Source organism: Piliocolobus tephrosceles, chromosome 10 (genome assembly GCF_002776525.5).
Source record: "Piliocolobus tephrosceles isolate RC106 chromosome 10, ASM277652v3, whole genome shotgun sequence".
Classification (NCBI taxonomy): domain Eukaryota; kingdom Metazoa; phylum Chordata; class Mammalia; order Primates; family Cercopithecidae; genus Piliocolobus; species Piliocolobus tephrosceles.
The window spans coordinates 39,537,931-39,610,019 of record NC_045443.1 but is presented as its reverse complement, the minus strand read 5'-3'; the positions used below and the strand labels follow the sequence as shown (position 1 = coordinate 39,610,019).

Here is a 72,089-nt window from a genome sequence, read left to right as displayed (position 1 = left end):
GGAGACAGAACAGTTCTTAAAGTAGAGTTACTTGTTTGTGGTGGAGAGAACATTTAGCCAGCCAGTATTGAGCACTTCTATACCAATGTGAGTGGGGCTATGCAAACCTACCCACAAAGTCCAAGGAAACTGAGAGGCCAAAGAAAGAGACTCACATATCCAGTTTCTCAGGAAACACACACACACACACACATATTTAATGGGGACTTATAAACAGAAGCTATGTCTGTGTCTTAGGGGGTGGTGAGACAAAATGGTGCATCCCGGGTCATTACCCATCAGACCCAGAGCTCTTATAGGATAGGGGAGGAATGCATAGGACAGTTGCTCAAAGGCAGGATTTATATTAAGTACAATAACATCAAGGTCGTTTTGACCTAAGGGCAGGATTTACAGTAAGAACATGAACAATAGATAAAATCTTAGGGGCCTTCCCAGATCTGGGGTCAATCAGAAGTCAACATGGTAGATTAGCATCCAAGATGGAGTTCCTTTATCCTTCACAACTTCCTAGAGGCCAATCACTCCTGTAAGCACTCTGTGTAAGGTTATTATTCCCCACCTTATTGATGATGTCACGGAGGCATAGATTGACTAATAAAAAGCCACCCACCTAAAAACTGCAGAGACAAGTCAAGGTGAAGAGGATGGGATGCAGATGTCAGGGTAAATAGAACTATGTGTGGCCGGGCGCGGTGGCTCAAGCCTGTAATCCCAGGACTTTGGGAGGCCGAGACGGGTGGATCACGAGGTCAGGAGATCGAGAGCATCCTGGCTAACCCGGTGAAACCCCGTCTCTACTAAAAAAAATACAAATCACTAGCCGGGCGAGGTGGCGGAGCCTCTAGTCCAAGCTACTCGGGAGGCTGAGGCAGGAGAATGGCGGGAGCCCGGGAAGCGGAGCTTGCATTGAGCCGAGATCCGGCCACTGCACTCCAGCCTGGGCGACAGAGCGAGACTCCATCTCAAAAAAAAATAAAATAAAATAAAATAAAATCATTTAAAAAAAAAAAAAGAACTATGTGCAAAACATTTCAAAAGTGCAGATATACAAGGCACTGAGGTTCTTTGTGGGGAAGAGAGGGATCAGGTGTGGGAAGTGGCCCAAATTATATGGGACTGATACAGGAGATTTAGAGATTTCGGTTAAAACTTAAGCATTGCGAGAACATATGTAGACATGAACAGGCAGCTGGGAACATGTACACAGGCATTCATATAGGTACAATCTGATCGGAGCTTAAATGATGAGACAAGAGTTTAGTTTTGAGTAATTCTGGACTAAATTTATTATAACTGTAAGAGATAAGGGATAATCTTTACCATATTTAGACTGAAAAAAAAAGCAAGTTTTTTCAGACCATCTAAAATGTTTACAATATAATAAGTTATGGAAAACTCATGAAGTTATCTATGAGTATTCTAGAAAGATCTCTAGAAGTTGTGTTCCTGAACTTTAAGAGTTACTTCCTAAATTTTCTTTCCTTCCTATAATGCAAAGGAACCATTGATATCATTTAAAATTGTAGGGTTTTTTTCTCTGTATGATTTGAATGCTGGCTTCAAGCTAAATGTCCATCTCTTTTCCTACTACCCAATTCAATCTTTGCAAGCTAAATACCATCATACCAAGGGCAAAGCCAAATCAGCAATAGAACAGGGCAGACTCGGGGGCTGAGTTGAAACTGGCCCTGACAAGTGATTATGATGGGAAGAAGTGCATTCAAGGAAGCAAAACAGTATCCAAAGTGCCAAGCAATAGACAATAGTTGTGGTCCAGTAGGGCTGTCAGTGTAATCACCATTTGGGTTCTTCCTGACTGCTGCACAGACAAAACCAATTCACTGAGAAAGAGGCATTGCAGCAGAGAAAGAGTTTAATTGATGTGAGGCTGGCCACACACAAGACAGAGTTATCACTCAAATCGCAAATCAGTCTCCCCGAAGGCTTGGAGGTTAGAGTTTTTATGGACAATGTGGTGGGCTAGGGAATGTGTGCTGCTGATTGGTTGGGGAATGAAGTCACAGGAGTGTGGAAACAGTCCTTGTCAACTGATTCCTCACCATTGGGTGAGGCTACAGGACCGGTTGAGTCATGAGTTACATGTCCAGGCAGGGTCAGTCAGTTGCCAAAAAGTCTAAGAAAGTCTCAAAAGACCAATCTTAGATTCTACAATGATGTTATCCGTAGTAGCAATTGGGGAAGTCACAAATCTTGCAACCTCTGGCCTCATGACTCCTGAGCAGTAAAGGATTATAGATACTACATCTATATCTCAGCAGAATTCAGACACCTCTCATAATCCTAACCTTGTGGCCTCTCAGTTTTCCAAAGACATTTTAGTTTGGGGAGGGGCTATTATCATCCTTGCTTTAAGGACAAACTATAGACTAAATTCCTCCCAAAGTTAGTTTGGCATATGCTCAGGAATGACCGAGGACAGCTTAGCAGTCAGAAGCAAAATGAGGTCAACCATGTCAGATTTCTCTGATGTAATTTTGCAAAGTTGGTTTCATTAGCGTCAGGATGCCTCACCAGACAGACCTGACATGGAGTCTAGGTGCCCCAACAGGAGATAGAGCAGAGCTACAGGGGGCTCAGGAGTGGGTGGCACTTGGCAATCCGGACAGGCATTGAGCATAAGTCTGTCCTCACACAGCACAAGTGTGCAATGTCTCAGAGTAAAGGCTGCATTCTCATCTCAGCAAGGGGCTCCATACTGAAAAGCACAGTCATGATTAGAAAAGTATTCAACCTTTTTGAACCTCAGTTTATACAATGAAAAGTGGAGATGTCAGTAATATACACTTTACAGCATATCTGTGAAGATTAAATAGGATGACATATGCAAAGTGTAGTGCCCAGCACATAGTAAGTACCTCATAAATGTTAACTACTGTCTTTTTCATTGTTATTTTAAATCAGAGCTTCTGTCACCTGCCTGTGCTGAGTAAAAGGCTCCAGGCACTAGAAAGGAAACTGGCAGGATCAGGAAAGGACCCGTTGTGGAGAAAGTAGGGCCCTGGGTGACCTTGGTGAGGAGTCAGGCACATGGGAACAAGATGGAACACAAATACAGGGACTGGATGAGAAACAAGGGCAGAGTCTCAGAAGGTCAGTTTTCATAGCTGGAGTGCAAAGTCTAAGTCAGACTCAAAGCCAATCCAGCAGAAACAGTGACTTGACTCTGAGCCTCAGGGTCTGGGGTGGAGCTCCTTAAGGTATCTAAGGTGGGGTTTAGTCCTAGAGACTAAGACAGGGCTGGGCTTGCAGGGGGTGGGGAACAGCTAGAGAAGACAATAGAGGGGAGAGATCAAAGCTCTGGGGGATCCTGAGCAAGACGCGTACACTGTCTAGGCTGCTGCTTCCTCTCCTGCACAATGCACTCATTGTGCAACTGGACTCGATTATCCATGATTGATGGAACAATGGGTGTTCATTGTTTTTTTCCCCCTGGGGACACGTGTCATAGGATTGCAGATTGAGTTTTACAATAATGAAGCAACCTCGAAAATGTGGTTACACCAGACCTCTGCTCTCCAAAAAAATGTTATGTCTTACAGACATGAAACATTCATGAGTGGACATCAGAAATTCATTTTAAAGTGTGTATTCACTTGACTCCATGCCCATAAGAAAGCCTGCAACTTGCTTACAGTGAAAAGGTTTGAGGAGTTCCAAGGACACTGACAATTTCTCCTAGAAGGGCCTGTGTCTTTAAAAGAAGGCTGTGTAAACAGCCCCAGGCAAAGGCTCCAGAACCACAAGGCTTTCCTCACGAAGTGTCAGCCTGGTTGTGTCAAGTCCCCAAGAAAGACTTCAGCATAATTTTCTCTGGCATGATGCTTTTCCATTCCAGTGCCAAAGACAGCCTTGGGTTTAGGCTTAGGAGAGAGCATGCAACTGGTTTAGGGCCCAAGAAGAATATATGATTACAAAAACCACTCCCTTACACCTTTTAATTTTTTACAATTCCCCAGAACAAATATATAGTGCTTTTCTGGCTTTTTAGCAAGAAACCTGGTGCCCCCTAAGCTATCCTGACACAGCCTTTGAAAATTTTTAAGATGAGTTGAAGTCAAGGAAAAACTGATCTGGGTAATTACAAGGCACATAAACAAAAGATCACTTACCAAAATGACTTGAAACCCTTTAACAAAACCATTGTAAATTGTTCTTTGGGGAGAATAAAACAATAAAATATTATAGCAAGTGAATGCTTTATTGCATTAAAAGCAGTCTCACAGTCGTGAACTTTCCCAATTCTACTTCAATAATTTCTTATAATCTTTATTATTTTTAGCTTAACAAAGGCCCTGAGAAGCCAGTCTTCAAAACAATGATCCTTATTACAGTGTAGGGGCAGTGACATAATACAGCAAAATGGTACCCAATACAAAATCCAATGACAGCCCCCTCTTTGATGTATACTATGTACACACACGCACACACACACACACACACACACATGACACAGCCTCCCCTACTTTCTTCATTGAGCTGAGTACATTGCTTTGGCTAACAGGGGCAAGTTTTTGAGCAGGAAGGGAGTGTTTGGTCTTTGTGGAGCCCAGGAAGAGGCTATCACGTGGCAAGAGAGACAAGAAAGCGGGCATTGCCAGGAGCCAGAGAACACATTCCCATACCCTATCAGGAAAGGGAGACACCTACAAAAGGCTGTCAGCCCCACGCACTGTGAGGACCCCATCCAGGAAACTTACAAAAATCAACCTTTAGATCCAACATTGCCCTGAGTCACCACTGGCTTTCAATCCACCATTGGGTGGACTAAAGCCAACACAAAATTTAGAAGGGTGAGGCCAAGGTGAATCTCATTTATGACTACTATGGAGAGAAGCCTGCTCAAGTCATAAATATCTTCATCTAAGTCAGATAGGAAAATCATCAGTAGCAGAAATAATAAACTGGGTTTGGAAGGTTTGCAAGGAGGGCAGTAAAACTAGCATTCATGAAACTCACTATGAGCCATAGATTGTGCCGGTCCTTCCCATGGCTATATTATTTAATATTTATTCTATAGGTTTGTTATTTAACCCTGAGTGAGAGACTGGATCAGTGTATTCCATTAGAAAAGTATAAAAAAGAACAGATTTCATCAACGGTAGGCTAACCCCGAGGCCTGCTCAGAAAATGCCAACCCAATAAACATTTTGGCACAGTGAAATCATGTGCCAAAATCCCCTCTATCTGGGTTGTAAGGATTCTCCATCAGCCTTTTTGGGGGTGAGAAAACTAAATACAGGAAGTCAGAGCATGCCCAGAGTCAAGGAGGTACTAACACCATCAAATTGAGGAACCAGACTTCCTAGATGAAATTACAACAATTGCTTACATTCGCATTGCGAAATTTTATTCATTCAATAAATATTTACTGAGCTGGACAGAAAAGAGAGCAAGACATTCTCCCACTCCTCCCAGAGCTAACAGCTTGATGTGAAATGTCACACACAAACAAGGGACAACTGCAATGTTGTGCATAGAGGAAGGAGAGGCTGATGGGAAGGAACACTGGAGAGTGCCCAACCCAGACTTCCCAGGGGGCTCCTGTGAACTTCCAAGAACCTTTCTAGCAGCAGGCATCATTGTCAATTTTACCGATGAGGAAACCAATAAGTAGAGAGGCTACGTGCCTTGCCTAAGTCAAATACATACATTTAGAAGGGGAATCCTGATCATATTACACCATACAGCATCTAGGCATGAAATTTTTTATCCCTAAAGCAATAATTTATTGAACAGGACACAGAAGACTGGAAAGGGCTGGAGTTTTCAAAGTCCCTAACTTAATCTCAGGGACTAGTTTTAGAACTGAAAGAATTTGATTCAACAATTTTAAGTCTCTGTTTCAGTCTTACCTTTTAGCCCCACAAAATTATGAGTCTGGAGCAAATTCCCTTTGGAGTAACCACTGGGGACTCTACCTCTGTACCCAAGGATCTTTTCTATTCATAGAAACTACAGCTGACCCTTAATATTCACGAAGACTGACATCATGAGAAATTTTGAATGCTCATATTTTCAAATGCCTCTGCAGCAAATAACTCTTTATAAAATGCAGTATTTTATTCCCTGCTTTAGTTAAGAAACATTTTATTGCAAGCCTGCTACATAAGCCAGGCAATAAAATATAATCAAACAATTTAAGTGACCTCTTTGGAGCAGAAAACAAGACAGCTGGGTTGAGATTAAATACCAAATAGTCAGCTGGGTTCCTTCACCAGGGAAGTGACTCATCTCAGTGTACCAGCATCACTACACGTGCATTCAAATCCCTGGTTGAGCAAAATTATAAGTACTACAGTTCATGGATTTTAGGTCATTGGCATGTAATTGAGACCACAGTGTTAAATCTATAAATGTCGCAAGTTTGTACACTCAGTGCTGAAGGCTTGAATTCTAGTGCTGTATAGCTGTGTGGCACTGGATTCATCACTTAACCTCTCTGTGCTTTGGTTTACCCATCAGAAAGACTAGAGTTAAAGTAGATGATCTCTAAGATTTCTCCTGGCTCTAAATACTGATTCGACTTTGTATAAATGCAGATTTGAAGTTGTGAATTTTAATCTTAATCACAACTTGTAATCTTTTAATATTGTTAAAGTAATATACACATTATCACCTCAACTCATTCTCATAAAAATATATTTTTTTATTTTCAGGAAATAGCCTGTTAAACTTTGTCTCTATTATACAATTATAAAATCTAGAAAGCCAGTGCTTATGATTGTATATAACAGAGCAGCAACAGCTGCAGCAGCCATAGCCAATTGAGCAAATAAACACCACTCTTTCTATAAAACCGAGTAGCCAAAATATATATTTTTATAATCAAACTGTACTAGGGCTTCATGGAGTGCAAGTTGCTTGATTCTTCAATCTATAGAAACTTAAAAACTAGTTTAAAATATCCTGGCCTTTTGACCATGGTATAATCATATATCTCTCTTACTACTTATAATTGCTTTTAAGTGTGTGAGTGAAATCTAATTCTAGATCATCACTGCCCAAAGTAGTCCCATGATTACTGTTGCAGGCTTGCTACTCACTGCTCTATGGTACCTTTCCCAAACTTGCATAATGGTGGTGATAAAACTGCTGCTAATGATTAATACTCACTGGCTGCTCACAATATGTCTACAAAACCATATGTGCAGCGCAAGCCTTCCGGCATGATGGACTCAGACAATATGTTTCACATAGCAGGACAGTCAACTACAAATGCTGCGATCACATTCAAAGGTTACTGTAAAGCATTGGTGGAAAATCGGGCTTTCTGTGAACTAGATGCAGCTCACAGATGTGGGCTTTGCAATTTTTTTTTTTTTTTTTTTTTTTACTTCATTGCCAACATTTACAAAATGAGATATGAAACTTTTTTTAAAATCTGGATTTGAATCGTAAGATATGGCAACAATAACACCATGATTTTACATGCTAACAACTGACGCTTCCTCAGCTCCTCACTTTAAAACTTTGACTATTATTAGATGCCTCCTATAAGTGGAATCATCATGCACTATTTGTCATTCTGTTGGCTTATTTCACTCAGCATAATGTCCTCACAGCTCATTCATGATGTCTACTATTAAAGAATTTTCTTCTTTTTTAAGGCTGAATAGTGTTCCATTGTACACGTATAGGCCACATTTTCTTTATCCCTTTATTTGTTGATGAACACGTTATCATTATTGTGAATAGTGCAGCAATGAACATAGGAGTGTTAATCTCTCTTCAAGATGCTGCTTTTGATTCTTTTGAATAAACACCCAAAACTGGGATTAGCTGAATTATATGGTAGTCTTATCTTTAATTTTATTAGGAATCTCCATACTATTTTCCATAGAAGCTGCACCATTTTGCATTCCCACCAACAATGTAAAAACGGTTTTAAAATAATCTTTTAGGAAGAAATATGAACATCATGGCCTATGTTAACTCAGAGGAGTGTTCTCTTCACATGTGGTTTATAGCCTATGCCTGGCACAAAGGAGGCTTGCAGAAATGTTTGCTGGACCAAACTGAACAGACTACAATACACAAGAGGGAAATTAGATGCCCATTTCATGATCTTCAGAAACAAAGTTGGAAATCAGCAATTTCTGATCAGATTGCAACCATAGGTATGGGATCCTTGGCTGCACTGGCAGCAAAGGAGTGGTAGTGTCTCGTTGCCCTTTCCCCCTATCTGACAAGCTTGCACTAAAGGGCCTGCATACAACACCCAGGACAGAATACTCTTATTAAACTAGTGGCTGCCCCCAATCCATCCACAGTTCTCCAATCAACACCAATTTCGGAACCATGTTGATGGTGATAGGAGCCATGGAGTTTGAGATTGTATTTATCATCTGCTTCCTACAGCAAGTAGCACCTGCCATATCATGGAAAACTCAGGGGAGTGTTACGAGCACTGTCCCCTCAGCTACTGAGGTGGTCCACTTGATCCCCAAATTCTACAGGCTTGTAGCCTTCATGGGCTCACACAGCCTCGTGCAAGCAAGCATGAGCGTAACACACACACATGTTGACACACGCTGAGGTGGTACGCTTGCAAGAGTGAAGCAACTGCGCAGAGACAGGCCACATAGATGCTCTGCTCATGTCTTTCCAGCAGAGACAGGCCACATAGATGCTCTGCTCATGTCTTTCCAGCCAAGAAGTTTCGAGAAAAGGGTAACACATTACATACTAAGCCAGAAATGTAGGCCCTGGGAAAATCTCTGTATTTGCAAGCAACATTGAATAAAGGCACGTCTCTCTGGGGTTCTATCTCCTCATCTGTAAAAAGACAGGACCAGAGGTTCTCAAATATTTTAGTGGAAAGCAAAGGCATAATGCTTTTTCCCTAAAGAAATCCTACTCAAAACCACAATATATAAAACAAACGCTGACCTGTTCTTGTTGAGAGGGGCTGAGCCTTCCTTCCTGTCCCCTTCCCTAACCCCCATACCACGGGGAAAGTCTGAAACTCACTGCACTAAATGAGCTCAAAGCCTTCTTCTGGACCCAGCTTTCTGCGAATTTGTAAGCTAAACTTGTTCGTGTAAATTTGTAGCTCTGCTACAATATACAATATGATATGGCTAAACAGTAACTAATGCCTTTTGGCTGCTACAGTCCGGTGTTGGCAGGAGGCTTCTTGTGGCTGTTCACAGAAAATGTTAGCGCTTTCAGTCTTTTGCTCAACAGAGGACAGGTTTCAGCTCAGTGACCCTAGGCAGGGATCATAAACCTTCCCACCAACGGAGCATGGAGAGAAAGAACTCAGAGAGCGGGATCCCCAGTTGCAGAGCACAAAGAGATGGGACTAAAGAGCAGGGCCCAGGATGGGCCACATGAGGAGACAGAAGTCACCTAAAACATCAAGCCATTTCTGTCTTTATCTATGTTACTCACATTCACCTATTTTCTGTGAAAACAAAGACAATGTAAGGGGAGTTCGTAGCATAATCTTGGAATTCAATAAATTGTATTTCAATCTGAATCTCCTACCTTAAAGTCTGCAGAGAAGTGGCATGCTTTCATTTTCAGATGAAAACCTAAAAATATTACTATCTGCTTACTTGACCTTGCAGAGAATCAAAGGTCAGCTAAATATACCACATTAACATAAAAGCCCCAATAATTTTTTTCTACAAATGGAAAAAAATTACTCTTAGACTATCATTGAATACTCCCTTCTGACAATAGCTTCAACATGAAAACAAGGGATAGCTGAATGAATTCTTTTTGAGAACACATTTGAGTAGAGACTTTTCAATATAAAACCATCTTCAAGTCAAAAATGGATTCTGCATAAAATATTCATTCTGCATTCTGAAATGTATTATAAATGCAAAGTGGAATATTTTAAATAATTGTATTCTAGATATTCCCTTTTATACTCAGATACACTGTTTTTTTGTTTTGTTTTGTTTTGTTTTTTTTGAGAATGCATTTAATCAGTAGAAAACTAAAATGTGAATTTCTAAAGGTAAAAATGTTCAAATGTGATTTTTGCTATCATTTGAAACATGCTCTGTTTAAGCTCTCAAAATGAAGCAAAATGTAAATTGTACTGTATATTTCAGTAGACTAATAATCAAAACAATTTAACTGCAGATATTGTAACTAAAGTAACAAGAGATTCTCCCATCTAGAAATTGCACCGACTTCTTTACTTTACTGCTCTGCTTATCTGCTTAATAAAAATTCCTATTCACTCACTTTGAAAAATGCTGTACTGTAAAAGAATAACAAATAGAGGATATCATTAATGACTAAAAGAAAATAGAGAAATTTTGAAGATGCTCCCTGACTTTGAAGTATAATTGCAAAGGCCTAAAAAGTAATAACAATAGTTTTATGAATACTCCCAGGCAGTTATTTCTCTTTTCCTCTAATTTAATTCAATCACTCCTTTTACCTCCTCTCAAACTTATTTAACTTTCAAAAAGTTGCCCTGAGATAGGTTCCAGTGCTGAGATTTACAAGATTATGAATTTGCTGAACACTCCTAGGCACGTGGAGTTTGGAGATTGTTGGCACAACCAACAGACTAGAGGCACCATGCCAGTTCTCTGCCCTGTTGCCTGCTAGATCCACCCTTCCAGCCTCAGTTGCCAATAACAGCATTAAACTTCCCTGCTAATGGCCCCTGCCATTTAAGGAAACTTTCAAACTCACAAGAATAGTATTATGGGACATCTTATCCAGGAACAATTGTTCTGCTGTCTCTAGTTCACCTGGATGGAAAGCAGCACATGTGTCCCACAGAAATGATGACCAGTCCAGAGCAATACCAGGAACAGGTGTGGGTTAATGGCACTTAGTTGAACTTAATGCTGTGAATTAATTCCTTCCAGCTGGTCGTTCATCCTCAGGAAATGTCCTGATTCTCAACCACTGTTTTCTAAATCTTGGAACAGATTCTCTCTCTTAGAATCTTGGAGCTGTCAATGCATGGAGGTCTTTACGTGGTTGTTTGGGAGACATTGCCCAAATTTTCCAGGTCTGGGAAAACTCTGTTTTCTCCTCCAGTCTTGCTGGCACCAACGGAGATTCACAGCAAATCTCATCAGTTACATTTGATAACTCCAAAAGAATACACGCCCCGTCTAATAGTTGTTTCTGGGTTTTTTGCCAATGTGATTGCTCACATAGATACTATTCTCAACAATTTGTATAGCTTTTCTTATTCAGGACACATAATGTAATGAGATTTTCCTTCTCGCAGGATAGTGTTAAAGAAATGTATGAATCCTTACCCCTTCTAATGACTGACTTACAAAAATCCATTAGAGGGGACGCGTAAGCCTAAGAAAAAAAATAAGGAAAATGTAATAAAGAACAAGTTAAGACTTTCCCAAGATGTCCGAAAACAAATAAAACTATGTTTCATGCCAGAAAACTTGACAGCTGCTATTCTGTAATTTTTAAAATATTTACTATAAACAGCATTAAGAATAGACTTCTTTTTCCTCTAAAAGCACTTTGTGTTTTTGGTAACTGTCATTAGCACCAATCAGCAGGTTCGCTTGACAGTGTGGTTTACGTGCTATGAGGTTAGGGTTTGAGAATATGGAGAAGATGGATTTCTAGCAAACCAAAAATTGTTCGGAAAATATGAGCATCACATCATTCCTGAAGCCCACTCCATTAAGAAGCCTCATTGAAGCACCTCCTCACTACTACTTCCTAGTGAAACTTCACTAATGTATTCTCATTGGGTTAGATTTGTCTTTCCTGATATAACTTACCTGGCCCAGATCTAGAAAATGAACTATGACCATGTTTCACATAAATCCCTTAATTTTTGTTTCTATGCACATTTATTTGCATGTCAGAGAGGCATTCGTTATTTGCCTCATTTGCTAAATGCTTCATCATCATGATTCCTACCTTTGCCCCAAAAGGAAGCAGCAGATAGTCTCCCCAACTCTCTGCTAAACTCATGCAGAGAAAGAACAGCTTTCCCTGAAAAGCCAATCAGTTAACAGGATTGCCAGGAAAAACTAGAGAGTAGTCAGAAGAGTCCAGACTTGAAGCCCCACAACACGATCATCCTTATCCAATGACACCTTGATTACAATTTCCAAGCATAGCTGTGTAGCCCTTTCACAGAATAAGAATGGCTGTGAGGAGAGAAAGCCCAGAGAAAAGCTGTCAGTGAATGGCAGGGCATCTTCCTTGAGCCCTAGAACAGACCCAATGCTGATGAGCTGCTTTGGTCTTGGGCCAGCTGACTCTGCCACAGAACATGCTGGGGCTGACTGTCGCCTGCACGCCTGCAAGGAGAGAGACTGTTCTGTCCACTGAGTGCATTTTTGGAGACACTGTAGCCAAGAGGTAAAGTGTCAAAATACCTTCCTAAAATAGATAGTGAGCCTGCCAGGGATAAATGCGTACAAACCAAGGCTAAGGCATCGTGGCTGTAGACAGTTGTTGGAAGCATCTGCTCGTATCTGAAAGAGGAATGAATATCAATCCAGAAGGGTGTGAGTGTTCTGGTGAGTCAACCTATGACAGGAGCGTTCAAGTTAATTATAGTTATCAGAGATTATTCTGTATTAGCACAGCAGCAAACCTGTTAGCCTGGTCTTTAGCACTTCTATTAACGGGCAAAGTAGTCCCTTTATGTATCATGGTTGTTCCAACACATTGAAGCTTGCCAAAAAGATTTTTTTTGGAAGTCCAGAAAGCTGACTGATTTTTGATATCTGTGTCTAAAGCTTCAACAAAGCCTCTGCTAATGAGAAAAGATTATGTTCAAAGTTATAATTTGAAAACTCAAAGAGAAGATATCCTACAATTTAAAAGATTCAGTGAAAATCTTTTCACCCCGTTATCACACAACTATCAGAGCCTGAAATAGAATGCTGAACCCCGAATTCATGGCAAAGATTGCCATCATGATTTTAAAATACAGATAGAAACTATATGTTAGAATGTGAAAACACAAGAGCTTTCAAAGTCAAGTTGCTGCCTCTGACAGTGACTCAAAAAGACAGTTTGTAGAAGTCTAGATTCACTTTCATTAAAAAGTAATCGTGGTTAGAAGGGTGCATAGGACTCAGCTACTGCAGCCTCCTGTCTTCCACACTCCACCCCCAAACCTTACTTTGAGGAAATAAGACTTAAAGAGCCAGGGGATTTGGCACTGTCACACAGCTAGTTAAGGCCAAAGCAAAAAGCAGAATCCACTGACTTCTGGCTTACTGTGCTGATCAACCTTCAAACATTAGAGATGATGCTGATATTGTTCTAGCTTTTACCGAGAACTTCTTCCACATAAAGCTATTCTGTAAAACATTTCACAGGCCCAGTTCTAATCCTTTTTCAACAGTGAACCAATTAACAGTTTTCATGTGTCTAGCATGGATACCTGGTTATTATATACAGCTAGCCTGAAAAGAACATGGAAGACTGATGCCAAAAAAACTTTTTCACACAAAAATCCAAGATGAAGGTGAGGCATAAAGCCACTCTTTGAATATACAACTTCCCACCATTGTTTCAGATTTAAGTTTTTAAAAATAAAAGGAATTTCAAACAGTGCAGCCGCATGGCAGGTATTGAAACCATGGTGGTATAGACCTGAAAATCTAGGGTTGGCGGATAAAGAATGAACTTCGTTTTTCTCCCAAACCCAGTGCAGCTCAGTCCCAAATCACAGAGAGTGAGGCCACATCCCACTAACCCCAAAACAAATCAATCCCGAGGGTGAAGGGAATGCTGCCAGGTCTTCCCCTGACATGTCATCCAATCCAAGCCATGGACTAGCCCAAGCAGAACAGGTCAAACATTCCAAAAGTAGATTTGCCAAAAACAGGGTAAGGCTCGATTTTAGCCACAGTTGAAGAGCAACATGGAGATGTAAACCCTGCATTCACCCAGTATTCACTGCAATCTGATGCCATCATTGCTGTGATAGAGCAATATGATATAGACTGGTACCATTGTGGCACCAGCGTGGATTCAGCATGAATGTGAACATGGAAAGGCTGCACTGGGCAAAACTGAAGTTTGCTTTGTTTCTCTATTCTTCCTGCATTTCAAGGAGCCTCCTTCCTTCCTGGAGGGATCACAATCCCTGAGAGTCTCCATCTTCATTTCCACCCTGGCTTTTCAGAGTCCGTGCTAAGGCTTTGCTCCCGAGCCTGCCACAGGCTCTGAACCTGGCCAGGCATCCTCCTTAGCATCCCAGCTTAGCTGCTCTGTGTCCTGCTTGCTGCAACCCCCCGTCTATGGAAAGATGATGACAGATAACCCATACCAGCTTATTAATGATTGAAGGTGATTTAATGCTGGGTTGACAGCATTCTAAAGATAGAAAAAAAGTGGCAAATTATCCTGTGACATGACCAGGTACTTGCCAATAACTGTCAACCCTCATAAATCAGAATGGGGAAAGAGAGCATAGCAATTCTGTAGCAAGTGTCCCACAAGTCAAGAAGACAAGGTCACACAAATCAGGAACCAGGCCAGGAAAAAAAAAAAAGAGCTATGGCAGGAATGAGGGAGGTGAGTTATTTCAAGCTTTACTCTGTCTATGTCTAAGACCATTGCACAGGCATTAACTCCTTTTATTAGGGAAGCAGAAGGGCAGGGAGTCCAATATTCAGAACCAGACCTCGTGGTGTGAATCTGGTCCTACCACTTACCAGTTTAGTGGCCGTGGCCCAGTTGCTTAACCTTTTTAAAACCCACTTTCCCCATCTGTATTTCATAGGATTATTTTGAAGATCATATGAACTAATGAATGTTAAGGTGCTTTGCATGAACCTTGAATAGGGTACGTGCTCGATAGGGTTAAATCATTACTATTACTCTTTTTAATATTAACCATCCTTATCAGAGCAAGGCTGTGTACCTGCTGTTTTGTCATGCTTCCTCTGCAGTCAGCAGCACAGCCTTGTATCACCAAAGGTGGAAATCTTGTGGTGTCAAAGACTGCAGGCTTTGCCACCACACAGAGCCAAATTTAACTGCCCACTCTGCCACTTATTGTGTGTCCCTGAACAAATCACCTGACCTCTCTGAGCTTCCTCAGTTTCCTCATTGGAAAATAGAAGTAATAATATCCATTTCCTAGGTTTCCTGCAAAGATTGAATAAAGTATGCAAAATGTTTAACACACAGTCTGGTACACAGGAAATGCTCAATAAATAATAGCTGGTGGTGTTAGTAGTAGAGGTAGTATTCCACCAAAGGCACGTGTGCCTCAAATGACTCACAGTCTGCCCCAGTTCTAGTCATGACCCAAAGGCCTCCATCCATCACTTCTCATCAGATGGCACCTCATAAGTGACTTTGCCTAACCTTCACCCTTTGAAGTCAGTCTCTCCACACATTACTTTGTTTATTTACTTCAGTGCAATTGTCACAATCTATAATTAACTTGGGGCTTTGGGTTTACTTATTTCCTTTTTCTCCTCACTGAAGGGTAAACCCCATGAGAGGAAAGGAGCCCTTATCTGTCTTGTTCATCATAGAAAAGAATCTGGCTAATGGAAGGTATTCATAAAATATGTGAGGAATATAAAAGGAAAATAAAGAGAAGATGCTGATGGAGAAAGGAACTATTTCCAGTCCCTTACATTATATAATTAGACTGTATGATCCACAAGGGAACTGTGTCTATCTCTCTAGTTCCCCACTGTATTAGTCCCTTCTCATGCTACTAAAGATATATCCAAAACTGGGTAATTTATGAAGGAAAGAGGTTTAATTGGCTCACAGTTCAGTGTGGCTGAGGAGGCCTCAGGAAAATTACAATCATGGCAGAAGGGGAAGTAAACAAGTCCTTCTTCAAGTGGCAGCAGCAAGAGAAAGTGCCAAGCAAAAGGGAGAAAAGACCCTTATAAAACCTTCAGCTCTCGTGAGAACTCACTGTCACAAGAACAGCATGAGGGTAACTGCCCCCATGATTAGATTACCTCTCATGACATGTGGCAATTATGGGAACTATTCAAGATGAGACTTGGGTGGGGACACTGCCAAACCATATGGCCCATCATATACCTACATTGGGCAGAGTAAACTCAGAGTTAATGTATGTTAAGTGAATGTATGCATGAATTCTACTCGTAGGCCTAGCCATGCTGGCCTGTGTGAGCTTCGAGATACTCTGCTGAAGGTATTCATGGGGAAACAGTGGGAGGCTGTTCAGACCAATCATCAAATATCTGCCTCATGCATATAAGCCTGTGTTTCTCAAAGTTTAGTGTGCATAGGAATCACCTGTGGACACTGTGAAACTCTTCATGGTTCTCACCACAGCCAATACTGGATTATAAGCAACATGGGTAGGGGCTAAGAATCTGCATTTTTGTTGAGCTGTCCCAGATGTTTCTGATTATGATGTTGAGGACTACGCATTGAGAAATGCTCTTTGAAGTGTCCATTTCCTGAGATGGCATTTAAGACTTACTCTCTTCTTGCGTAGTGAGATGAGACAATCTCGTTGGGCAGATAAGACAGTAAACCCTTATAGAGCAGTGCAAGGCATATTCAAGGGTTAAAATGACATAGGAATGCAAGAGTACTTTGGGAATGCACACAAGGAGAAGTCTAGATGGGTTCTGGGGCTACAGTTCACTCTTTAGCTTGAAAATAAGAGGAGAAAGGCCATTCCCCTACTGGACCAGAAAACTAGAACTAAAAAAGCATCCCCTGTATATCACGCCACTTGACTGAGCAGTGAGTTACCTACCAGTACTATTGATATTCTCAACATCTCAGAAAAAATTATATCCTGGTATGGATTTTGTAAGACAGCACAGGGGTAAAGATTCTGTAAATCTCAAGGAGAGGCAAACATTTTTAGGAGCCCACTAAGGTCATGGTGAGCCTTGCTTTCCACCCAGGATCTTTTGTTAGACCATTGTGGTCAGCTCTAAAGAATAATTTCATGGATAAGACACACAGTTTAAAGGGGTTTTGAGTAGAATGGGGCATAAAAAAGTAGTGGATGAAGAATAAGGAAGCTGTAGTCGCTGTTTGTCACAAGCTTTGTGACCTTGGGCAAGTCCTTAATGTATGTGATTTTCATGATTATGCATTGAGTGGACACCTAGGGTAAGTACTTTTCTGTATGTAAAAAAAAAATGCATTCAATAAAAAGAAAAGGGGAAAAAAGAGAAAAGAAAAAAATGTATCCTGATTTCAGAAGTTTGAGCTCTTCCCATGGCATGACCCACCCAACGGAGGCACAGCTAATGGTGTTTCCAGAGAAACTCGTTGATGACATTCTTTAAAAACCTAAATGAGAATGCAAAACAACTTTGAAAATTCCATTTCTTTTTTTTTAAGCTTGCGTTCAAGGGCTGGATGAATGTGGGAGACACGGAATCAGGATGGATACTTAAGAATTACATAAAGAGAAGACGACAGATTTGAGGGGGAGAAGTTAACAAGTTCTTACTTCATTAGAAGAAAAACTGTCAGTTCAATTAGTATTTATTTCATTTCTGCAGGAGGTAGTGCACCACCATATGTAATCAAAATACTGAAGAGGATTTATTTCATGCATTAAATAAATTCAAACTAATTAGCAATCATGTTCACTTCCTTCCAAAACTGTACCATACTATGGCTCATAACAAAATATGTCATATTCCACAATTGGAAAGTCCCTTAGCTCCAAGAATTCTGTTACCACCCAAACTCAACACTTTTACTTACAGGAAAAATTATTTTAAAATTATATTTAAAATGTGTTCTCTGTGTCTAATCATTTTACTTCATTGTGCACACCCACGTAAAATTCGAATCATGACTAGGATGAGGGTGGTCTTTCTCACTCTGTAGTTTTTTAGTAGGTTATTTTAAAGATATTTACGCTGTGTAAAATAAAAAGGAAATAGACAATGTTGACAGTTTGCCTGGTCAATGTGAAATGTTGGCATAATTCCACTCTCAGCTCTGCAGGATTCTAAAAAGATGAGCTCATGTATTTAGTGTAGGATTTAACCTTCACTTCTGTCCCCTCAGGGATTCTTCCATTCATGGAGTTCCTTCTGAAATCAGGACAGAAGATGAGTTTGGGCAACAATACCTAAGAATATATGTGGGTGAAGTGGGTGGTATTGAAAATCAGCTTGTTAGGTATTCTCAGGCTTGTACAAAAGCTAGTTAGGTCTGGCTTGAGGGAATATTAGGTTAAAACAGGTCAGTTTAGACAACTTCACATAGTTGCTCTGTAACTTAAAAACAATGTCCATCTCCTTGCTGGATGCTCAAAGGGTAGAGGGGAAACAAGTGAATTTGCTACTCTGTGTGTGATTCCAATCAACAAGGAAGAACTGGTGATACGGAAGCTACTAAAACCTTGGAAGAGATACTGTTATCTTCAAGTTGAACAAAAACAAAGAAAGGGAGAATAGATACATGTGTGTTCTCTTAGACTCTAGATAGAATATTTTAAAATCAGAGACAAGAGCCTATGGAAGATGCAACTATAAAAAGAAACACATCTCCAGAAAGTCTAAAAATTACAATCTCTACTAAAAAAAATTCCTGAGCGATCTTTAGGTAAAGAACTGAATTAAAGACAGTGATTGCACAGGCTGCTTGTTTATGAGTTTCAATTTTAGAAGAACTTGAACACAAGCAGTCCAACCAGCTCCACAACCTGGCTAGCGCTTGCCTAGCCAGAATGCCTCCTCCATATCTTGCACCCTCACAACACAGCTAAGAGCTTTTACTTACCGAGCATTTACCATGAGTCAGGGCAAGTTGTTAACTGCTTTTAAATATCTTTTAATCCTCACTATGACTCTGCAAAGTAAGTACTGTTATCTCTAATCTAAAGATAAGACAACTGAGGTTCAGAAAGATTAGGCACATTGCCTTAAATCACGCAGCTAATGAGCAGCAGAGCTGGAATTCCTATAAACAGGTTTATAGTGTATAAACAACTTGTAAGGATGGTGTAATGAACAGACGGGAAGATGACATAATATTAAGAGAGGACAACAATAAAAATGAAAATTAAGACTCCTTGGCTGACTGCGATGGCTTACAACTTTAATCCCAGCACTTTGGGAGGCTGAAGCAGGAGGATTGCTCATGTGACCAGTTTGAGACCAGTTTGGGCAACAAAGCAAGACCCCATCTCTACTAAAAATTTTAAAATTAGCCAGGTGTGGTGACCCATGCCTAAAGTCCCAACTGCTCAGGAGGCTGAAGTGGGAGGATCACTTGAGCTCCAGAGTTTAAGACCACAGTGAGCCATGATCACACCACCGCACTACAGTCTGGGTGACAGAGTAAGACCCTGTCTCTAAAAAAACCAACCAAACAAAAACTTATCGTGCACTTAGTTTAAATATTTCATCTGTACAGTTATTTCTCCATATGTTTTCTCTATGTTCCCAATAACCCTATGCAGTAGGAAATTTTTTTTTTTTGGGAAACGGAGTCTTGCTTTGTCACCCAGGTTGGAGTATAGTGGTGCAATGTTGCCTCACTGCAAGCTCCTCAACCCGGGTTCGTGCCATTCTCCCGCCTCAGCCTCCCGAGTAGGTGGGACTACAGGTGCCCGCAACCATGGCCGGCTAATTTTTTTTTTTTTTTGTATTTTTAGTAGAGATGGGGTTTCACCATGTTCGCCGGGATGATCTTTATCTCCTGATCTCGTGATCTGCCTGCCTTGGCCTCCCAAAGTGCTGGGATTACAGGCATGAGCCACCACGCCCGGCCTGCAGTAGGAAATTTTATTACCCCATTTTGCACAGGGGAAAACAGATTAAATAACCTACCTAATGTTACACAGGCAGGATTTTGAGCCCATGCTCTTAAACAGTAGGTTATAATGCCTTGCAGAAAGAGGCGGTATTGGCTGATACCTCTTTAACTTCAATTAGTCATTCAATAAACATTTCTTAACCACCTGCTGGGAGCCCCGCATGTTTTTAAGCACTGGAGACACAACAGAGAGCAAAACGAACAATACAGACAACTGAAACATCCTGCTGCCGTGGAACTTAAATTCTGATGAGACAGTCAGATGAAAAACAAGATGGTATAAAATATAAAGTACATTAGATAGTGATAAGTAGTGCTAAGGAGAAAAAGCAGAGAAGGAAACAAAGTATGCATAGGAGAATGAAATTTTAGAGAAGTTATCTGCAAAAGTCCTCACTAAAGCTTTTGAATAAACACCTGAAAGGAGTGAGGACTTGAGCCACATGGGTATCTGGACAAAGGACATTTTGAGCATGGGAATGGCAGGTGTAAATGTCCTGAGGCGAAAGCCTAACTGGTGAACTCAGGAAAGCAGTGTGACTAAAACAGAGGGAGGAAATGTGATGGAAGAGGAGGTCAAAGAGTAACTTTGGATAGAAGTAACAGGGAGCCAGATCATGTAAGGCTTTGGAGGTCATGCATAGGGCATTGGCTTTTATCTGAGCAATCTGGAAAAACATTGCAGTATTATGAGTAGAGGAATGACATGATATGGCCTGTTTTGGAAAGATTACCTTGGCTGCTGTGTGGAAAACAGAAAACAGAGCAAAGGTGAAAGCAAGGAGACCAGTTAGGAGGCTATTACAAGTATCCAATGAGAGATGATGGTGGTTCACCTAAGACGGTAGCCATGGAGGAGATGAGTGACTTGATTCGGGACATATCTTAAAGCTAGAGTCAATAGGATTTGTTGATAGTGTGAGACAAAAGATGAATTAACTCCAAGGTTTGGGGGCTAATCAACTAAAATAATGGAATTGCCATTTTAGAGATAAAGAAGACCATGGGAGTAGCAGTTTCTTTGAGAGGAGAGATGGATATCAGTTGTTCAGTTTGATCTTGTTCAATTTGTGATGCCCATTTGATATCCAAGTAAAAATTCTGATTAGGCAATGGGGATATGAAGTACAAGTCTGAAATTCTATGGAGTGTCCAGTATGAAGATAGATATAAATTTGGGAATTATCAACATGAAAATGTTACTTGAAGCCATGAGACTGGATAAGATCACTTCGGGAGAGACAGAAAGAGAAGACCAAGAACGAACGCTGGGGTGTTCCAATATTTAGAGGTTAGAGTTAAGGAAGAACCAGCAGAGGAGAAATCACTTTGAAAAAAGGTTAATGGAAACCAGAAGAGTGTGGTGTCCATGAAGCTAAATGGAAAAATATTCCAAGGAAGAGAGACCAACCTACTATGTTAAATGCCTCTAATAGGCCAAGGAGAGGAAGATTGATAATTTGATCACTGTATTTGAGAATGTGGTTGTCACTGGTGACCTTAACAAGAGCAGTAGAGTGGAGAGGTGAAAGACTGACCACAGTCATGGAGACCTCAAGTGCAGACAATACATTTGAGAAATTTTCCTATGAAAGAAAATAGAAAAACAGAGCAACTGAAGAGGGAAATAAGGTCTATAGAGACCTATGTTGAAGAGGAAGGAAATAATGCCTAGATTCTGGTAGGAATGATCCAATGTAAAGACATTATTTGGTGATAAAAAGGAGAAGAGAGAATTCTGGCAGCAGTGCCCTTGAGTAGGCAAAAGCAATGAGATCCAGTGCCCAAGTGAGGGAACACAAGCCAAAAAGAAGGCAGAGCATGTGGACAGACATGTACATGGGTGATTAGGTGTGCTGAGAAGAACTTGTGAAAGTTTTCTTGTCATAGCTCCAATGTCCTTGGTGGATTGGGAAGCAAGGTCATCAGCTGAAACTCAGTGAGGGAGGAGATGTTAAAGTTCTGAAGAGAAGAAAGAGGAAATTAAATCATTGTCTAGGCAAACAGAAAATAATAGGCAAAGGAAATACAGTCGAACTGATGGGAGGAATCATGGTTCACTTGAGGTTAACGATCCTGAATTCGAAGAATGAACGGGCAGCACAGTTGTTTCTTTTTTAAGCTGTGTCTGAAAGGGGTAAAAGAGGGCCAAAATCTAGTCTGTGTCTCATGCTCAGAGAAGACACCTTTTCTTAATTCATCCACCCAGAGGGGTTGCCTCTGCTCTTTGACTAGTGGAGACACTAGATTGAACATCCTGGGTGTGTTGAAAGATTGTTGGAGCTAGGCTGCTGCAAAAAGTGGGCTATTAAGATGAAAAACATGATCTAGGAGCTGAATGTTTGAAATTAAGTTTCTGGTAAGGTTCAAGTTAAGAGTAAGCACAAGATCTACTGGTGTAAGACCATGTGAAAATTTTCAGAACCAAAATGGAGTTACTAGTGTTTAAAAGAAAAAAAATCTCTTTTGCTCCCTCTCTCACCATGTGATGCCCTGGCTCCTGCCTTCACCTTCCACCATGATTGTCAGCTCCCTGAGGCCTTACCAGAAGTTGAGCAGATGCCCGTGCCATGCTTCCTGTACAGCCTACAGACACCCTCTGGAGGAAAAATCAGCTGAAAAATTTGAGAGGCCTAATTTGTGGCTGCATCACCCATATTAATTCATCCTTATGGAAAGACTGTGCAGGCACTGCTCTAAGAGTTGGGATTCAGTTTTCAAGGAGCCAATTGTGGGCAAAGAAATACCAATCAAATGCCAACTAATGGCAAATGAATTAAGTCTAAGATTCCTGAACATGCTTGACATTTCCTAAACCACACATTTTGGTTCTCTGTGATCTATGGTGCAGGGATATACAGTTGTTTCATGAAAGGCTGTGGGGCTTCTCTTTTGTGACCAGCAGTCAGCATCCCAAGGAGGTGGCCCTGCTGACAGATGCCAAGTGTGAACCATAAGGAGCAAAGACAGATGATTTGTCTGAAACGTAAGCATACCCAGCCTTAGATCTTTCCATTCAAAGTTGAGAGTCCAAAAGCCTGGCTCACTAAGGCACTGAACCAAAGAAAGTAAAGACAGTAAGTGTGGATATTTTCTGTGAAGTTTTATCCCTTGCCCTTCTTTCCTCCTCACTGAACACCTTAGCCTTAAGGAACTATTTTCAATTTCCCAAAACATGTTTTAGGACCCTGTGTCGGGGACGCATGTTTTTGTGAAGTTATGCACTGCATGAAGACAGGGGTTTGAGTGGATCTGCAAAACAGCTGCTGTTACTCTGCTGCACAAACTGATCCTTTAAATATGACAGAAAATTTAATGAAGAATCCAGGTGTGGTACAGAATGTAATCCACATGTAAAATAAAAATAGAGCTTATTTAAAATAAAAAAGATAAAATTAAAAATGTATTTTATTGTTCAATGCAATTTATATATTTTTTACAATTCATAATTAGATTAATGTAGACTAATATGCAATTTCATTCCATGCTGTAATATATTCTATGCATTGTGCATACCTTTAAATGCATTGTCAATATTTCTGAATGTCAACAAAATTATAATTTTGAAATTTAAAAAGATGGCAATTGTTTAGAAAAATCAGCAAAGTAGAAAAAATGAGTTAAGAGGCTTTGTTTCCACTGGAATTAACAGCAACCTGTGCACTCAACATCCTTATCTAATGACAGCTTTTCCAAAGTCTTGCCAAATGTATATAAAGGCTGAATATGGAAACATATAAAGATTGCATGTAGGTTTAAACATTTAAAACATAAATCTCTATTTACCATGTTGTGTTATAAACAACCACACATTAATAAAAAATGCTCAATGTAAAAAAACAAACAAATTTAAAGACCCTTACAGAGCCAGGGAAGGCCAAGAAGTGAGGGTTCTCCTGGCTAGGATGCCTGACAGTAAAAACTTTCGTGAAAAACTGCAAAAACTACAACCTTGCACAAAGGCCATCGCAACCTCACACACAAAAAAATACTTCTGCAAGGACACTGGCCCAGCAACTGCTTGTCCAACCTTGAACTGGTATCACTGTTGTTATTGATCTTTGTAGCCAAAGATAATTATTTCAAAATGAGTATGTATTCCTCATTTCTTCCTTTAAAAACCTTTACCTGCAGTGGCACATGCCTGTAATTCCAGCTACTAAGGAGGCTGACATGACAGGATCACTTGAGCCCAGGAAGTCGAGGCCAGCTGGGGCAACATAGTCAGACCCTGTCTCTAAAAATAAAAATAAAATAATTAAAACATAAAAAATAAACCTTGGTCTTCCTTAACCTCCCTGAATATGCACATAGTTTATCATGGCACACATATTCACAAGGCAGTGCTCTATTTGCAAACAAACATATTTCTTAGAGAGCTCTGTTATTTAGGCTGACAACTACCAAAGAGAGTTACTAAGATAAGACAGAGGACAAGATAACCAGAGGAGAAAAAGTCAAGAATCCTCTACATGTCTATTTAAATTACTAACAATTAAGAAAGAAATAATGAGGAGGGAATGGCAGTGAACCACAAGCTAAAAGGTCAAGAAACCAGGCAGAGTGACCCAAGGCATCCTCACGGACTACAGCAAGGGAGCAGGGATATAGGGTGATCTAAATTGATAACATGAGATTTATAACAGATTTTAAGGAGGAGAGAGATAAAGGTCTAGAGGCGGAAGTGTTTTTTGGTTTGAGGGGTCTCACTCTGTTGCCCAGGCTGGAGTATAGTGGCACAATCATAGCTCATTGCAACCTCCACCTCCTGAGCTCAACTGATCCTCCCACCTCAGACTCTCAAGTAGCTGGGACTACAGGCATGCGCCACCACGTCCAGCTAATTTTTGTATTTTTAGTAGAGAAGTGGTTTCATTATGTTGCCCTGGCTGGCCTCCAACTCCTGGGCTCAAGAGATCCACCCACCTTCACCTCCCAAAGTGCTGGGATTAGGTGTGAGCCACTGTGCTGGCAGAAATTAAGGCAAAATAATTCACCCACCTCTAGGTCCAGCAGTACAAGAAGGATGGGAGAGAAAATGTCCATCTTTCAAGAGAGCTGCAAGGGAAGCAGTGTCTTGGGAAGAGCAAGGAAGTGAGGAGAAGATTCAGTGAAGAGTTGAGGATTTGGGAGATTATGCTGACAGTTGACCTTAAAATTCCAAAGCGCCAGTGAAATCCTTTAAGAGAAGTACAAAGTCACGGAGGAGTCTTGGCATGAAAATGGCCAGGCAGTCCTGGGCTTCATGTGATAAGTGACATGATGAGAGTAGCCCTGTGGTCTCCAGCAGCAGAGGTAGAGAAGACATAAGTGACAGTGGTCTTTATAGGAGTCTGAAGAATTCTACAGCACTCTCTTGGCTTCTACTAATGGAGACTTCCAGGCCAGCAGGAGGTGGTCCTACTCTTTTGGTCATCTAACACAGATCTGACAAACCCAGTAGAGCTTTCTGTGATCATGGAAATGTTCTGTATCTACACCGTCCAATATGGTTGCCACCCACCATATGTGGATAGCACAAATCTAACCCCGACCATATCCCCAGCCTTTTTTGACCATTTTCTTCATTACTAACAGGAGACCCATTCCCTGTCTACCAAAGAAAATGTATGTCAACTTATAAAGCACAGAATAGACTACATAAAACAGACTAGAAAACCAAGGCAGTGGGCACCTTTGCACACACATTGAACTCTACATTTCCAGATGATTATTAGAGGTGATAATTACAAATGGACACAAATTATTGTAAAGCTTGAGCTTAACAAAATTCTAGAACAGGTGATTATGAAGCTGATCCTGACACCTACTAAGGAATGCTCTCCAGAAGTCAGCATTGACTCACTAAGAAAATGTCCCAGGACCTCTCTAGGGACCAATTTACAATCACTCAGTAAATGTTCTCTGATAATGTTGAGAGTACAGTTTCTCCCCAACCATGAACACCTATCCCAGAAACAGCCTGGAGTAAAGGGAGAGTCCTGAGAGAGGAAGGTGACCTGCACCTGTGGAACTACTACTGATAGAGCAGCATAAACATTGATTAGGAGTAATTCAGTCACAAACACCAGATGGAAGGACTTCCTTTCTCATCAACGCAAACATGGGACACCAGAGAGAGAAAGGAGAAAATAGAACTAGATATTTCAAATGCTTTATTGAAAGAGAGAAAAACATCATTTTCCTCCTTTCCCAGTGGTTTTTGTTTTGTTTTTTTATCCCAGCGTGGCCACTGCAGCACTGTATCCAGGAGGTTCACCATCCTAGATACTGGATCTAAGCACTGCTTTTCAGCAGACACAGAGGTAAAAGAGAAAACAACAAGGGTTAGAATTTGAGATCTCCTACCAATGAGCCACACAGAAAAAAGCAAGAGGTTTTATTTTCTAATTCTTTAAGAAAACATGTATTTTTCCCATCTCTGGGGACCCATGGCCTTCTGGGGATGGGGTGTGTGTTGCCTCACCTGCCTTTCTTGCTATGTGGTGTCTCTCCCTGTGCAAAGCCCTGGTGATGGCTCACTTGCTGGGGTTAACACAGTGTCTCCACCACTGACCCCAGGCAGACACAGCTTCATGAGTCAGTAAAGGCTAGCCTTCACAAGCTATTAAGTCTCAGAGAGGGGAGGCTGAGAAACATGTCTCCTCTGCTTGATGGCAGTGTCATGTGCAGGACATTTTCCTGGCTCCAAGAGTTAACCATGCAGCTAATAAGCTGGATTCTAGTGAAAGGGAAGTCGGCGAGTCACTGACAGAAAACACTCTCTTTTCATCACAGTGTTACATCCTTGAGAGAAAAGGAAGCAAGTATTCACATAATCTGCCTGCTGTAAAAAAGGCAATGATTAAATTTTTAGTGGTGTTCAGTGGCCAGTTCCTTTGTGAAATTTTCTCTTACCATAGTTAAAATCACGGCTACCATTTACTGAGTCCATTACTATGGACTAGGAACCAGGATAAGCGCTTCAGACACACATTTCCCCATGATCCTCAAACCGTCTTATATTCTAGATACCATTAAAGTGATGAGCAAACTGAGACTCAGTCAAGGTTCCAGCTGTGACCTTACACACACTGGCAAATGATGGAGCCAGGGCAGTCTGATCCCAGAACCTCCTAATCATCATGATACTACTAGATAAACAATGTCCAAGTAAATGCAACAATCACCCACCCCAATCTAAGCAGTAACATTCCTGCTGAATGTTCTGTAATAAAATCTCATAGAAATTATCCTGCATGGTCTTCCATTTCTGCATACCACATTTAAAAAAAAAAAAAAAAAAAAAGCTACTGTCTGACTTCCAGGTTTGATTCTCAGCTCTTGTGGAGCTCCTCTCCCCAGCACCCAAATTAATGATATTATTTGTACTAGTCACTAGGCTAATCTAGTGCTCTATAGGAAGTCATAATTGCTCTTAGTTGTTAAACAAATCTCTAGGCTCATCTCAAGATCATTGCCAATTAATCCTTTAAAAGTCATTAAAAATAGGAAAAGCTCGACCAGGCGTGGTAGCTCATGCCTCTAATCCCAGCACTTCGGGAGGCCGAGGTGGTTAGATCACGAGGTTAGGAGATCCAGACCATCCTGGCTAACACCATGAAACTCCGTCTCTACTGAAAATACAAAAAATTAGCTGGGCATGGTGGCAGGTGCCTGTAGTCCCAGCTACTCAGGAGGCCGAGACAGGAGAAGGGTGTGAACTCAGGAGGCAGAGTTTGCAGTGAGCTGAGATCGTGCCTCTGCACTCTAGCTGGGAGACAGAGCAAGACTCCATCTCAAAAAAAAAAAAAAAAAAAGACAGGAAAATATTGAAACTGTAAATTATCAGATCAATTTTGTGGTATCTAGTGGACAAGATGGAGAAATAACATATTAAATAACTGACATTTATTAAATGACTGACACTGTGATAAACCTTTGCTATAATTTATTTTAGCCCTCACTTCAAGGCACCTCCACTTTACAGACGATAGTGAGGTTCAAAGAAGTTATTATACATAACTTTCCCAATGTCGCCCTACTAATAAGCGAAGAACTTCAAAATTGGTGCTTCGGACTGAACGTTTACGTCTCCCCAAAATTTGCATTTTGAAGCCTAAATCTCCAATGTGAGGGTCTGTGGAGATGGGGCCTTCAGGAAACAATTAGGTCATGAGGGTTGAGGAGTCACGATGAAATCAGTGCCCATATATACATACAAAGAGACATGAGAGAGCTTCCTCTATTTCTGCTCTATCCTCATGAGAGGATAGAAAAGAAAATGGCCAACTGCAAGCCAGGAAGAGGAAGTCACCAGACACCTGCCAGTGCCTTGACCTTGGACTACCCCAGCCTCCAGAACTATTAGAAACACATTTCTGTGGTTTAAATCACCTAGTCCATGGTATTCTGTTACAGCAACCCAAACTGAATCAGACACATGAGTAGCAACTATAGACTGACCTGTGGGAAGAATCAACTAGTTGAATCCAAAGTCAAAGAGTGTTGATTACTAGATGGGTATTCATCTCAGAGCAAAATTTGTACTGGGGTGCTGGAGTATGCCGTCCTTGCCTTTCTAATTCAGCCTCGTCCTTATCAAAATTATGGGCACCAGAAATACCTCTAACTGGCAAATTCAAAATTACATCAGAGGATAAGTGAGCTGCAGTGAAATTAAACTGTTACATTAGATTTACAAAGTCAATTACATAGCTATCGTGTGGAAGAAAATTGGGCAAATAATGACTCATTTAAAATTTTCCTTTAAAAGCTAAAACAGTGTTAGGCCTTATTAGTAGATCCACCAAGGAGACTCTTATTCCATATGGAGTGTTGAGACTAAATCTCTGTGCTGCATTTTTTAAATTATACTTTAAGTTTTGGGATACATGTGCAGAACAAGCAGATTTGTTACATAGGTATACACATGCCATGGTGGTTTACTGCACCCATTAACCCATCATCTACATTAGGTATTTCTCCTAATGCTATCCCTCTCCTAAACCCCTACCCATTGACAGGTCCCAGTGTGTGATGTTCCCCTCCCTGTGTCCATGTGTTCTCATTGTTCAACTCCCAGTTATGAGTGAGAACATGCAGTGTTTGGTTTTCTGTTCCTGTGTTAGTTTGCTGAGGATGATAGTTTCCAGCTTCATCCATGTCCCTGCAAAGGACATGAACTCATCCTTTTTATGGCTGCATAGTATTCCATGGTACATATATGCCACATTTTCTCTATCCAGTCTATCATTGATGGGCATTTGGGTTGGTTCCATGTCTTTGCTATTGTGAACAGTGCTGCAATAAACATACATATGCATGTGTCTTTATAGTAGAATGATTTATAACCCTTTGGGTATATACCCAGTAATGGGATTGCTGGGTCAAATGTTATTTCTGGTTCTAAATCCTTGAGGAATCACCACACTGTCTTCCACAATGGGTGAACTAATTTACACTCCCACCAACAGTGTAAAAGCATTCCTATTTCTCCACATCCTCTCCAGCATCTGTTGTTTCCTGACTTTTTAATGATCGCCATTCTAACTGGTGTGGGATGGTATCTCATTGTGGTTTTGATTTGCATTTCTTTAATGACCAGTGGTGAGCTTTTTTTCATATATTTGTTGGCCACATGTCTTCTTTTGAGAAGTGTCTGTTTATATACTTCACCCACTTTTTGATAGGGTTTTTTCTTGTAAATTTAAGTGCTTTGCAGATTCTGGATATTAGCCTTTTGTCAGATGGATAGATTGCAAAAATTTTCCCCCATTCTGTAGGTTGTCTGTTCACTCTGATGATAGTTTCTTTTGCTGTGCAGAAGCTCTTTAATTAGATCCCATTTGTCAATTTTGGCTTTTGTTGCTATTGCTTTCAGTGTTTTAGTCACGAAGTCTTTGACCATGCCTATATCCTGAATGGTATTGCCTAGGTTGTCTTCTAGGATTTTTATGGTTTTAGGTCTTACGTTTAAGCCTTTAATCCATCTTGAGTTAATTTTTGTATAAGGTGTAAGGAAGGGGTCCAGTTTCAGTTTTCTGCATATGGCTAGCCAGTTTTTCCAACAACATTTATTAAATAGGGAATCCTTTCCCCAGTGGTTGTTTTTGCCAGGTTTGTCAAAGATCAGATGGTTGTAAATGTGTGGTGTTATTTCTGAGGACACTGTTCTGTTCCATTGGTCTATATATCTGTTTTGGTACCAGTACCATGCTGTTTTGGTTACTGTAGCCTTGTAGTATAGTTTGAAGTCAGGTAACATGATGCCTCCAGCTTTTTTCTTTTTGCTTAGGATTGTCTTGGCTATATAGGCTCTTTTTTGGTTCCACGCAAAATTTAAAGTAGTTTTTTTTCTAATTCTGTGAAGAAAGTCAGTGGTAGTCTGATGGGGATAGCATTGAATCTACTTTGGACAGTATGGCCATTTTTCATGATATTGATTCTTCTTCCTATCCATGAGTATGGAATGTTTTTCCATTTGTTTGCATCTTCTTTCATTTCCTTGACCAGTGGTTTGCAGTTTTCCTTGAGGAGGTCCTTCATATCCCTTGTAACTTGTATTCCTACTTATTTTATTCTCTTTGTAGAAATTGTGAATAGGAGTTCACTTATAATTTGTCTGTTATTGGTGTATAGGAATGCTTGTGATTTTTGCACATTGATTTTGTATCCTGAGACTTTGCTGAAGTTACTTACAGCTTAAGGAGATTTTGAGCTGAGACAATGGGGTTTTCTAAATATACAATCATGTTATCTGCAAACAGAGACAATTTTACTTCCTCTCTTCCTATTTGAATACCTTTATTTCTTTCTCTTGCCTGATTGCCCTGGCCAGAACTTCCAATACTATGTTGAACAGGAGTGGTGAGAGAGGATATCCTTGTCTTCTGCCAGTTTTCAAAGGGAATGCTTCCAGCTTTTGCCCAGTCAGTATGATACTGGCTGTGGGTTTGTCATAAATAGCTATTATTTTGAGATACATTCTATCGATACCTAGTTTGAGAGTTTTTAGCATGGAGTGGTGTTGAATTTTATCGAAGGCTTTTTCTGCATCTATTGAGATAATCATGTGGTTTTTGACATTGGTTCTGTCTATGTGATGGATGACATTTACTGATTTGTATATGTTGAACCAGCCTTGCATCCCAGGGATGAGGCCAACTTGATTGTGGTGGATAAACTTTTTGATGTGCTGCTGGATTCTGTTTGCCAGTATTTTATTGAGGATTTTCGCATTGATGTTCATCAGAAAGATTGGCCTGAAATTTTTTTTTTTGTACCTCTGCCAGGTTGTGGTATCAGGATAATGCTGGCCTCATAAAATGAGTTAGGGAAGAGTCCCTCTTTTTCTATTGTTTGGAATAGTTTCAGAAGGAATGGTACCAGCTCCTCTTTGTACCTCTGGTAGAATTTGGCTGTGAATCCATCTGATCCCGGGCTTTTTTTTTTTTTTTTGAGACGGAGTCTCGCTCTGTCACCCAGGCTGGAGTGCAGTGGCCAGATCTCAGCTCACTGCAAGCTCCGTCTCCCAGGTTTATGCCATTCTCCTGCCTCAGCCTCCCGAGTAGCTGGGACTACAGGCTCCCGCCACTTCGCCCGGCTAGTTTTTTGTATTTTTTAGTAGAGATGGGGTTTCACCGGGTTAGCCAGGATGGTCTCGATCTCCTGACCTCTTGATCCGCCCGTCTCGGCCTCCCAAAGTGCTGGGATTACAGGCTTGAGCCACCGTGCCCGGCCTTTTTTTTTTTTGGTTGGTAGGCTATTAATCACTACCTCAATTTCAGAACTTGTTATTGGTCTATTCAGGGATCCAACTTCTTCCTGGTTTAGTCTTGGGAGGGTTTATGTATCCAGGAATTTATCCAGTTCTTCTAGATTTTCTAGTTTATTTGCATAGAGGTGTTTATAGTATTCTCTGATGGTAGTTTATTTCTGTGGGATCAGTGGTGATATCCCCTTTATCATTTTTGTTGTATCTATTTGATTCTTCTCTCTTTTCTTCATTAGTCTGGCTAGTGGTCTATTTTTGTTAATCTTTTCAAAAAAAAAAAAAAAAGCTCCTGGATTCATTGATTTTTTGAAGGGTTTTTTGTGTCTCTACATCCTTCAGTTCTGCTCTGATCTTAGTTATTTCTTGTCTTCTGCTAGCTTTTGAATTTGTTTGCTCTTGCTTCTCTGGTTCTTTTAATTGTGATGTTAGGGTGTCAATTTTAGATCTTTCTCGCTTTCTCCTATGGACATTTAGTGCTACAAATTTCCCTCTGAACACTGCTTTATCTGTGACCCAGAGATTCTGGTACATTGTGTCTTTGTTTTCACTGGTTTTGAAGAACTTATTTATTTCTGCCTTAATTTTGTTATTTACCCAGGAGTCATTCAGGAGCAGGTTGTTCAGTTTCCATGTAGTTGTACAGTTCTGAGTGAGTTTTGTAATCCTGAGTTCTAATTTGAATGCACTGTGGTCTGAGAGACTGTCTGTTGTGATTTCTGTTCTTTTGCATTTGCTGAGGAGTGTTTTACTTCCAATTATGTGGTCAATTTTAGAATAAGTGCGATGTGGTGCTAAGAAGAATGTATATTGTTGATTTGGGGCAGAGAGTTCAGTAGATGTCTATTAGGTCTCCTTGGTCCAGAGCTGAGTTCAAGTCCTGAATATCCTTGTTAATTTTCTGACTTGTTGGTCTACCTAATACTGAAAGTGGGATGTCAAAATCTTCCACTATTACTGTGTGGGAGTCTAAATCTTTTTGTAGGTCTCTAAGAACTTGCTTTGCGAATCTGGGTGTTAAGTGCAGTGTTAAAGTCTCCCATTCTTATTGTCTGGGAGTCTAAGTATTTTTGTAGGTCTCTAAGAACTTGCTTTATAAATCTGGGTGTTCCTGTATGGGTTGCATATATATTTAGGATAGTTAGCTCTTCTTGTTGTATTGATCCCTTTACCATCAGGTAATGCCCTTCTATGTCTTTTTTGATCTTTGTTGGTTTAAAGTCTGTTTTATCAGAGACTAGGATTGCAACCCTTGTTTTTTGCTTTCCATTAGCTTGGTAAATATTCCTCCATCACAACCAACTTGTGAGCTGGTTAACTTGGTAAAGGTTAAGGTAAACTTCCTATGTGTGTCTTTGCACGTGAGATGAGTCTCCTGAATACAGCACACCAATGGGTCTTGACTCTTTATCCAATTTGCCAGTCTGTGTCTTTTAATTGGGGCATTTAGCCTATTTACATTTAAGGTTAATATTGTTATGCGTGAATTAGATCATGTCCATTATTATGCTAGCTGGTTATTTTGCCCATTAGTTAATGCAGTTTCTTCATAGTGTTGATAGTCTTTACAATTTGGTATGTTTTTGCAGTGGCTGGTGCCAGTTTTTCCTTTCCATGTTTAGTGCTTCCTTCAGGAGCTCTTATAAAGCAGGCCTGGTGGTGACAAAATCTCTCAGCATTTGCTTGTCCATAAAATAATCTTATTTCTCCTTCGCTTATGAGCTTAGTTTGGCTGTATATGAAATTCTGGGTTGAAAATTCTTTTCTTTGACAATGTTCAATATTGGCCCCCACTCTCTTCTGGCTTGTAGGGTTTCTGCAGAGAGATCCACTATTAATCTGATGGGCTTCTTTTTGTGGATAACCCGACCTTTCTCTTTGTCTGTCCTTAACATTTTTTCCTTCATTTCAACTTTGGTGAATCTGACGATTATGTGTCTTGAGGTTGCTCTTCTCAAGGAGTATCTTGGTGGTGTTCTCTGTATTTCCCGAATTTGAATGTTGGCCTGTCTTACGAGGTTGGGGAAGTTCTCCTAGATAATATCCTGAAGAGTGTTTTCCAACTTGGTTCCATTCTCCCCATCACTTCCCGGTATAACAATCAAACATAGGTCTTTTCACATAGTCCCGTATTTCTTGGAGGCTTTGTTTCATTTCGTTCTTTTTTCTCTAATCTTGGCTTCACGCTTTTAAGTTGATCTTCAATCTGATATCCTTTCTTCCACTTGATCAGTTCAGCTATTGATACTTGTGTGTGCTTCATGAAGTTCTCGTGCTGTGTTTTTCAGCTCCATCAGGTCATTTATGTTCTCCTCTAAACCGATTATTCTAGTAAGCAATTCCTCTAACCTTTGTTCAAGGTTCTTAGCTTCCTTGCATTAGGTTAGAACATGATCCTTTAGCTCAAAGGAGTTTGTTATCACCCACCTTCTGAATCCTACCTCTGTCAACTTGTCCAACTCATTCTCCATCCAGTTTTGTTCCCTTGCTGGTGAGACGTTGTGATCCTTTAGAGGAGAAGAGGCATTCTGTTTTTTTTAATTTTCAGGCTTTTGGCACTGGTTTTTCCTCATCTTTGTGGATTTATCTACCTTTGATCTTTGATGTTGGTGACCTTCAGGTGGGGTTTCTGTGTGGACATCCTTTTTGTTAATATTGATGCTATTCCTTTCTGTTTGTTAGTTTTCCTTCTAATAGGCCCCTCTGTTGCAGGTCTGCTGGAGGTCCACTCCAGACCCTGTTTGCCTGGGTATCACCAGCAGAGGCTGCAGAACAGCAAAGATTGCTGCCTGCTTCTTCCTCTGGAAGCCTTGTCCCAGAGGGGCACCTGCCAGATGCCAGCCAGAGCTCTCCTGTATGAGGTGTCTGCTGACCCCTGCTGGGAGGTGTCTCCCAGTCAGGAGGCACCAGGGTCAGGGACCCACTTGAGGAGGCAGTCTGTCCCCTAGCAGAGCTCGAACACCGTGCTGGGAGAGCCAGTGCTGTCTTCAGAGCTGGCAGGCATGAACGTTTAAGTCTGCTGAAGCTATGCCCACAGCTGCCTCTTCCCCCAGGGGCTCTGTCCCAGGGAGATGGAAGTTTTACCTGTAAGCTCCTGACTAAGGCTGCCGCCTTTCTTTCAGAGACACCCTCCCCAGAGAGGAGGAATCTAGAGAGGCAGTCTGGCTACAGTGGCTTTGCCAGGCTGCGGTGGGATCTGCCCACTTGGAACTTCCACGCAGCTTTGTTTACACTGTGAGGGGAAAACTGCCTATTCAAGCCTCAGTAATGGTGGATGCCCCTCCCCTGCACCAAACTCAAGCATCCCAGGTCAACTTCAGACTGCTAGGCTGGCAGCAAGAATTTCAAGCCAATGGATCTTAGCTTGCTGGGCTCTGTGGGGGTGGGATCTGCTGAGCTAGACCACTTGGCTCCCTGGCTTCAGCCCTCTTTCCAGGAGAGTGAATGGTTCTGTCTTGCTGGCATTTCAGGCACCACTGGGGTATGAAAAAAAACTTCTGCAGCTAGCTCAGTTTCTGCCCAAACATCCACCCAGTTTTGTACTTGAAAACCAGGGCCCTAGTGGTGTAGGCACCCAAGAGAATCTCCTGGTCTGCAGGTTGCAAAGACTGTGGGAAAAGCGTAGTATCCAGGCTGGAATGCACTGTTCCTCGTGGCACAATCCCTTATGGCTTCCCTTGGCTAGGGGAGGGAGTTCCCCAACCGCTTGCACTTCTTGAGTGAGGCGACACCCCACCCTGCTTCGGCTCACCCTCTGTGGGCTGTACCCACTATCTAACCAGACCCAATGAGATGAGCTGGGTACCTCAGTTGGAAATGCAGAAATCACCCGCCTTCTGCGTTGATCTCACTGGGAGCTGCAGACCGGAGCTGTTCCTATTCAGCCATCATCTGTGCTTTATTTTAAGGAGATTCTCAGACTGAGAATCTTCCCAAGAATGCAATCAGAATGTCAGCACGTGTGGAAATTATGCCGTATTTGTTGAATGACCTGAATTAGAACAAACAAGTCTGAAGAGGAAAAGATTCAGGAAGATAATGTATGCCATTAAATATATAAAATAGAGATTTGACTTGTTGTATGAAAAACCAGAATAAGAACGACCCGCTGGAAGTCATTTGGGAGAATTCACTATGCTCTGATAGGACAAAGTGGTGAAGTCCCCATGACTGGCCTAACCCAGTGAGTGAGTGAACAAATGAATAGAATGTTAGAGCAGAAATTAAATGATCATCTCCCAAGGGATAGTGTCCAAAGATTCCTGAATTTGGGTGAAAGGCTAGATTGTCTTGAGTACATTGTCCTCATATTGGCAGGCTGTCCAGTTGCTAAGAATCATTCTCAGGGACTAGGCCTCCTTTCAACGATTTTAAGGAACCCCATATCAATGCCAGCATCCTTCTCTAAGGTATCTCCTCCTGGACCAGGTATGTTAGACCCTCACAGGCCGAGCACGTCAAGGAAAGACCACTCCTTACAATTCCCTATCTTCTATGTTCCCTAGCCTAGTGTGTTACATTAACCACTCACTGAGGGGCAAGCTGGGGGTTGACCAAAGGTCATGTATTTCAAGTGCAAGGTTAGGAAGCCACAAAGAGGTGGAAGCTAGGAAGTCCCTGCAGATGCAGGGGACACACACCAAATAAATGGCTGGGCAACAATTCCCCCAGTCACACCCCACCCCAACCCAGAGGAAAACTTGGCATTGGAGAGAAGCTGTGGAGCAACAAAGCAGATATGCCATGTCCCAGGCAGTGTTCCAAATACATTATATATGTTAATTCATTTAATTATCCCAATAACTCTGTGGGATATTACATCCTTTTTATAGAGTAGAAAACTGAAGCCAAGGAAGAGCTGACAACTTCCCCAAGATCACACAGCGAGTAATGGTGGAGCTAGGATTAGACAGGCAATGCAATCCTGGGCTCCTAACCAAGCCCTTTAGTGTTTACCGAGATGTGAATTTGTACCTCAATCCCCTCTGCTTAAGGTGAAACTACTTAGAGCAGCTTCTGACATGGAGTATATACTACGTGATCAATAAACAATTATCAAATTCAATTAGTACTTTAAATTATTTGGAACTTGTTAACCGTGACCAGGGTATTCAGAACTGGAGATCTCCAGATACATCTTCATGTTCTAGTTTAATCCCTAGCATGAAACCTTCTTGTCCTCCGCATTCCACTTTGCCTTTGTGGTTTTTATTTTGTTGGCATGTTGTTGTTATTTAGCCTGAGGCATAAAGTCATTTATTTGGTCTTAGGCAAACCAAAGATAAATGTTGATACCAGGTTCCAGCTTCCTGTGGTGACTCATTTGCTGAAGAAGGAAAAAAAACTTGCAAGCTGATTAACTTGGTAAAGGTTAAGTTAAACTTCCTTTACCAAAAAGGACAGAATTACTATCTACTTGGTGGTCAAGCTTTTCTTTGAGACCTGAATTAACCCTCAAAATAGTGTATTTAAGAGTGTAGTTGAAAGCCTAAAATTAAGAAAATCTCAGTTTTTAAGAGTTCAGAGTCGAAGAGGCCTGAAAATTCCATCAGAAAGATCTGAGACCAGAAGTACCCACCCCTGCAGGCTTCGTCCAGCTGGGGCAGGGCCTGGGCTTTGGCATGGCATAGTTATGAGAGCATCATGAGAACAGCCAATGGATGTCCTGGGGGAACAAGAGTGGACTTCACAGGAATCCACAAGGCTCTGGCTTTCACTCTCAGTCCAGCTGGCTCTCAGTTACAACAAGGCAAATTCCACCAGCTGAATGAATCCTAGCAGCTGTGGTAGCCTGGAGGCTCCATCCTGTACAATACATCAGGCAGCCAGCCAGTTCTGACCCGACTGCTTTCTGTATGATGAATCAGCCCCGGCCCCCAAATGAGAGGCAGGTCAACATGTATGAGGTCCCTAGACTGTGTGTATACCTTCCCACACTGCTTTAGGCACTGAGAATTCATCAGTGGGCAGGCCAGATAACACCTCTGCTCTTGTAGACGTTACCTTTTGAATCTACTCTAAGGAAACAATCAGAAATATACCCCCAAACTTGCATATAGTATTATAATAGCAAAATATTGGAAACGATTTGAACAACCAGCAGTGGTCCACTGGTTAAATAAATTCTAGTATATCCATTTGAAGTCACAGAAGTAACCATTTTTAAAAATCATGTTATACAAGAATACCAGATGATTGAGAAATGTTTTCAATATATCAAATGGGAAAAAAAGATTACAAAGCAAAGAGCACAGTATGTCTCCAAAGTTGTGAACAACAAAAAAAATGCTTATATGCACGTGAAAATAAACTGGAAAGATACACACCAAAACACTCACTATAGCTACCTTTGGATAGTGGGATTAGTGGTGATTTTATATTCTTCTTTGTATGCTCTACAAAACTCTCATTTTGCCAAATTTCAACAATAAATACATGTGTCAGTCAAGTTCCAACTAAGAAAACAGCACATACCAGGTAGTTCAATATTAGGAATTTAATATGGAGAACAAGTTACAAAGCTTTTATGAGAGGTAACAGGAAACAATGAGGCAACAGGAAGCAGTAGGGCAGTCCAGCAATTAGCAGAATCAAGAAGCTAGTAGTGGGAGAGAAAAGAGAAGAGGTGATATTAACAGAGCCAGTAGTCTGAGCCATTCAGTGGAATCTGTGACTTTTAGGAGAGAAAACATAGCTACTTTTGGAACATCACTTGAAGAAAAGGGAGGGGAAGAAATACCCTGGTTCTTCAGCACAGCACTTCACACCCTGCAATCCCCTGCAGAGCTTCACAGCCACTAAGCCTGGAGCCAGTGGGGAAGGGAGCTGGGAAGTGAAGTCTGCAGTGGAAGCCACCCGCAGTCCAGAGCAGTCAAAGATAAGAGTGGGCATGGATCTGAGGGCAAACACACAGGTGACTGGCACGTTAGTGCCAGTAGAATCATGGGGGAAAGAAAAAAATTGACGGTTTTTTTAAGAGAACACAAAAGTAGGACATTTCCAAATGTTGTCTTCCTTCTGCTTGTAATTCAAGAACTTAAGATGCAACGAAGTCCTTGTTGTTTGCAAGCCATACAGAGGCATGTACACTGTCAGAATACACATTATCAGACACTGAAGGTGTTAGGGAAAAAATCTGGGTTTTCTTTCTTGCTTTTCAGATTCCCACCCTTACTTTGCCAGTCACCTGTCAGCTGACAGCCCTCAGCTGCTCCAGGTTTCCAATGTGGTGCTCCCTTGGGCCAACTCTTTTCTTTCTCTCCTCCACCCAAAATTCCTGAGCAATCCCTACCTGTTCTATGAGTCATACCATACGAGTCCCATTTGCTTCCAGAAAGTAGATGTTACTTTGAGAGATTTAGTGTTGAGTGTAGGAAAAAGGTGTATTTAAAACAACAAATTAGCTACTTTAATCATCCCACAGGGCATGAGTTTAGAGGGCTACAAATCTTTCAATTAAATTTAAATAGTTTTTACCAAAAACTTGAAATTCACCCAGAACTGCAATTGGAACTACGAAACATACAAAGAAAATTAAAACCAGCTTCTTTTTCACAAGGAACAGATAAGAGGCTTTCTGATTATTCAAGACAAAAGTTCTGGAGTCTTCCTCATAAACTGTCAATAAACCCTTCCGATTCAACCTTCAAGATATATACAAAGTCTAGCCACTGCTCATAATTTCCTCTATAGCAACTCTCCCAAGCCACATCATTCAATACCTGGATTGTTGCAATGGCCTCCTCACTGACTTCCCACCTTTCACACTTGTCCCCAACCTCCTCAATCCTCACGGTCAATCCTCAACATAGCAGCCAGAGCGATCCTTTAAACCATAGGAAAGCCTACATCAGTTCTCTGCTCACAACCTTCCAATGGTCTCTCATCTCAGAATAAAAGCCAACATCCTTTAAATGACCCATGAGGTCCTAAGTGACCTGCCACTCCAAGCAGTCATTACCTCTCAGCCCTCACCACTCCTCACTCAGCTCCTCAGAGATGCCAGGCCTACTCCTGCCTTGGGACCTTGGCATTTGCTGTTGCCTCTGCCTGGAATATTCTTCCTCCAAACATAGGGAGGACTTCCTCTCTTGCCTCCTTCATGTCTTTGCTCAAGTCTCACCTTCTCAGGCAGACCCTTCTTCATTCCTCTCTTTCTCCTGTTTCTGTTTTTCTGCCTAGGGCTTATCAACTTCTAATCTGCTGCATCATTTACTCAGTTATTTTATTGCCTCTGCCCTCCCACCAGAATAGGTAAACTCAAGAGCTGGGATTTTTGTCTGCTGTGAACACTAATGTATCTCCAGCACTTCAAAGAGGGGCTGGCTCCTAGTAGGTACTCAACCAGTATTTGCTGAATGGACGTATGCTGGCACGTGTCTGAATGACAACAGCACAAGGCAGAGGTTGGTGTGGCAGGTTAGTGTCCTGGACCTGGCAGAGTCAGGTGGGTGGTGGGTGGGAGCCTTGGGAAAGCTTCCTCTTTCTCCATCTAAAGGAAGAAAACGTTCTCCCTGTGATGAATCCTCTTACCCAGCTGCTGAGCCTTGTTCCCTCAGCCGCCCCAGGAAATCTCACTTTATCATCCTTCTTTCTTTATATTAGCCGCTCTATTTTTTTTTTTTTTTTTTTGAGACAGAGTCTCACTCTGTCACTCAGGCTGCAGTGACACAATCACAGCTCACTTCAGCCTCCACCTCCCAGACTCAATCGATCCTCCCACCTCAGCCTCCCAAGTAGCTGGGAGTGTCTGTAGTCACATACTACCATAGCCTGCTAATGTTTTTAATTTTTTTGTAGAGACGGGCTCTCACTATGTTGCCCACGCAGGTAGCCTCTTTCCAGTGGTTCTTTTCCTTCACACTAAAAACTTGCTCATATGTCTCCATCTTACAGGAAAAGAGAAAGAAAAAATTCTCCTTGGATCCCATACCCTCTTCACCCATCCAATGGACTTCCTCCTTTTGTCACAAAGTCCTGGAAAAAGCTTGTTTCTTATTTTTTGGTTTTGTTCATTTGTTTGTGTACTTATTAGCTCTACCTTTGCACCTTCCATTTATTTTTCAACCCTCTGCAACCTGATATCTATGCAGAGCAATCACTGGAATTGCTCTTATCTTTTTGTGGCCAAGTCCAACGAGTATTTTTCACTCCTTCGCTTACTTGTCCTGCTTGTTTAATGTGCATCGAGTCTTCTTTCTGCATCAAACCACGCACTTAGTGCTTTTGCATCTCTAACTTCCCTGCACTAGAGCTCCTCCTGTCTCTCTGAACACCTCGTCTCCCCCAGCTCACACTTCAAGGATGGGTGCTCCCTGCACTTCTGTCCTTGGTCCTTATCTCTCCACATTACTCTCCCTTGCCAATTTCATCCATCCCCATGACCTCTATTATAATCCACATATTGACGATTCCCAAGCCTATCTTCACATTCCAGATCTCTCAGATTCACAGCTATATTCACTGCCTATTTACACGAATCAAAAGCACCTCGCACTCCATATATTCAAATCTCATCACCTTTCCTCCTTTTGTTCCTCCAGCATTCATCTCTGCAAAGGACCTTTCTCTCAGGTAAAACCAGATACAGCAACTCATTCTTGATTCTTCCTTTTCTGTCAACCACCACCCAAATCATCCTAACTTTTTCATGTGTTGCATATCCACGCCTTTGTCCTCAGACTCACTATTCCCCTAAACCCAGCTGCCAGCACTTCCTTACTATTTTCCCTGTGTCCAATATTACTCCTCCAACTCATTATCCGTCTGTGCCACAGTGATCTTTACAAAGAACAAGCCTGGCCAAGACCCTGACCTGGCTTCCCTCTGCGTAATATAAAAGCTTGCTGGTAGAACGTCAGAGCTGTCCAGCTTCTGTCCTACCTCTCTATGCCCTTTTACCCTTAACTCCCTCTTTCTCCCATCCTTACTTTTTGGTAAATTGCTGGGACCCTGATGAACTACTTGCAGTTTCTCCACAGAACAGGCTTTCTGTTATATCTGTCTGCACAGGCCACCCCACCTGGTTCAGTGCATAATAGGTAAAGTATCAGGCTCTGGCATGAACAATTATGGAATCAGCCTAGATGGGCTCCACCAGCTTACTAGCTGTGTTATTTTGGGCAAATTATTTAATTATCCTGTGCCTCAGTTTCCTTATCTGCAAAATGGAGGCTAGAATAACAGTACATAAAACATACTTAGAACAGTTCCTGATACATAGCAAATACTCTATGCATAGTAATTATTGTTATTAATACTTATTCACCAGACTATCTCTTATTTGCCCAAGCCCCTAGAAAGATTCTGATGACCCCTTAGGTCTAGATTAAGACTAATCCATATATTCTTCTATACTAGCACATCTCATACTCTGTTTATGTGTCTGTCCCTCCCTCCACCCCAAAAAACTATGACCCTATAAGGGCAGGAACTCTCTCTTACTAATCTTAGAATTCCCAGCACCAGTTCAATGCTTAACAAATAATGCACTCAGATTAAGTTTGTAGAATGAACAGATGAATGCATGGATAGTCATGGCATGTCATTAACATTTGCTCAAGCAAACGTTACAGGGCTCAAAACACCTTCACATATTTCTCTCTCATTTTTTCCTCACATCAGTCCTATACAGTAGGCAAGAGAGGTAAGATTATTATCTTTATTTTCTTAAAGGGCATTCAGGTTTAACTATATGAAGTAACTTGCTCAAGATTATAAAGCTGATCAGTGAAGAAGCCCACGCTGGGAGCAGGTCTCCTAACTTCAAATTCCACGCCTTCTTCTCTACAACAAACAGAATCGCCACTGGAGAATTACGAGGTACACCTGGGATGCATAGAGCTACGACTGGCAAGCAAGAGAGTTTTGAATTTCAAACACGGCATCAGCCAGTATACACACAGCAAAGAGAATGCCCCCCAAAGAAAGGGAAAGATTAAATCTTAGAAATAGCTTCTGCATTCCAGGCCATCAAGGGCAACATAGTGAGACCCCATTCCTACAAAAAATTTAAAAATTAGCCAGGCGTGTTGGCACATGCCTGTATTCCTAGCTACTTAGGAGGCTGAGGTGGGAGAATCCGTTGAACCCAGGAATTAAAGGTTACACTGGGCTGTGGTCACACCACCGTACTCCAGCCTGGGCGACAAAGTGAGACCGTCCCAAAATAAAATAAGAAATAGCTTCTCCAACCTCAGTGTTGAATCACTTAGGTATGTTTTCAGCTGCCAGTAAAAGAGGCCTGAATATGGCTTCAATAAACCAAGAACATGTCTCTCATTTGGCAGATCACGAGGTCAGGAGATCGAGACTATTGTGGTTAACAGAGTGAAACCCCATCTCTACTAAAAATACAAAAAATTAGCCGGGTGTGGTGGCAGGCGCCTGTAGTCCCAGCTACTTGGGAGGCTGAGGCAGGAGAATGGCGTGAACCCAGGAGGCAGAGCTTGCAGTAAGCTGAGATCGCTCCATCAAAAAAAAAAAAAAAAAAAAAAAAATATTCAGAGTTAAACAGCTTACAGGTGCTGAGGAAGTGCCACACTTGCTGAGAGCCCGGCTCTATATTTCTACTGCACCATCTTATTTGTAGGAGGCAGAACTCAGATGGTCCCAAGATTCCTGCCCCTGGTGTTCGGAATAGTCCCCTCCCCTCAATCACAGGCAGAATGGTGAATAAGATGGATCTCACTACCATGATTAGGTTACATTACATGACAAAGTTGCAGAGGTGTTGCAGATGTAATGAAAGACCCAGATCAGTTGACTTTAACTTAATTAAAAATGAGAATATCCTGAGTGGGCCTGATAACCAGGTGAGCCCTTAAAAGGCATTGGGCTCATCCTAAAGAAATTACAAGGTGACTTTTGACCCTCTCTAAGAGAGATTCTCCAGTTGGCCTTTAAGAAGAAAGCAGCCATGTGGGAGGGGCCACGAGGCTAAGATGTGAGAGCAGCCCCAGGGAGCTGCGTGGGCCCCCATCCAACAGCCCAGAAGAAACCAAGACTTCAGCTCCACCACTGCCAGGAACTCAATGCTGCCAAAATCTGAATGAGCTTGGAAAAGGGGCCCAAGCTCCTAGATGAGAGCACAGCCCATTTCAGCCTCGCGAGACCTTGAGCAGAGAATCCATCCTCAGACTCCAAATCCACAGAAACTGTAAGATGATAGGTGTGTTGTTTTAAGCCACTAGATTTCTGGTAATTTCTTATGTAGCAACAGAAAACTAATACACTATAGGTGCTGTGCACTAATGCCCTGTAGGCACTGTGCATGAATACCCTATAGGCATTGTGCACAAATACCCTATTAGGCGCTATGCACTAATACACTATACTTCTATTACCAAGCACCTCATGGTGCAAGTCAGCTGTGGAAATCCCACTATCTGCATGCCAGGCTGCAGGAAGAAAGGGAAAAAGGCCAAAAGGGTGCTGCTCTGCACTCAGTTATCTCCTACTTTTAAGTAGCCTCCTCTGCTTGAGTCCCCACAGAACTTCATTTAGTTCTTCTAAGCCAGACCTATGTGGCTAAATCTAACTTCCCAGGAGACTGGAAAGTACACTTTTTAGTGAGGCACTTTGTTACCCCCAATAATATAAAGATGGGAGATGGGCCACCAGGGGGGCCACTCTCATAGCGACTGTAACTCTAAGATGGCAGGGAGTTACTTGCCCATGTCTTCGAGCTGTCTCACAGCCAGGTCTGGAATATTCTGACCTCTATACCATGTGCTCTGCATTGCCAGCAGACTTGTGGGAGGCCAGAAGCACTGACCAATGGCCTGATGCCCTTTCCTCCACCTACTCTACTGGAATCCTTCCCGATTGCCTTTCCTTCCTGTGACCCTAAGCACTAATGCTGGTCACACCAGACCCATTTACACTATCCACACTCTCCTTGGAAAGGAAGGCATCACATGACCACTTTAGAGCAGAATTTTTTTTTTAACTGATTGGAGCTGAAAATAAAACTGATTGAGATCTAAGAGTAAACTCTGGGGGTGGGGGAAAGGAAGTCATGATTCTATAGAAAAGAAAAACAACAATGTGATTTCGAGCTGTTGAATCCAAGAGATGGAAAGAGATTTTAGTAATGTCACGGAGGCAAATGGAACCAGATTGAACCACCACTGGAAGATAGGGCACAGCTGAGAGCAGAGCTGACCTTAAGACACAGTATGTATAGGACAAAGGAGTTCTGCCAACGGAGACTAGGAAATCGGGCACTAGAAGAGCCTGAGGGGAAACTCAGCCCATCAGTCATGCTCAGCAGGAGCCAAGAGCCACTTAACCAGGCAGAGGCATTACAGATGCAGCTGGAAATTATCCAATGATAGGGAAATGGGGAGTAAAAGAATAGATATGGGAGTTGTTCACAAATAGAAACGTGAACAATATCTTGGGTGCAATAAATACCAATTGCTTAATCACTCTGTGGGGTGAAACATTTTGCAATGGAAATGAGTTATCATTGTTCCATCTATGCAATTACAGAATAGCAATTCCCTCATCACTAATGAGAACTCTGGGTGAGTTTCCAGAAGATTTGATACATTTCCTGGTCTTTGATGACCTGGTAACACCAGATGTTCTTTTAACTCTAGGTATTTCCTTCAGAAAGTAAATTCCTTTCAAATTCCTTTCCACCAATGACAAACCATATAGACGACAGTGCTCCTTGTAAGATTATACCACATTTTTACTGTACCTTTTCTGTTTAGGTATGTTTACATGCAAAAATACCATTGTGTTACAACTGCCTACAGTATTCAGTTCAGTAACATGCTGTACAGGTTTGTAGCCAAGGAACGATAGGCTGTACCATATAGTCCAAGTGTGTCATAGGCTATACCATCTAGGTATGTGTAAGTACATTCTATGATGTTTACACAATGACAAAATTGCCTAGTGATGCATCTCTCAGAATGTATCCCTCTTATGAAGCTAATCATGACTGTATGTGTGAAAGAATAAAATGCCACCTTTGTACGAATCTGGTATGGTATGCTGCAATTTTCAAAAATTAAATGGCCAAACCATGCCTCCATGCCCTGTCTCTATGAAAGATTGTTATAAGTGAACATCACTTCCTAACGACCGGTAACCAAATATTATACAAAACACAGAGTAGAATTGCAAAGACTGATCAAGTAAATACTTCTTAACCATATGATCAGTTCCACATAATAAAAGCAAAAACTAAGAGAAAGGCAGCCAGGGAATGGTTAGGAATACAGGTTCTGAAGTCAGAGAGCCTGGGTTTGATCTCAGTTCCAGTGCTCAGCAACCTAGTTCAGCAACTTGGGTTGTTATTTGACTTCACTAAACCAGTTTATCTATAAAATGGGATAATAGTAGTGCCTGCCCCATAAGGGCATTATGCCTTAGTAAGTGAAATAATGCATTCCAAGCCCAGCTTCATAAATATTAGCTATTATTATTCAGAGGGTTTTTTTGTTGTATCTCTGAAGTCCTAACCTGTAATTCCAATCTGCTTACTTCATTCCACCTAACTCCACAGGCTACAGTAATATTCAACAGCCCACATATATTTCTGGAACGGGAAGGTATTATAAATTGTATATCCAGCCAAAGATGCACAACCAAGGATGTATCAGACCTTCTGGGCACCGTGGTGTTGAAAAAGTGTACCTAGTTAAGAACCACTGCCCTGCTCTAAATGTCTCCCTTTACAGAGGAGCAAACTGAGGAGGCCCAGAGCATGAAGAAGCTTCTGGGGTCACAAGACCATTTTCAGAATCTCCTCTTGACAGACCTGGCTCAGACCTCAAACTGGGAGCCAAGTGTCTCAACTCTGATTGCACAATTTTGGCACTCCCCCGGGCCGTCTTATGGAATTCAACAAGCATTTCCTAAGAAACCACAGTAGGGGTCAGGAAGGAGAACAAGACGGAGACCCTGCCAAGAATGGCATCGCGATCTCATCAGGGAAACAGGCATTGGCGGCGTTAAGAATTCTAAAAGAAGTGCCAACAAAGTGCTAAGAAGTCCTAAGTGCTGCTGCTAACTCACAAAACTTTCATGAAGGAGATGGAATTTCTACTGGACTTAGAAGGCTAGGGATTGAAAGGAGCCATTCTGGGTAAAATAAACCATTCGAGCAAAGGCCCCGAGGTTTCAAGAGAGAAAGCTCATGAGAGACCTAACAATCTTCTTGAACAGACAAGGAGATAAACCACAGAGCTGAAACATCTGGGTTCAGAAAAAGCCAATAGTCTAAAGTATCTTTTAGAGCTGCAAAGTGATAAAATTCTTCCCCTGTCTCTTCCCAGATTATCCACAGAGCATCTGCTTTCTGCCTGCCACCGATTCTGAAAGATTGAATGCCAGGGAGAGGAGTTGCTAGAACAGTTCATGTGTGGGATCCCACTCTGAAGACATTAAGAAAGGAGAAGCTTACTTCTCATTCCTTGCAGAAGTAGAAGCCAACAGGAATACAGCTAGCCCCTGTACTCAAGATCTAAGGAGATGATGTGGGAATGAAAATGACAATTATGACAATTCGCCTCATGATATTTGATCCCACGTGAGAAAGTATACTTTATTTATTTATTTTTTTTTTTTGAGGTGGAGTCTTGCTCTGTCGGCCAGACTGGAGTGCAGTGGTGCAGTCTTGGCTCACTACAAGCTCCGCCTCCTGGGTTCACGCCATTCTCCCGCCTCAGCCTCTTGAGTAGCTGGGACTACAGGTGCCCACCACCAGGCCCGGCTCATTCTTTGTATTTTTAGTAGAGACAGGGTTTCACTGTGTTAGCCAGGATGGTCTCGATCTCCTGACCTTGTGATCTGCCCGCCTCAGCCTCCCAAAGTGCTGGGATTACAGGCGTAAGCTACCGTGCCCAGCCTAATTTCCAATAATTCTTAATCTCTTTTACTCTGAAGTTTCATTAAGCAAATAACTATAGCTTGTCATCATGATTTAAAGCTATTGAAACAATAGAAATACTATTCACATTTTCTTTACAACCTTACTAAAATGTAAAAAACAGGTTTTGTGTAGATAAATCCTCCCATCTTGTTCTGGTTAGCTGTTGCTGTGTAACAAACCATTCCCAAACTTGATGGCATGAAACAATTATTTTATTATTCTCGTGGATTCTGGTTTTATCAGTAGAGGATCTTCACAGCAAGTTGTCCATGTTCTTAGCATTTGGAACAAAGAATTAGACAAAACATACAGCAAAGCAAGGAAAGAATGAAGCAACCAAAGCAGAGATAGAAAAGTGAAAGAAACAGAAAGTGAAAGTATGGGAGCAGGCCCCAGCAGGGCTCAAGGGCCCCTGATCAGAATCATCTCGGGTCCAAATACCTCCTAGAGGTTTCCCATTGACCACTAGGTGTTCACCTCAAGTAAATGAAGTGGTGGCACACAATCAGTCTGATTGGTTGCGGAAAGCAACCAATCAGGGGCTGAAGTGAAGTTACAAGGTCACACTCCTATGCAAATGTCTGATTGGTTGTGGAAAGCAATCAATCAGAGGCTAAAGTGAAGTTACAAAGTTACACTCCTATGCAAATGTGGGATTGGTTGCAAAAAGCAAACCAATCAGATGTACTTTCAATTTCCCATCTGCAGCAGAAAAGGTTGGGGAGTAGCCTCCGGTCCTTTTGTTACTTAGGCCTGGAGAGTTAGGGTTTTCCTTTCAATTCAGTTCTAGGAAGTCAGCATGAAATGGCCTTAAGTTTCCTGCGTCTAGACCCTATTCTTCTGCCTTACTGGTAGGTTAGGAATTTGAAGGGGATACTTCATAGATGGCATATCCCTGCTCCATGTCATCCGGGGCCTGAGCTGGGGACACTCAAAGTGTGAAAGCATCTCCATCCACTGTTGGGTGATGCTGGCTGTCAGCTAAGACCTCAGGTAGGCCGCCAGCCAACCTACACGTGGCGTCTCCTCCACGTAAGTGGAACAGGGCTTCCTCACAGCATTAAGGCTGGGTTTTAAGTGTGAGTGTCCCAAGAAAGCAAAGACAGGAGAAAACATCACTTAGGTCCAAGGGGAGGAAACAGACCTCCCAATGTGAGGACTGTCAAGATCACATTGCAAAAAGAGCGTGTGGGACAAGAGAACACTGCAGTCATCTTCAGAACATATAATCTGTCACACATCCCAAGTAGTATTCTATATCCACCTTCCTATGCCTGAAACTAACACCATAAAAGAAACAATCTGTGATGATAAAGTGTTCCCTCAGCAGGATTTATTAATTTAAAAAAATTTCAAATAGCACTTTATACCTGGCAAATCCCCTTCAGGGTAGTCACAATCACCCTGTGTGGTTGTTATTCTCACACTACTCTATAAATGAAAGGCCTGAAATTCAGAAAAGTTATATGAGTTCAGCAGAGACCTTTGGGAGGTTAAGGATAGACTCACAATTTGAACTCAGAACTTCAGACTCCAAAGCCTATGTTATTCTCACACTTCCTTTCAAGTGAAAATAGGTTTTATCCAATAACAACCAATAAACACCAAATGAATTAACAAATGGATAAACACTAGACCCTGAAATTATTTTATCAGAAATTCTACCATTTATCAGAGTCCTGTGGAAATGGAACACTAACTAGGTTGGCTCTGATGAAACAAGAACATCTTTTTAGAGAGTAAGCGTAGAGAAATGCCTTGGTAGAAACCCTGAAAACCAGTGCCAACTAAGATGGGGAAAGACTGTCAATGCTGAATTAAAATTGTGGGTGCCACCAAACTTTGCCTCCAAAAGCCTGTGAGGGTGGGCATTTTTCTTTTTTTCCATTTTCAATAATAACGTAAAGGTGCCACAGACAATTTAAATCACTCCCATTTGTGACATAGATAAACTCTTCTAAGAGAATTAATAGATGGTTTTCACATTTAATTCTTGGAGTCATTTTTTCAACTGCAGCCTGTTAATTAAAGTATAGCTTGTCGAATCTAGAATATGAACAATATTTTATCTTCTGTTCCCAGCACGATTCCCCAGTATTATTCTAGGAGACATCAGATTAAACTCGACGAAAATAATCTGTATCATTTTCAGAATTAAAAATCTTGGAAATTAATTCTCTGAGTATTAGTTCTACCTCAATAACATTGCACAATGAAAAGAGAATGAACAATTTAAGATTTCACTATTACCTTTAAAATGTAGTTAGGAAGTAATAAATGAAGAAATTCTCAGTTCTGCAAATGTTCCAAGAATTGGCAGAGTAGGCAAAACACTAAAAGTCTTCAAGTTCTAAATAGATATAAATCAATATGGAAGAATAAAGAATAACTGAGATTTCCAGACTACAACTATTTTTCCCTATAACTTTTTCTTTCAGTGTCCTTGCTTTGCCATTAAAAGTTCTCTAATGTTAAATGGGCTGAATAACCATCATTTATATCATTTCAGTATTTATAAATCTGTCCCAGATAGGTACTGGAGCACAGAGGCCAATTCGTGTTTCATATAATTCAATATATTCCTTTTTATTTCTCTAACAGAAAAATAGCAACTCCCAGGCTGTAATCTCCTTTTTAAAATGGGCCATTAATGATTTACAAGGGTGGTTTTTGTTTTTTGTTTTATTTTTTTTATTTTTTTTTTTGAAAGGAAGAGAAATAAAACCTTTCATGAGTAGTCTTCCAGGCTGGCTTTTTCCGAGAACTAATATGAAAAAGGTATAAAATATGGTAAAGAAAAACCCAAGCCCAACCTCTCCTCTTGGCATTCTGGTTCCTTTAAGATCTGTTCTTTACTTGCTTTTTCTATCACTTCTTTCCCACCACCCCCTATCCTTCCTTCTTCAGCTCAAGAGAATTCTTCTCCAAACCCTTTCTGGACCAATGTCTGAGTCATTCTCTTCTGCTTCTCCATTTACAGGACCTCTACTCCTCCTCCAAGGTCCAAATTAAACACTGTCCTTGGCTGAAACATCCTCTAATCCACCCAGGGGTTGATAATCACTCTAGCCGCACCTCATCTAACAAATATAATACAACACTTGTTTCATTCTGGTTGAGTTGTTTTGTTTTGTTTTGTTTTGTTTTGTTTTGTTTTGTTTTTGAAGTGAAATCAGGTTTATTAGGAAAGGAAAGGAATAAAGAATGGCCACTCCATAGGCAGAGCAGCCTCTGGTTGAATTTTAAGTGGTCATTCTTTACACATCTGCATCTCTAAATGAGTCGCAAATTGCAAACTCCCTGAGGAAGTGTTATTCCATGGTTATATCCTTTCACAATGCATAGAATAGCTTAAAGCAAGCTCTCAATTTTATTAATATTTAGAATAGCTGATATTTATTGATCACATACTACTTATCAGTCTTAGTTAAGCATTTAAAGCATTATTTCAATTAACTTTCACAAGAGCCATATATCTAAGTATCATCTCTCACACATTATAGAGGAGGAAATGAGATCACCACATTTAAGGAGCTTTCCTGTCATGCAGTTAGAGACACTGGGATTTGAACCTGAGTATTTGGATTCCGCAGCCTAAACGGCTCTTCTCTACTTTCCACTCGATAGTTTAAATGAATTAATTTAAATTAATTTAAATGAAATTCAAGAATAGCATAAACTATTCGTTGAAAATGAAGTTGTAGAATGGGTAGAACTGTTACCGGTAGAGGGTCTGTTACCGGTAGAGGGTCTTGACTGCAAGTTGTCCAGGTTTTTGGCGTTTTGAACAAAAAATTGGACAAAACACACAGCAGAGCAAGGAAAGAATGACACAACAAAAGCAGAGATTTATGAAAAGTGAAAGTACACTCCACAGTGTGGGAACCAGCAGCGGCAGCAGCTCAAGGGCCTGGATACAGAATCTTCTCAGGTCCAAATACCCCCTAGAGATTTCCCATTGGCCACTTTGTGTTCACCTCATGTAAATGAAGTGGTGGCCCTCAATCAGAGACTAAGGTGAAGTTACAAAGTTGAAGGTCTATGCAAACGAAGACTTGGCCGGCAATCAATCTGATTGGTTGCTGTCTGCAACAAATCAGAGGCTGAAGTGAAGTTACAAAGTTGCACTCCTATGCAAAAACCAAGGGATCAGAGGTACTTTCAATTTCCCATCTGCCATGCAGTGGGGGTTTGCAAAGGGAGTAGCCTCTGGTCCTTTTGTTACTTAGATGTGCAAAGTTAGAGTTTTCCATTCAATTTAGTTCTAGGAAGTCAATGTGAAATTGCCTTAGGTTCCCCAACTGCAGACCCTATTCTCCTGCCTCAATTCCATTTGCTTATGTATTATTTTTGTTGTCTACAACATAAATGAGGAATCTCTGGAATTTCATCTTTCATAAGACAACACTTGGATTTTCTTAAAACAGATTATTTTCTTACCCATTAGTCAAAGTAAATTCATCTTCCCTTAATATCATGACACCACCAGGAGTATTAGCAAAGCGTAATACTAATTATCTCACTCAGATGTACAATCATAGAACATAAAACATTCTTCCTTTTAAATTCCTTATAACTCCCAAGTGATAAATAAGGGAGTAAATTTAGGGTCAAAAGAAGGGTTCAAGCTATGTCTATACAGCCAAATCACCAAGCCATATGTCCAACAGGCTACTTGTTATGTATTTTTAAAATATTTTACCATTCATATTGGCCAAATCAATGTGATTGATTCATAAATGCCAGCAATCCCTGTGTTGGGAATGATTTTTCCATTTATCTACTGATGCGCAAAGTCCTAGAACAACAAGAGATAAATGTAGAAACATTCAACTTTCTTGTCCCTCCAATCCCCTCTCAACATTGTTCCTAGCTTTCTAAGACACAAACTTAAGTGAAAAGAAGTGAACTTCGACCCATACCTTTCACCTTATCCGAAAATTAACTCAAAATGGATCACAGACCTAAATGCAAAACCTAAACTATACACAAATTTCTAAAAGAAAATTTAGAAGAAAATATTTACAGCCTTGCTTAGGTGAAGATTTCTTAGAAAATATACCAAGAGGTTGTAGTGAGCCTGGGTGACAGAGTGAGACTCCATCTCAAAAAACAAACAAACAAGAAAATATACCAAAAGCTGGACCACAAAAGAAAAAAGTTATAAACTGGACTCATCAACATGAAAAGCTTCTACAAGACACTGTTGAGAAAGTAAAAAGATAAACCAGCTGGGCACGGTGGTTCACTCCTGTAATCCCAGCACTTTGGGAGGCCGAGGCAGGCAGATCATGAGGTCAGGAGATCCAGACCATCCTGGCTAACACGGTGAAACCCTGTCTCTACTAAAAATACAAATAAATTAGCCAGGCATGGTGGCAGATGCCTGTAGTCCCAGTACTCGGGAGGCTGAGGCAGGAGAATGGCATGAATCTGGGAGGCAGAGCTTGCAGTGAGCTGAGATCGCACCACTGCACTCCAACCTGGGTGACAGATCAAGACTCTGTCTCAAAAACAAAAAAAAGATAAACCACAGATAAGGGACTTGTATGCTGAATATATAAAGAACTCGCAAAACTCAACAATAAGGAAAAATAAGATTGGGCAATAATTTTGAACACACACTTCAACAAAGAGGTATATGGATGGCAAACACACACACACACACGAGAAACGTGTTCAGTATCACCAGTCATTTGGCAAAAAAGAAAAACCACACACACACACACACACACACAGTAAAACCACAGTGAGATATCATTTCATATCTATGAAAATGGCTCCATTTTTTTAACTGACAACATCAAGTGCTGACAAGGATACAGAGTAACTGGAACTCTCACATGTTGCTAATAGGATTGGAAAAGGGTACAAGTACCTTTGGAAAGCAGTTTAGCAGGTTTTTATAAAGTTAAACATACACTCTCCAGTGACCCAGTAATTCTACTCCTAGACATTTACCCAAGGGGAATGAAAAAGTTATGTTCATAAAAAGCCTGTACCTGAATGTTCATAGCAGCTTTCTTCATAATTACCAAAAAGTGAAAGTAAACCAAATGTCCTCTGTTGAATGGATTAAAAGCCTATGGTATATCCATGTTATGGAATACCACTCAGTAATAGAACAGAACAGACTAATGGTATACATACTAAATGGACAAATCTTAAATAGATTATGCTAAGTGAAGGAAGTCAGAATCAGAAAGCTATATATATTATTGTGTTCCTGTGACAGTTTAGAAAAGGCAATGCCACAGGAACAGAAAACAGATCACTGGTTGCCCAGGAGAGAGGAGAGCTGACTTCAAAGGGAGAACCTGGGGGACTCTTTTGGGACGATGGAACTCCTCTATATTTGTCTAAAGGAGTTGCGATACGACTTATGCATTTGTCAAAACTGTACACCAATGAAAGCAACTTTTACTATCTTAATTTTTTAGCAATAAAAAATTTAAAACAATTATGTCTAATATCCCTCCATGGCTTCCCGTGACTGACAAAACTCAATTTGCTTTAGACTACCATTCAAAGCCCTTCCTGTTTTGGTCTTTCCCTGCCTCTCTAGTTCCTTTTCTTTCCTGTGCCTCAAACAGGCTACATCACTGTGGTTCCCTAAATACCCTGCATTGTGTCTCAGTTTTCTGCCAGCGTGTGGTCCTCCAGGAACACCCTGCCTACCGCCTCTTTGGATTCTCTCCCTCTAGGCCCTGCCCTAAGCATGTGAAGTGCCAACCAGGCTGGATGTCTTGCAGTTCCCCCAAAATGTGCTAGGTAGTTTCAAGCCTCCTGGCCTCTGTGCATCCTCAGTCTGGAATATTCTTTCTTGCATGTATTCTTTTTAATAAAAGCCCAGTAAACAGTCACTTGTCTTAGAATTCTGTCCTAACGTTACTTCTGACATTTTTCCTGAAGCCTCCCCAGGAAGGAACTTGTTCTCCCCTTGTAATCCAACCATGCCATGCAGACTTCCATTACAGCATTTGGAAACATTGCAGGCATATGTTTTCATGTCTATCATGACCTCCCTAAGAGCAGGGATTCTTCTTTTTCATTTCGTATTGCCACTACCTACACCTAGCATATTTCTGACACATGACAGGTGCTTGATAAATGTTTGATGAATGAATGAATAAAAACCTAACAAGCTAATGAGCTAATAAATCTTCTCTGGACTAAAACTCTGAAGTGTCCTGCAGAAGAATGCTCTATGTCATCCCAATTCTGAGGAGCCCACCTTCAGCAAATACTGCCTACTTTCTTTGATGTTTGTAAACTAATGTTGTAATTACCTATTTACTGCACATGGTTATGCAAATAGGTAATTATACTAGATTGTGAGTTCTTCCAGGAACTCACTAAACTCTAGATCCCTAGCACCTAGGAGACAATGCCCAACTCAAGCAGCTACTCAATAAACTTGTGTTAAGCCAGGCATGGTGGCTCCCAGCACTTTAGGAGTCCCAAGGAGGGAGGATGGCTTGAGGCCAGGCATTTGAGTCCAGCCCAGGCAACATGGCAAGATCCTGTCTCTACACAAAAAGAATAAATGAAAATAAACTTGCATTAAACTGACTTTTCAGATGAGTAGAATCCCTGCTTTTTTCCTCTCCTGAGTTCAGGGCCCAATTAGGCTTCAGTGATGCCAGTAATAAGAAGTGTATGAAAAGAAGAAAAGTTAAAGTTCTTAAAGAGAAAACTTTAAGACAGGCATGCATAATCAGAGTAGAAAGACATCAATAACCCAACAGTAATAAATGTAGGGAATCAGAAATGACCTTAAACCACATTTTCCTCTGGAAAAATAATCCTTCAAAGAAAATGAGAGCAAAATGAACAATGGAAAGATAAGCAAAACTGCTTATACCAAAAGAATCCTTGGAAGATAACACATGAAGTGAGAAGACACAGTATCTCTTTCCAAAGCCCGGAATTGGTTTCAGGTCTGCTGCTCAGCCCCATCTCCCCAGGCATGTCTGCAAGTCACATAGTTTCACCTCCGCTAATGTCTGCATTGTCCCAGGAATGATTTAGAACCTGTCAGGGCAACATGATTTTACTAATGAAGGGGAATTCTTGGTTCAATTTGGCCATGATACATTCTGAATCCAAGTGCAATAGTACATATTCTTTGAATCTCAGAAAGAGTTTCTAAGAATTTGACCAAAACAAATATTTATGTTATAGAAAAGACTTTGTGAATATTAAACTTTCCCAAACGAACCCTGCTGGAACAACATTCACTGACTGAACACTGCCTTTCCACACCCCATCCCCCTACTCCCACTTCTCTCTCTCTCTCTCTCACACACACATACACACACACACACACACACACACTTCACTGCCTGTTGCCCATTTGGAGCTGATTAGTTCATCCCCCAACAGGTACTAAAACATTATGAGCTCAATGAGCCTGCTTACCCCACTGAGTAACCCCAGACTTGTATCTCAGCAAGCCCTGTGCTGAAATGTAAGAGCCAATTCCCTTGCAACTTATCATAAAATTCCCATCAGTTACATGAATATTTTTAAACACTTAATTTTGATCAATCCTTTGGCTTTTTCCCTATGTATGTGTGTACACCTGTGTCTATGGTGATTCTTTTATTAGATGGATCTTAAATGTGATAGGCAATAATGCAACAAATCTAAAATTCGTAAGTCTACGTTCAGACTCAGGACTAGGATGAGACAAGAGAGGGGCTAAAGTTGCAAAATTCAAGAGGGCCCTCACTCTCAGGGTGCCCAAAGCTTTTTCACTGCCAGTCCCACTCATCTGAGGCTCTGTAAAGAGAAGTTACATGCTTTACTACTGTGCAAAAAATACACACAGGTCATCTAATCCTCTCACAAAAAAAAAGCTGTGTCTCCTCTTCACATAGCTGACTACTTCTCAACCTTCAAGTTCTAGTTCAGATGTCTCCTCCTTGGAGAGAATGTTCCTAAATACATTCTTTAAAGGAGCATCCTCTCCTTTAATCCATCATGGCACTCTTATATTTCTTCTCCATGTTGGTCAAAATGTATAATTACTTCTTGTTTATTGTCCGTTTCCACTAGAATATTAGCACTGTTAGGGCAGAAACAATGAATGTCTTGTTTAACAACATACCCCCATTGCCTAGCACCGTGCCTGGCACATAGTTAACACACAATAAAATAAGTGTTGAATGAATGGAACTTTAATGGCTTTGGGATGATTCAAGTCCACTCGTGACATTTACTTGCCTTGAATCCTTAGGTGAGTTACATAAATCCTGTATGGCTCACCTTTGAATGTTCTCACCTCAAAATGGAGATGTTCATTCATCCATTCATTCATTCAATAAGTTGCTTGCAAGGTATCTGACATAAATCAAAGAGTAAGTAAATGAATAATGTTTATTTTCTCATTCGGAAGCATAAAAAGTTACATACTGTTCAAATTTACATGGCCAGTGTTCTGGTTTTCTAGGACTATATAACAAATCACCCAAAATTTAATGACTTAAAACAAATATTACTTCACTATGATTCACAGTTCCTGTGAGTCAGGAATTTGAGAAGGGCTCCGTTGGGTAGGTCTGGCTTGGGACTTCTCACCCAGTCAGATGGTGGCCAGAGCAGGGGAAAAAAAAAAAAATGGAGGTCTGGAGAAGCTAGGGGTTAGCCAGGGATTGATACATTTCTCCCTCTTCTCTCTCTCTCTCTCTCCCCGCCCCCACCCAGCATGCTGTTGCAGTGCTTCTTTATATGGTCTCTCTAGGTAGACCAACTGGACTTCTTCACAGCGTGGTGCCCTTAGGACAGTCAGACGGCTTACCTGCCAAAACAGTGCTCCATTGCAAGTGTTCCAGCAAACAAGGCAGAAGTTGTATTGCCATTTATGACCTAGCATTGGAAATGCAGCTAAGTAGATATTTCAGGATCCTTCCTGCCTACATTCATTCTGGAAAACAAAGGCCTATTTTGCTCTGTCTGTCCTTTTCAGTTCAAGCTGATACAATTCCTTTAAAATTTTTTTGTGAAATTTTTGTATATTAATTTGTAATCTACTACGTTAAATGAAAGTTAGACAAAACTCTTTAAAGTACGTTTTCACTCCCTGTGAGGTTGCCTTTGGAAAATTCCCTTAAGTATCTTAAAAGTCCTGGCCGGGCACGGTGGCTCATGCCTATAAATCCCAGCACTTAGGGAGGCCAAGGTGGGAGGATGGCTTTAGCCCAGAAGTTTGAGACTCACCTGGGCAACATGTTGAAACCCTATCTCTACCAAAATACAAAAATTAGCTAGGCTTTGAGGCTCACCCATGTGGTCCCAGCTACTTGGCAGGTGAGGTGGGAGGATCCCTTGAGCCTGGGATGTAGAGGTTATATCCCTTGAGACAATAGCGAGCCACTGCACTCTAGCCTGGGAGAGAGAGCAAAACCCTGTCTCAAAAAAACCCAAAACAGTCTTAAAAACAAAAACAACACATTTTAGAAATCCTATTAACACAAAGGGTCTGTGATGCACACCCTTCAGATTCTTAGAACATTTTTGTCTGTTTGCAAGGATATGAGGCCCCACCTAACATCTTTGAGATCTTAACAAAGGATCGTACAAGACCACCCTGGATTTGATCTCTGCCCTGAAACTAGTACTTAATTTGAGATTTTTTTTGTTTTCTGGTAAAATAAGAAACATTTATTTTCAAAACGGTCTTGACATCTTACTATTTCCTCTATGTTTTTATTAAAAACTGAAGAGTTGCATTTTGGCTTATCTCTCTACTTGTGTCTTAGCATGTCTACAAGAAACCAGTTGGCCTTTTCAACATTCTGTCTACAAATTTTCTCAGACAGATCCATCAGTTCATTAGGTACGTTTTCTCTTTTCCATACTACTAGAGGTGACAATTTGGCTAAACTTTCTGCCACAACCTCCCAAAGGCCTCCTTTCTTCTGGTTTTCAATAAAGTTTTCCTCATTCCTTGAAACCTTTAAAACAGATTCTTCAGGGCCCAACAGGCTTCTGCTGACAGTATCTTCAAGGCTCTTCCAGTATCTCCCTGATGCCTGACCCCAAACTGTTTTCATCTTTTGTTCTAGCAGCACCCTACTACAAAGTAACAGAGTCTGTTCCATTTTTCTGATATGTATCAAATCAATCTGAACTTAAGGTCTTGAAGCAAGAACAAACATTCTATTCTCTTGTTGTTTCTGTGGGTCAGGAGTCTGAGAAAGATTCTACCAGGGTGGGGTTCAGTGACTCACTAATCCCAGCACTTTGGGAGGCAGAGGCAGGCAGATTACTTAAGGTCAGGAGTTCCAGACCAGCCTGAACAACACAGTGAAACCCTGTCTACTAAAAATAAAAAAAAAAAAAAGAATTATCCAGGCATAGTGATGCATGCCTATCGTCCCAGCTACTCAGGAGGCTAAGGCAGGAGAATCAGTTGAACCCAGGAGGTGGAGGTTGCAGTGAGCTGAGATGGCACCACTGCACTCCAACGTGGGCAATAGAATGAGACTCCATCTCAAATTTAAAAAAAAAAAAAGGCTCTACCAGGTCATTCTGGCTTAGGGTCTCTCATGTGGTTGCTGTCAGAGAGTGGCTGGAGAAGGAATAGTAGGTGGGTTGGAGCAGATGGGGGATGCCAGGCAGCTCTCTATTTTATTCATGTATGCTCAGGGCTTCTCCATGTAGTGTCCTTACAGAGGCTACCTTGGGCTTCCTCACAGCATGGTGGTTGGAGCTCCAGCAAGGCAGTGTTAGCATTACCTTTTGTCTTCACTTTGGAATTCACACAGCATCACTTTCATCACACACTGTTGGGAAATAGTGAAAACACCTGCCCAGTTTCAGGAGCAAGAATGCAAACCCACGCCTTTATAGGAGGAGTTTTTGGGGTTTTTTTGTTTGTTTGTTTTTTCTTTGTTTTTTTTTTTTTTGTAAGTACAGATTTATTTTCAACCCTCTACATCCAGTAAGTAGCCATTGAACTACTTGTTTTCTATTACATTAAAGGAAATAGAAAACTTCATTCAATTATTCATTTATTCATACTCCCTTAATCCTCTGTGTAAATCCTGTTACTAGAATATCACATTATTTTCGAATGGCCTCTTTTTGTATGTGTCTCTTCCCTTAGACTGTCAGATTTCCCAATGTGGTTGGGAACTGTTTCATTCTTCTTTGTGTCTTCATTAGTGTGAAATCTGACTCATAATAGATGCTCAAATAATATATGCTGACTAAACAGATGAATAAGTAAATTGCACTTTTACTTTATTTACAAATGTTGAATTGGAATATATCCTATTAAGTAATGAATCACCAAAAACTAAATTTACATTTCTATTCCCTGTTGCTAGAAAATTTTGTTCTTATTAAGTCAACAGCATAATCCATATTTATATTGGCTTTGTTTTGCAAATGTGCATTTTCACATGTAGACCACAGAGAGGATATATCCTGCCTTAGAATCCAAACAACTGGAGCAAATGTAAAAAATACCTTCCGAGAAGAAGGCTGACCCAACCACAGCTCAGGACAGATTGCCCAGCATGGGGAAAGGGACAAGAGAACAACCTTGTGAAAAAGCAGCAGCAGGAAGAGAAATATCATGGCAGAGGTGCAGGCCTCACGAGGAAGAATGGCAAAGCTCTGCCACCCACCTCAAGCCTTCTGAGCTGAGGAAACGGTCCCAGGGCATAATAAATCTCTAAGTGCAAAAGTCAGATGAATACAAAGCTAAGGTGGTGTGAAAAGATGCCCAGCTCCAAGAGACCTGACTATTATGGATAAGGCAACATGGCGGGCCCAGGGTTGGGCTCTTCCTCTGCATAGTGGATTCAGGGGAGAAAGAGAGATTGGTGGTTGGAGGAAGCACACTCATTCTGCATGTGCAAGGCAGTGGGGGCTTGAGGGAATGTTAAGGAGGGGCTCAGAAAGAAAACAGCTGAAAGGCTAAGACTATGATTTTAGCAGAAAGGTACCAAACAGCAGATTGCCTCTCTGTACCTCCACACCCTACCCCCAATCTTGAATTCATCCCAAGATGAGCTTTGGTTCAGAACACTACCACATGTTTATTGTCACTGAACAGGAAAGATCTGGCTGATCTCCAGGCACTACAGCCCCAAAGCTTGAGGGCTAATTGTGTTTGTTATTGTTGTTGTTTAACTGTTACACAATTATCCATTAAGGCAGATGGATTCATTTTTTCTAAACACCCATGAAACTGATTCCTTAGCACAGCTCATTTATTTGTTTCTGAAGAATGGTATGAAACAACTATTTGGGGAATAACACACAAGAGAATATGTTTCCCAAAACCCTCTCATTAGTGGGGAGAGGACTTCTGTGCTTTGCCAGGGGTCATACAAATTCTGGGATGGGGTGGGTGGGATGGATGAGGGTTCTGAGAAACTGAGAAGCAGCGAGGATTAGACAGACACAAATATCTATAAAATTAAAGGGCGTTTTTCTTCACAACAAATTGTTTGCTGAGAATTGTTTTTCACTCTTGAGAAAACCATGTATGTTCTTCCTCTTCAAAAGTTACATGGAAATTATCAGTATAAAACTAATGCATTTATAACATTCCTCTAGTAAAACTGAACCGTCTCTCAAAACTACCAAACACTGACCCCCTGAAAAACAATTCTATTTGTCATAAGCATGACTGAGGTGAGATCAGCAGAGCTCCCTACTCTATAGGATGGAGTTAACTAAAGGAATCATAATGACCTGAACACTCACATCATTTGACTTCAGTCTCTGATCAAAATGGTGCCTAAATCAAGTTTCCTGTTTTTCCACCCTGTTACACAATGATCCATTAGGACAGGTGGATCAATTGGACCAGCCATCCATGCAACCTCTGGTTCCTGAGATCAATCTGCTTGTTTGCCCTGGTAAAAAATAGGATGAAGCAATGGTTTGAGAACAAAATTTACAGTTCACTTACAAAAGTTGGCATCATGTAGATACAATGCCTGAGAGGCAGTTTGGAATTTCTGATTACCATACTATCAATCTTATCCAGTGAATAAAGAAGAAAAAATATCAAGTCTTTATTTGCCTTTAAATGAGTATTCTTTTCTCTTAGTTCTCTCGTATACCCTAGTCAATTAAAGAACCTAAAGGCATTGATACCAAGTGAATCATTTTATGCTTACATATGCATGCAATGGATAGTTTTTTCCCCCAAATTTTGGAGCAAGAAGGCTTTGAAACACAGAAACTGCACCGTTTATTTTGTCAAGATGTGCCAGACAACTACAGAGATGGAGTTATTTTCTTGGACAACACAAAATGGCATGTGATTCACCATACCTTTTCCTACAGCAACAGGCTGCAGGGAATAAATCAAGGTAGAAATTATAAATGTATGAGAACATGATGCTAGAACTCATCATATCTGGTAATCTGATAATTAAGAGTTTGAAAACAATAAAGTTTCAGTATTTTAAACTTTGAAAGAAATCTAAGTTTCAACCTGGGCAAAATGGTGAAACTCTGTCTCTACTAAAAACACAAAACAAAAAAAATTAGCTGGGCATAGTGGTACATGCTTGTGGTCCCAGCTATTTGGGAGGCTGAAATAGGAAGACCGCTTGAGCCTAGGAGGTGGAGGTTGCAGTGAGCCAAGATGGCGCCACTGCACTCCAGCCTGGGTGACAGAGTGAGTCCCTGTCTCAAAAAAGGAAAGAAATTCAAGTTTACAAGTAGAGTTTTATATTTTATGTCTTAATGTTCCCAACCAAGATTTCAAAACAATAAGACATTAGCCAAAATCAAAAAAGGAATAGCAAGTGTGAGGTGAAAAGAGTACTTGAATATATTTCTGGATGCACTGGATATTGGCAAATCATTTTTGAAGATAGTTTGAGTTTCATGATCCATAAAAATGTTTGTACTATTTGGCCCAGATTTTGCCATTTGGACTATCAACTCTAAGGAAACAATTTTGAAATACATGTTTATATTTTAATATAAACAAAATAATTTTGAAAACGATATTTTCCATAGATTATAGCAATAAGAACTGGAAATAATTTAAGTGGCTGCAAATTAAGGCAATTAGACATAATTTGGCCAACAATATGATAATGGTTAAACTATGGCACCATCAGGGCAATATAATCTAAGGCACAGTTTTTTTCTTTTTCTTTTTTTTTTTTTTTTTGGTAGTTTCCCAACTTACTGTAAGTGGTTATGATACAGTTACATTTTTAAAAGAATTTTTTAAGTCCTAGAAACCCTACCAATGCGCTTGAGTGTTATGAGCACTTCAATAGTGAGGTAGTTGTAAAAACTGCTCTGAGGAACAGAACTGGGGAAGGAAAGAATAAAGATTTGCTGCTTTTAATACTGTGTGATTTTAGACCATTTAACAAAAACTTAATATAAAGAAAATGACAATTACTGCTGTAAGTATGGAGGACAGAGACTATAAGCAAAGGAAACATGTGACCAGATTGTGTTTTAGGAATAACCCTCTGGTCAAGTCTGGAGAGTGGATTAGAAAGAACTAAGGAGAAGATAGTTCATTGGAGTTAGAATGTTTTAACGATTATTCTTTACATTTGTGTTGCACTTTATAAACTACAGTATTATTTCACTTCATGATCTAATATAAATCCTTTCCATTTAAAAAAAAAGCAACGACTCAACATCAGGTTTCAGGAGAAATCAGCATGTAAATTAGGCATTATGCAAAGAAAAAAAAAACACTTAAAATCTACAATGGAAATACTGTAAGAGTCCACAGCTGCCAGGAAGCTCTAAGACAATGTTTTATCCCCGGATCTGCCATTGAGCTGTATTTTAAGTGTATCTGTTTTGTCTTTCTTCCTCAAGGTCTTTTGATATTTTATTCTTTTTTACTTTTTCAAAGCAGGGTTTCCCTCTGTCGCCCAGCTAGAGTGCAGTGGTGCAGTCTCAGCTCACTGTAGCCTTGACTTCCTGGGCTTAGGTGATCCTCACACCCTCAGCATGAGCCTCCCAGGTAGCTGGGACTACAGGCACATACCAACACGGTCAGCTAATTTTTTGTATTTTTTGTAGAGCTAGGTTTTCGTCCTGTTGTCCAGGCTGATCTCAAACTCCTGGGCTCAAGCAATCCTCCCACTTCAGCCTCCCAAAGTGCTGAGATACAGGCATAAGCCACCATGCCCAGCCTGATATTTTATTCTTACTGAAACAAACTTACCGTTATAACCAATGTCAGTCAATGTCAGTCAGATGTCCCACCTTTATCTTCAAGTCACTCATACCCCAACCCCCACCCCCAACTCCTTGCCACCAAAGAACAAATGGTTGATCATGGCTTGGACAAGTTTGTTCTCTATTTCCCAGGACCTTTTTAATCCTTTCCCATTTACCATCTGGCTGTAGAGAAAGAAGAGGCAGCACTGTCTCATCCAAGATGTTCCTGCTCCACCTACCCGCCTCCCACGGAGGAAGGGGAAGCAGTGGTTATGGCCCTGAGCCCTCAAGTCTGGCCTGTGCAGAGCACTTCACATGCTTGCTTTCCACGATGCTCTCTGCAGCCTTATAAAGCAGGTACTGTTACTCTCTCTACTGAGCTGCAAAGAAAATAAAGCTCAGAGAGAGATAGTCCTGCTAAGGCCACACAGGTAGTTAGTAGCAAAGCTAAGGTTCAAACCCATGGTGTATAACCCTAAACGTTTGTGCTTATACATTACAGTAAATACGACATTATTCTTGGGTGGTCATCCCAGCCCACACATCCTTCAACCCTTTAGCTTTTACTTCAGGTTAAGTAGAGCAACAGAATGCTCACAGCTCATAAAGCCTCTGCTTCTCGTTAAACCCGGGATCATACATTCATCTTATCATACCAGTTGCTTAAATACACTTTTAAAAGACAAAATTCAGGGAGTTTAATGAGTGTATAAAGACAGGCATATTCCTGAAATTCTACTACATAAAGCATCTGAGTCAGATTATACCAGAACACGTGCTGGGCTATTTTTAGGAGGGCTGTATATAGGACATAGTTTCCTGGTTATGTCACAAGCTTGCAGGTGGGCCTTCTCACATTTTAGATAAAAATAGATACATAGATATAAAGATAAATACAATACAGTTTCTGCCCTTGAAGAATTCCAAGACTAGTTACAGGGACAGAAAAGGTAAAAATGAAGCATGAGAATGTGAAATCTGGCATAACAGAGGTGGAGGAGCACAGAGAGCAGGAATTTAAGGCACCTTAGAAGCCTCTGCTTCATCTGTGCAACACATTTTATTACATGCCAGGCACCGGGGAAGACAATTATTTACAAAAATCAACACTGTCTGGGCTCTCAGGACTCAGCTTTCTCAGGTGGGGAAATCAGACCTCGTCAAATGCCAGCACAAAAACAGAGTTCCACACTGAGAGAAGTGCGCCCAAGGAAAGCAATGCTGTCTGCAGAAGACACGCAACAAAAGGACTTGTCTTGGACAGGGGCTGGGATGAGTGTAATCAGGGTGGCCCTCCTCTGAGGAAGTGACTCTTGAGCTGAGAGGTAAGGACAAAGGAGGCATTAACTCAATCAAAGGAATGGGGCCGAGAGCATTCTAGACACGCAATCACATGTGCCAAATCCAGGGAATGAGAAAAGCAGAGCCTTTCCAAAACACTGGAAGGAAGTCACGTGACAAGAGTGTAGCAAGCCAGGGGAAAGGGCACAAAAGGATAGAGGGGCAGATACCCAGGAGCTGGGGACTGTGGTGAGGATTACAGGTGGCAGAGATACAATGACACAAGACTCTTCACCTCTTCTCCACATACCACGCAGGTACCATGTCCCCTAGGTAGCCACCTTTCCACAGCCTTGCACCATGGCAAAAGTAGCACAGAACCACTACAAATGTTCAGACAGCTCATGTAACTTCTTAGATTCTTCACTTATTACAAGTCAACACTTCAGGCCAGGGATATGTTTTAAAATCCTTTCAGTTACATGAAATATGTTAACATCAACAGTTTTCAGACTCTTGCCCTACTAAAAGGTTGGTAGTAAACGTTTCTACTGATTGAGAAAATGACTTTACTGATAAATGGCTACCGGGCTTTCTGTCCAAACATTAAATGAATTCTGATGTAATCATAGCAGCACCTGCATTCATTTGAAAAATGATAATCCACGTATGTGTCCCAGATATAAGCATTTTTTAAATCTGCAGAATGACGTTTGTGACACATATGAATTTAGGGACCACTTGTAAAAATGACGTGGCCCATAACTTGGAAACCACAAGGCTAAACTCTAAGGTCCCTTTCAGTACTAAAACTCTGATTCTATCATAATTTTCAATAAGAATGGTTTTTATCCTTATATGTTATGGAGCAAAAGACAGAAAACTTTGGCTAACACTACAACTAAAATCTTTCGGAACACAAAGCCAATTGGGAAAATCTGCTTAAGTTGACCATGATTTACTTGAGATTCTAAACATGTGCACGCTGCAGCTGATTAACAATTCTCTTTAATGTGTTTTTTAAGCTTCGTGAACCTCTTAACCTCAGCTGTTCTGAATCTTGATGTCATCAGCCTTGATCTCCCTACATCCAAACATTCTCTGTGGGCTTTGCTTTCACACAAGCCCTTCCTATATAATCATCCCAAAAGCTCCAGACTGATGTCCTCTAGTATTGCAATTTCAGGGAAAAAAAAAATTAGCTTTACATTTCCAACACTTCCTTAAAAAAATCCAGAAATGAGTCTCCCAGACCTGGATTACACCTTGTGTTCATCCCTGAATCAATTGCTGTAACCTAGAAGATGGAAGTCCCAGATTAGCCAAGCCAAGTGTCACTATCCATATGCTTGAGAGCAGGGAGATGTGAGAGTTTTCAAAGGAAAAACCAAGGGGACATGATATGGATATCCCATAGACCAAAGCAACAGTTTTAATGACCTTCTGGACTTTTTTTTCTATTGCAAATGACAGAAACCCAATTTATGTGGTTTTAGCAAAAAAGAATCTTAATTGGCTCACATAACTGAGAACTTCAACAGTACTTTGGCTTCTGGCATAGCTAGATTCAGGGATTCAAATAACTGAATTCCCTCTTCTTCTCCCTGTCCTGATTTCTTTAGTCTTGACTTCATCTTCAGGAATGCTTTCCTCCAAATGGAAGACTATGTAGTCCCCGGCAGCCCTAATGTACATAATCTTAGCTTCTGAACTTTCCAAAGGAGAATGGCCTTTTCCCTCCATCTCAGGCTTTAAGGAAGGACTCAGAATTAGCCCCCTGGGGCCACATGTCCAGTCAGCCACAAGTCAACCCAACCAGAACATGAGCTACTCTCATGGAAAAGCCTAGAACCCATACCTGGGGCTGGGAAAGTAGGGCCTCAAATTATTAGACCTACAAAAATATTAAAGAAAAACAGTTCCTTAAAGGTAAAGTCAGATGCTCCACCAAAAAAAACAAAAACAAGAAAAAAAACAAAAAGAGAGAGAGAGTGAGAGACGTTGGGGGATAGGAAGTCAAAAGCAATAGGTGTCTATTGTGGTCCTCATGCTAGTATTCAGCTCCATACATCACCATGTCTGTCACCTAGCATTTGAGTTTCTGACCTTGTTGTTTTCCTCTCCCTCCTGGCTGAGCACACTCCTGGAAAACTCTTGGTGGTAATTCTCTTGCTTTAACTCAACCTCAAGACTCTTCTTTTCCATACTCTAACCTGGTAGAAAGTCTCTATTCCAGTATGTATTGGTCATTTGGGCAGGACGTGCAAGTAAGAAGTAGGGATTCGGGTGTGCTGGGGACTGAGACAGGTGGGGCTGGGGATGAAGGCTCAGGAGTAAGAGAAGAATTCATTGTATATGAATGAGAACAACTTTACAAATAAAGATAATAGAAAGAAAGTACAATAAATGGCATTAACTCCAACGAAGAATGAAATTACTTTAGAGCAGTAATATCTCCCTATTACTAAGGGAGATACTACTAATTTTAATGAACAAAAGGAAAGAATAAAGTGTTATGAAGGGACAGGAAGAAAAGTCTATGGCAGTATTCCTCAAAGTATGGTCCCTGGACTATAGCAGCATGTATTAGCCCATTCTCATGCTGCCATGAAGAAATACCCAAGACTGAGTAATTTATAAAGAAAACAGGTTTAATTGACTCACAGTTCTGCATGGCTGGGGAGGGCTCAGGAAACACAATCATAGTGGAAGGCACCTCTTCACAGGGCAGCAGGAGAGCAAACGAATGCCAGTAGGGGAAATGCCAGACGCTTATAAAACCATCAGATCTCAAGAGAACTCACTCACTATCATGAGAACAGCATGAGGGAAAACTGCCCCCATGATTCAATTACCTCTCACCAGGTCCCTCTCATGACACGTGGGGATTATGGGGATTACCACTCAAGATGAGATTTGGATGGGGACACAGCCAAACTATATCACAGCATCACCTGGGAGTGTGTTTAAACTGCAACTCTGAAATTGTCAGAAGCCTGAGGATAGAATCCTCCAGGTGAATCTGATGCATGACAGTTTATAGACCTTTTACTCTAAAGAATGATCCGTCCTTCCTCTGTGGAGATCCACTTCTTGTTTTAAAACAAGGTACTGATATTCATCTTTCACAATTTATAAAATGCCCCCTTTCTAGTCTCTTCTTTCAATTCCTTCTCCCTTATTTTCTGTAATTTCAATTTCTAGTCCATAAGCATAACACAAACTGTCAAGTTTAGGTCAATGAATATAGCTAGAGACAAAAAAGGAAAAGTTAAAAGAACACCTCACCATTTCTCAGCGTATATTAGCAAGAAGGAATTACTTGAATCAACCAAACTTCGGCTTTGAACTTTCTGCTCACAAAAATGGACTAGTCATTTTTTGAGCAGACAAGCAGTGGAAAGGGAGCTTGCATTTTCTCTGTTGTACATCAGCTACACATACACCATAGAAAGCAAATATTAAAGCTTTTCATCTTAAGGAATAGTTTTTTTCTTTTTTCTTCTTCTTCTTCTTTTTTTTTTTTTTTTTTTTTTTTTTTTTGAGACAGACTCTCACTCTGTTGCCCAGGCTGGAGTACAGTGGCATGATCTCAGCTCACTGCAACCTCCACCTCCCTGGTTCAAGCAAGTCCCCTGCCTCAGCCTCCTGAGTAGCTGGTATTACAGGTGCATGCCACCACACCCAGCTAATTTTTTTGCATTTTTGGTAGAGATGGGGTTTCACCATGTTGGTCAGGCTGGTCTCGAACTCCTGACCTTATGATCCACCCACCTCAGCCTCCCAAAGTGCTGGAATCACAGGTGTGAGCCACCGTGCCCGGCCAAGAAATAATATTTTTAAAAATGTTTGCAAATACTATACCAATGTTATAACCTGGGAAATGTGCAGACATATTCTGTGTGAATCAAAAAAGGAAGCAGTTACAGGACACAGACCAAATAAATAGAGAAATGACACTCTCATGGTATTTACATGCCAGGCCCTATTCTAAGTGCTTGATGTATATGAGCTTATTCGATGCTCACTATAGCCTTACAATTTGCATACTGCTAGCAGGCCCATTTGAAAGATGAAGATGAAGCACAGAGAGGCACTTACAAAGACCACACAGTCTGAACTTGAAACCAGGCAGTGGCTCCCAAAAACCAATGAATGCTCTTGACCACCTTTCTTCTTAATTTCTGGTCACAACCACTCTTCCAGTCTACCTCAAAGCAGAATTCAGTGATATTACTGTAACTTCAAGCAAATCAAGGGCAGCCAGGAGCAGGATGGGAAGAGGCAGAGATGTTGAAGGAAACATGAAGACAGGAGGAATGAAGCTGGACAACCAGGCATAGAGTAGCAGAACCAAAAGGAAAGGACAAGAAGTCAAGAGGGGAAGCTGGAAATGGGTTGATGGAGTTCACGGACAAGGGTGAAATCAAGGAGGTTGAGAGAGAGTAAAGGGATCATAACGTTGCTCTGGAGAGGCTGAGGACAAGTTCAGATGATGAAGGGGTGGGAAGCTGCAGGAAGAGGGGACACAGACAGCTAAGGAGACCAGAGACCCAGGGGAAGGCATGAAGGAGCCAGTCTGGGAGGTAGAGCCAAGAAGAGACGCATTTAGAAACGAAGACATGGGTTCAGAAAGATAAAACAGAAAGGGGACAAATAAAGAGAAGGGGATAAAATGAAAAGGGAAGGTCCTCTCCTCGGGCATTCCAAAGGCCATCATGCCCTATGGTCCAGACAAGAGAGTGTCTGTTAATAAAAATTAAAAGAGTTGGATCTAGCACCGGTGCTTTTTCATTTTGTTCATCCATTCCCTAAGAGCTTGTGAGCTTTCACTTCTAAAATAATAGAGACAGAAGAGATCAAGCCAGATTGACATTTCCCATCCACTCAATACATGTCTCAGTCCTGTCGGTGGGGCAACCACAGAGGAAGGACTGAGCAATAGAAACCCATTTTTACTGCCTTTAAAGGGCTATTTAAACATGCCACAGAGAACATAGCCCAATTCAGTGAAAGAGAAGCTCTTAGCGACAGCTGCCTGCTCCACTTGGGCTGCGTGGATCCACGCTCTGGCTCCTCAGTTCTTCAACATGGGTAGGGCTGGCCTTGTGTCACATTTACCTGAGTGACCTGGGTTCCCAAATGTCTAAAAGAATGTGACTGAAGAGTCAAAGGCATACAGACAAAGACAATTTAGGAATATTTTGCTTATTGACCAGAGAGGTGTGAATTCTTGCACGTAACAAATTGCCTTCTGAATACAATGCAAGTGCAGGGCCTCCCTTTATCATTCCAGTCCTCACATTCCAGGGCTTCCCAAACTTTCCTGTTAGCAATCACTTGGAGTATTTGCTTTAAAAAGAAAAGCGTTTGCCAAAAAATGTACCCCCGAGATTCTGAATCAGTAGATTTAGGCGAAGCCTAAGACATCCTTTCTGTTTGTTTGTTTAATTCCTACAGATACGAACACTTACAGAAGTAATTCTTTGGGTCTGACATGTTCAGGAGGCTCTGATGTGTCCTATTCGCCACGTAAACTGCATTTCTTTCTGTCGTTTGGTTTTGTTTGAGACAGGACCTCGCTCTGTCACCCAGACTGGAGTGCAGTGGTGCCATTACAGCTCACTGTAGCCTCGACTTCCCACGGCTCAGGTAGGTGATCCTCCCACCATGCCCAGCTAATTTTTGTATTTGTGGTTAGAGACAAAGTTTCATCATGTTGCCCAGGCTAGCCTCAAACTCCTTGGTTTAAGAGATCCACCCACCTTGGCCTCTCAAAGTGCTGGGATGGCAGGCATGAGCCACTGCACCTGGTCTAAACTCCATTTCTTTTTGCTCAACTAGTTCCCACTTCTTTCCTACCCATACTCTTTACATCACACATCTACCTATGCTGACTTCCAGATTCCCCAACTTCTGCCGCCACATAGTATGTTCGCCTATTGAAATCCTTGAAATTCTAGCCAATTCTCAGCTGGAATTTCTTGACCTCCCAATTTGAAAGTGGTCTCTTCCTCTCTACTCTCACATGCAATCCAGTTTGTACTTGTCTTGTGGCACATGCTCCCATTTTACCTTGCTATAGGAATAGTACCCACCATACCCTCCTTGCTAGACTGCAAACCTGTTGAAGGCAGTAGCTATGTCTTCAGATAGCCCCACAGATATCAAATGCTTAGCACAGTGCTTGAGCCATTGTATCTCCTCCAGAAGGAATATTCCCCCCTTCCCTTTTTCCTTTCATACCCCTTCTGTGCATAGCAACAGGCTTTGCATACAGTATCTGTTTACTAAATGTATGTTAAATAAATGAGTAACTGAAATAAGAACTTCTGGAGACTTTTGTTAATTTGTGTTACTTTTCCATTCAGATAAAACATGCCTAGGAAAAAGTACCAGGAGGTATTTAGCATACAGAAAGGAGATGTTTTCCTTTTCTCTATAGGTAACTCATAAATTACAATGCCAAAGTCTTGGCTGTTGAATTTTGGGACATTTTTAAAATAAACAAGCATTTAACTGAGTATCCAGAATGTATACAGAGCTCTTCAGAGAACTAAAGGAGGATACAAAATAAATGGGGGAAAGGTCCTCCTATTCTCATCAACACAGAGTTTTGTTTAAATATAACGAAATACATGGGGCACAGCAGCTCACACCTATAATCCCAGCACTTTGGGAGGCGGAAGTGGAAGGATTGCTTTGTTACAGTAGGTAACTAGTCAGGCATAACCAGGGCAGGAGAGGGTTCCCCACCACACCTCACCAGGAAAGTCAGGCAACCATCAGGTGATGGTCAGGCAGTTGTCACACAGCCAGCACCAGGGAAAAGCAGTTTCCCTATAGATAGAAAACACCTGAAATTGGTGATTGGCAGCTTCTCAATTAAGATCTCAGGAATTGGGTGAGTGGGCTCAAGCATGCGCATTAAGAACCAAAACGGCAGTACTATCTTCCCGAGACATTCCACCGGAAAAGGGAGGAAGCCTCAGGCAAGCCTGAGCCAGACTCCAGTAAACACGCCATGCATGTTCACCTCCCAGTAGTAGGCCAGTAGGCCACTGCACATGCTGGCAGGTCACCCTAAGGGAAGAATCAAGGAAAAAGGGACGCAGGACCCCAGAAGTATGCCAACGTAAGTCAAAGGTCAAATGCCGCACTTGACCTCCAAGATGCCCGCCTGGGCCTCTTCCAAGAGTACTTTCTTTTCTTTCGTTCCTGCTCTAAATCTTTTTAATAAAC

General features: G+C 41.2%; 1 long non-coding RNA gene across 1 annotated transcript; it reads right to left on the bottom strand.

The window, feature by feature from the left end:
• Positions 1 to 25,887: 25,887 nt before the first annotated feature.
• On the bottom strand, positions 25,888 to 51,432 carry LOC111520211. The gene is made up of 4 exons (XR_002724596.1): positions 51,368 to 51,432; positions 49,641 to 49,740; positions 35,307 to 35,512; positions 25,888 to 26,535 (listed from the first exon to the last, which is right to left on the bottom strand). It is a non-coding gene; the product is annotated as an uncharacterized LOC111520211 (long non-coding RNA).
• Positions 51,433 to 72,089: the final 20,657 nt, after the last annotated feature.